We start from the raw sequence: 72,089 nt of genomic DNA on the forward strand, positions 1-72,089 counted from the left end.
GCTGGTCCCGGGACCACACTTTGAAAACCAGTGCTTTGGGAGCTGTGGTGAAGAGACTTGGACGCTTGCTGATGCAAGTCTGCCTGCCTGACTCCATAGATCAAAAATGGCTCCCAGGGCACAGATCAAGAGAGAAAAATAAGACTTTTGTTTATGTGTGTCAATCTGAGGGAAAGGACTGTACAGTTTTATACCACCTCTCTCTTACAACTATGCGAGTTTGCACAGAATCGGTAACCTGCACTTGTGAGAAATGAAGGGGAAAAATAAGGAATAACATGTAGTTAGCCATTCCATGTTTGCTGGACACTGATCTTTAGATTATGACAGATAAAGGAGAAAAATGATGAGTTTACCAGTTCACCTCTACCCTAGACAAACTTGATGCTGTAAGTCTCAAACTTTAGCGTGAACATTTAGATTTAGGAGTCTTCATCAGACCCTCTTGATGTGAATCGTGGGGCACTGGCCTAGGAACTAGCACTTTAACAAGTGATTCTGGGCCAAGTGGCATAAGGACCACACTTGGAGAAGCATTGTTCTAATGGTAAAAAAGCAGAACACATAGGAAAGAGAAAAGAATAATGCTTATAAGAAAATCTAGAGGCAAGTGTCACTTCATGTGGTCCAGACAACATACTCAGGGCTAGCAAACGAATGGAGAGATCAGAGTGAATTATTTTTCCTGCAAATGGCATCTAGAATTTTTGGAAACATAAACAGGGATTTGTTTAGTAAAGATAATATCTTCAGCATAGCTCCTTGAATGAGACACTGAAAAATGGATGAATTACGCAATGCTTTTATATAAAGATTTACGCATTTTCTTCAAAGCACTTGTATTAACAAACTGCATCTGCAATAGTGTCTCTATGAACTCACCTTGCCCCATTTGAAAGATGAATAAATAGAAACCTAGAGACCACTTTGCCCATGGTCACACAACAAGCTAAGTGACTGAGCTAAGATTAGAACTCAGGCCTCAGTGCTGTCCAGAGATGCCTCAGTGGTGCCAGGCTGAAGTTACAGGAAGAGACAATGGAAAAACATACTTTGTGGTCTACTATGTTGGCATCATTTGGGGTGCTACACTATGTTTTTGTGCCAGAAGCTCATAAAACATGGTGCTGCTTAACAAGAACAAGAATAAACAAGCAGATTGCCTTCTCCACTTAGGTGTGTTTTGCCTTCTGGGCTATCCTTCAAAGTTCTCCAAGACTGCAGTCACAAAAGTGGGGTGGGCAGGGGGGAGGGACGAGACACCACCCAGGCCCATTACTCTCGCTACTCTTTGCATTATTATTGTTTTAGGAACACAACAGAAGACTCTGCTATGCTATGAGCTTTTTAAAAAAAACAGCTATTTGGGGGAAATTAGCATAATCTGGTGTTCCTTTGCCATCTGAAAACTGTATTTTACCTGAAGCAGCTGTCCCTAATTATTACACACCCTCATGTATCCAGTATGGACCCACCTGTCTATACAGTGAAGAGCTTTTGCTAAATGAAAAATCATTGAGGAAAGATAGACCAATCAGGACCATATTTAAAGAGCTAGGATGCAGTTGCTCTCTTGTTGGCTGGAACATGCAGCACCCTCTAAATTTAAAGACCGTTGGGTCTTCCCTGGCAGTCCAGTGGTTAAGACTCCATGCTCCCAATACAGGGGACATGAGTTCGATCCCTGGTAGGGGAACTAAGATCTCACATGTCCCACAGCGTGGCCTAAAAAAAACATTAAAAGAGAATAAAAAAGAAAATTAAAAAAGGGAAAAAAATTTAAAAAATAAATTACAGACCGTGATACAGACAGCTCGTCTCAAAGACCACCCAACCACAGGAATCAGAGGTCACAAAGGCACTGACCAGAACAATAGACTGATGTAAATATCAAATGTTGGCTGGAGCCTCTAAATCTAACTGAATCCATCCTATCCTACAGATCAGGTCAAAAGGCATTTATTTCATCCCTACCTGCCCTCCTGATCCCTAAACTCATTAGATGTGAAAAAGAACCCCTGTTCTCCAATTTCCTACCTAATTATTGGGGGAGATAGACATGTTGGAATGGGTTTTTGTTGATTGGCTTTCTGTGTAATATGTTAGCATTCCAACTTGTCAGAATATTTGTTGTTCTGTAGCATTTGGGTGAGGGGGGAGCTATAAATAAACAGAGCTGTGAGAGTATAGCCCACTGTCGGCATGGCTCGCAAGCCGTCCCATTATAACAACACACTCTGGATTTTACCTACTTACCTCCCATGTTCAGTAGCTGGCCTCTGCCCAAGGTTAGACGGAAATACCTTAGGTCACTGACATTTCACCTTCCATTTCTTCCAGCTCTTATTTTTTCTCCTCTATTGCAGGCAATAGGAGAGATGAGCCTCACTTCACAGGATACAGAGACAATTTTAATGAAAATAAGGGTGTTGGATGCAAGGAAAAAATGCAGACACTATTTTTTGCCTATTGTAAAATAATGCTCAGTATTAAAGATAGAAGCAAATCAGTATATAAGTAAGAAACTTTCATCAGAGTCCAATCTTTTAAAGCCAATTATTCCTTCCCTTTCAAGATACACAAGTAATGCAACAGATCAAATCAATGAGTTTCTCCTTTCCTGACATACCTCAAACCTCTCCCTGGGAACAGTATGGAGGTTCCTTAAAAAACTACAAATAGAACTACCATATGACCCAGCAATCCCACTACTGGGCATATACCCTGAGAAACCCAAAATTCAAAAAGAGTCATGTAGCAAAATGTTCATTGCAGCTCTATTTACAATAGCCCGGAGATGGAAACAAGCTAAGTGCCCATCATCAGATGAATGGATAAAGAAGATGTGGCACATATATACAATGGAATATTACTCAGCCATAAAAAGAAACGAAATTGAGCTATTTGTAATGAGGTGGATAGACCTAGAGTCTGTCATACAGAGTGAAGTAAGTCAGAAAGAGAAAGACAAATACCGTATGCTAACACATATATATGGAATCTAAGAAAAAAATGTCATGAAGAACCTAGGGGTAAGACAGGAATAAAGACACAGACCTACTGGAGAACGAACTTGAGGATATGGGGAGGGGGGAAGGGTGAGCTGTGACAAAGCGAGAGAGAGGCATGGACATATATACACTAACAAACGTAAGGTAGATAGCTAGTGGGAAGCAGCTGCATAGCACAGGGATATCAGCTCTGTGCTTTGTGACCGCCTGGAGGGGTGGGATAGGGAGGGTGGGAGGGAGGGAGACGCAAGAGGGAAGAGATATGGGAACATATGTATATGTATAACTGATTCACTTTGTTATAAAGCAGAAACTAACACACCATTGTAAAGCAATTATACCCCAATAAAGATGTTAAAACAATTCAAATTAAAGAATTAGAATAGAAAAAAAAAAACCTCTCCCTGGGCAAACAGTTCTTTACAAACCAACATCAAACATTTCCTTCACTTGTGTCCCACCCCCATGTATAGCCATGTGCAGCTGTCTTGCCTGGACTTCATGTGGTCTACAGCCTCCAGTTTGCTTTGATTTTAAGCAAAAATCACAATGGTCTTCTCTAGTTGTTGTGGTACTAGGATGTGGGGAAGGTGTTTGGGGAGAAGCATATACTGTGTTCTCGACTGATTTCCAAGGGAAAGCCACCCTGCATCGCCTCCTCTTCCTTTCTTTTCTGCTTCCAATTTGCCCTTTCTACCCTCATGGCAAGTAAAGTGAGTTTTTAAAAAGAGAAAAGGATGAGAAAACCCCTTTTTCTTTTGTCCGTACTACCTCAAGTCTTACATGCAAATTAGGACTTGCACAACTTATCCTACACTTCCTCTAGAACAAATGAATTTGGGTTAACATACCAATATCAGATCTTGAGATAGTGACCCAGGAGCAGAATCTAGCTCATTTGTTCAATAGGTTTGCTATTATTGCAAACGATAAAAATAAATAGCTGTCATTTATTGATTACTTAAGTGTTACAAAGCACTTTACATGTTCCATCTCATTTCATCTTCATTAATTACTATCATCATCTGCATTTTACAGTTTTGGAAACTAAGGCATGGAGAAGTTGTTTAATTTCTAGTAGAGTAATTGAAATAAAAGCTGATACGTATGACTCCAAAGCCTGTGCTTTTGACCACTAAATTTTACTGTCACATATATTCAGATCAACTCTGCCAAGAGGTATTTTCCATTTAAAAGAGGAAACAGTTTGAAAATTATTTTTGTGCTTTCCTCTTTTGCCTTTTTGAGTACTCAACTTACACCCTAGTCTGCCTGAGGTAATCATTTGGGGAGAGGGTGGGTGTGGAAGACAGAGGCATTAGCATTTATGACAGAAGGAGAAGAAATGAAGAGAAAGACAGGGCAATATTCACTTCTGACATACAAAATAGGATCGTGCAGTAGGGCAACAGCCTTCAAGCCAGGCTTTTGTCTTATGACAATAATAATAGTATAATTAATAAGATTTTTACTACTGCCTAAATGTCTCTACTCTTTTCAACATCTTGCTAGGAATTATATACACATACACACACAAAAATTATATGTAATTTTATGTAAAAAATACATATATTCAAGTTCCTTTATTTTTTCCTTTAGAAAGTCAAGGGTTAAATTGTAAGGATCCAGATCTTAGAGTGCCGCAGAAAAATAATCCATTTTCCTGTGACAGATAGGCCAACTCTATGACAGAAGCAGGATACAATCTAGTGTGGGTGAAAGAACATCTTCAGTCCTGGAAAATTGTGAGGGGAAGGAGGGCAGAAAAGACGGATGAGTCTACAGGGAGAATAACAGTAACATAAGTGACAGTAATACTACTCCCCAACTGAAACTATGGGAGGAGGCTACCTCACAGATAGAATGTGATCCCAGGTATTCTAGTTACGTTTTTACTGTGCTTCCCACCCTACCACAGCCAAATCACTAGGAGTATCAATCCCAACTCAACCAAAGCAGAATCAATATGTTCCTATAAACTTAGAAACTGGTTCTTCAGCTTTTTTCTAAGTTGTTACAGCAGAGTATTTAAGCCTGAATATCAAACCAATACCTTCTAAGGATATGCTGTATTATTTATTTGCTATATGACAAATTGAAGAACTTGCCATCTGCTTTACTTGGAGCCCTTTTCCAAAGAAGTAGGTAGGATAGTGTCATTGTTAAGAGAAAATACAGGCTCTGGAATCAGATTGGCCTGTGATCAAGTCCAGCTCTGCCACTTCCCAGCTATGTGATCTTGAAAATATTACTTAACCTCCTTGGGCCTCAATTTCCTCATATGTTAAAATGGAGGGGTTTTTCTGAGGATTAGATGGGATGATGTATGTTAAGTACTTAGCAGAGGCTCTAGAACATGTTGTTAAAAAAGAAATGACAGGCCCCAGATAGAGTCATTTGTGCTAAGCCCACATCAGCCAACCAAGTAATACCTAACCTAATTGCAGTTATAGCCTTCTTCAAGAATGCAGTCTTAACCGATCAGTCTGGAATTTTCTGGTCAGTACCAATGAGGTAATCTGTCACATAGCCCACTTCCAACCCCCATAGGTAGGTTACCTAAGCCTGAAATAATCCACTCTTTTCCCCCTTCTGCCTGTAAAAGGCTTTTATTTTGTACAGCCTCTCCGAGCTCCTTTCTACTTGCTAGATGGAATGCTGTCCAATTCATGAATCACTCAATAAAGCAACTTAGATGTTTAAATTTTACTTGGTTGAATTTTTGTATTTAACAGATTTGGTGGAAGTGATGGGATCTGAAGTAAACTTCTGATGGCACTTGGAGACAACAAAAAACACAGGTGTGGTGCCTTTGAGAACCCCTTTTTTTTCTTAATTATTTTTAACATCTTTATTGGAGTATAATTGCTTTAAAATGGTGTGTTAGTTTCTGCTGTATAACAAAGTGAATCAGGTATATGTGTGTGTGTGTGTATATATATATATATATATATATATATATATATATATATATCCCCATATCCCCTCCCTCTTGCGTCTCCCTCCCACCCTCCCTATCCCACGCCTCTAGGTGGTCACAAAGCACCGAGTTGATCTCCCTGTGCTATGCGGCTGCTTCCCACTAGCTCTCTATTTTACATTTGGTAGTGTATATATGTCCATGCCACTCTCTCACTTCATCCCAGCTTACCCTTCCCCCCCCCCATGTCCTCAAGTCCATTCTCTATGTCTGCGTCTTTATTCCTGTCCTGCCCCTAGGAGAACCCCTTTTTAAATTCACTGTCTTTCTCACCATTTCTGAGAGCCGTGGGTAACTTCCTCTCAGTTCTGAGCTCCACTCTCTTTGTATTGAGCTCCCAACCTAACTGTTTTTCCAATACAGGGTACATAAGCTTGAGCTGGCAGATGGCTTTGTCCAGAGCCCAACTGAGCTGGCAAATGGTTCTGCCCAGAGACCAATTGAGCTGGCAGACAGTTCTGCCCAGAGCCAAGCCCCTAGCCTTTCAGACTGCAATTCCCAGGATTTTGAGTGGAAAACCCCAGCCCTTGATTCCATCTGAAGATCCACATGGGAACTGTTGGTGGCAGTGCACAGTTCCCCATCCATGTGGAACCCCCAGTCCTCAGTTCCCATTTATTGAGGTCTGCTGATTCAATCCTTTCCTCAGCCCAAGGTTTCACAGGAAGTGTTGGTGTTGTACACAGGGCCTTCTCTTGACCAAGACCCAGTAGCATCTCTTGGTTACTGCCAGTATATTGAGGTGCACATGTTTATCTTGTTCTGTGTCAATTTATCAGAGATGGGATTTTTAATTTCTTAAGAGTCAAGTATGCCATCTTCCAGCACAGCTGCTTATTATATGTCTAAGAACTATATTCTCAGAAGCTGTAAATATCTACAAAAATGGCAAAACCTTACTAAAAACAACTAAAATTACAAGGACCATTATGGGGAATGTTCCAATTAGACAAGATCATTAATTAAGAAGTACACTCAAAAGTAAGGATTCTAAATTACACAAACAGAATGGGATACCTATGCAGAAGCTTCCAAAAGGCTTTGGGATTCTAAAATAGATTCATTGAAAGACTAGCTACAAAAGGCTAGTGAAAAATTAAAAACACAAGGAGTGCCTAAAACAAAAGATGATAGGGCTGACATCGCTCCTACAGCTCCCCTCTAGGCTTCTTTACCTGAGTACTCACATTTCACTAATTTTTTGCCTGAACTGCTTTTCCTCTCTGAAGAGACTGTTAAAATTACCTTTTAAAATAAAACTACCCAAGGTTGCAGATGAACCTCTTCGAGTATCTTTCACTCCTTGGTCCAAAACTGAACTAAGAGCCATAGTTAAAGAACTTCCTAAACCTAGGGAGGATCCCCAAAAGTTTTTCGAAGAATTTAGAGTCATACTGGGGTCTATGACCCCGGGCTGCCAGATCTTTATCAGCTTGTGTGCATGTTGGTAGGACCTGGTGAAGCCCCGAAGTGGATGCAGGAAGCAAAATGGCAAAGCTCAGAGGATGATATTTGAGACCTTTAACCAGAGAAAGCTCACAAAATAGCAAGTGACCTTCTACAAGCCATTCCTAGAGTCTTCCTTACTTACACTGATTGGCCAATCATTCAAACATACAAACAAAGAAAGATGAATATGTGGCAGATGTTAAAGCCCATTCAGAAACCCACTTCCTATGACATTCTGGGTTCCACACATTAAATAGGGTCACCCAACATGCTCTAGCTGCCAAATTTATAAACAGATTATCTCCCAAGATTAGTGGATTGATCTAAAGGCAGAAAATACGGTGGGAGGTCAACAGTCTGACTGAACTTGCGACTAGAGCCAAGCACTTTGAAAGGAAGATCCACTAAAACTATGACCTTCCTTTGCTGATCAAGCTTGCCTTAATCGTTACTACAAAAAAATTCCATGTCCTCCAAGCATCACACAGCCTAAAAATAAGATGTTTGCCCAAATTGCTTTTCAGGAACTTGGAGTCAGATATCAAGCTGGGTAAGACTGGGTAAGACTGGCTAAGACCACCATCCCTACAATTGCTCATGCAAGAGTATCCACTCAGTGACCTCTTGATGTCAGAGGGTCAAAATTTCCACCCTCAGAACATGCTAACGCCACCATTTTCTAAACATTTATCCCATGAAGAAGTTTAGTTGAGACTGTACTGAACAACAATTATCTCATCTTTTTCTTATTTCCAATCACTTTCCCCACCATCCCCAGGCCACAGCTTTATCACATAAACATCCCAAGCCCCTCAACTTCAGGGAGACGGATTTGAGATTCATTATCCCATCTCTTCACTTGGCTGCCTCATGCATCCCTTTCACTGCTGCAAACCTCAGTGTCTCAGCATTTGGCTTGCTTCACGTCCAGCAAACAGAGCTGTTTCAGGAACACTTGGAGCAAGATGGTAAACAAAAATCTGCCAAGCCATTGCCCTTACAACTACACCAGCTCCTAGGCCACAGACATAAAATAATACCTGGCCCCCCACAAGGCACCCTTCTCGGGGTCCACTGTTAAAACAATGGTGCAAAGATCAATGTTTCAACTGTAATCAACTGGGACACTGGAAAAATGATTGTCCTTAAAGATCCTATGGAAATTCTTCAGCTCAAGTGCCACCATAGCTACCCCCAAGGGAGGGGTCCTATATGGGCCCCTTCCTGAGTTGACAGGACTCGAAGGGATTCTCTGGGAAACTGAACAGTAATTTCCTTAAACAGCTAACGGGAAACCAAAATTAAAACTTATTTTAGGAGACCTTCAAGATGGCGGAAGAGTAAGACGTGGAGATCACCTTCCTCCACACAAATACATCAAAAATACATCTAGGGCTTCCCTGGTGACACAGTGGTTGAGAGTCCGCCTGCCGATGCAGGGGATACGGGTTCGTGCCCCGGTCCGAGAAGATCCCACATACCGCAGAGCGGCTGGGCCCGTGAGCCATGGCCGCTGAGCCTGCGTGTCCGGAGCCTGTGCTCCGCAACGGGAGAGGCCACAGCAGTGAGAGGCCCGCTTACCGCAAAAAAAAAAAAAATACATCTACATGTGCAACAACTCCTACAGAACACCTACTGAATGCTGGCAGAAGACTTCAGACTTCCCAAAAGGCAAGAAAATCCCCACGTACTTGGGTAGGGCAAAAGAAAAAACAGAGACAAAAGCATAGGGACAGGACCTGCACCTATGGGAGGGAGCTGTGAAGGAGGAAATGTTTCCACACACTAGGAAGCCCCTTCACTGGCGGGGATGGGGGTTGGACGTGGGGGAAGCTTCAGAGCCATGAAGGAGAGCACAGCAACAGGGGTGCAGAGGGCAAAGTGGAGAGATTCCTGCACAGAGGATTGGTGCCGACCAGCACTCACCAGCACTCACCAGCCTGAGACGCTTGTCTGCTTCCCTGCCAGGGTGGATGGGGGCTGGGGCTGAGGCACGGGCTTCGGAGGGTGGATCCCAGGGAGAGGACTGGGGTTGGCTGTGTGAACACAGCCTGAAGGGGCTTAATGTGCCACAGCTACCTGGGAGGGAGCCTGGGAAAATGTCTGGACCTGCAGGAGAGGCAAGAGACCATTGTTTCGGGGTGCGCAAGGAGAGTGGATTCCTTCCCAGTGTGCCCACAGAAGGTACAGCATCGCCTAAATGAGCTCCAGAGATGGGTGTGAGCAGCGGTTATCAGCTTGGACCCCAGACATGGGCATGAAACACTAATGCTGCTGCCGCTACTATCAAGAATCCTGTGTGCAAGTCGAGGTCACTATCTACACCCCCCAGAAGCCTGTACAGCCTGCCACTGCCAGGGTCCCGTGATCCAGAGACAACTTCCCTGGGAGAACACATGGCGCACCTTAGGCTGTTGCAACGTCATGGTGGCCTCTGCTGCCGCAGGCTCACCCCGCATTCCAATTATGACTACCGTACCCCTCACTCCCCCAAGCCTGAGTGAGCAAGAGAGCCCCAATCAGCTGCTGCTTTAACCTCCTCCTGTCTGGGCTGGGAAAAGGCTCCTAAGGGCAGCCTACACAGAGAGGCGGGGCCAAATCCAAAGCTGAACCCCAGGAGCTGTGCAAACAAAGAAGAGAAGGGGAAATTACTCTATGCAGCCTCAAGAGCAGCAGATTAAATCCACACAATCAACTTGATAAACCCTGCATCTAAAGAATACCTAAATAGACAACGAAAGTTCCCAAAATTGAGGTGGTGGATTTTGGGAGCAACTGTAGACTTGGGGTTTGCTTTCTGCGTCTAATTTGTTTCTGGTTTTATGTTTATTTTAGTTTAGTATTTAGTGCTTATTATCATTGGCGGATTTGTTTATTCGTTTGGTTGCTCTCTGCCTGTTATTTGTAACATATATATATTATTTTTTCTCCTTTTTCTCTTTCTGTGAGTGTCTATGTGTATGCTTCTTTATATAACTTTGTCTATATAGGTTTGCTTTTACTATTTGTCCCAGGGTTCTGTCTCTTCATTTTCTTTGCTTTTGTTTTTTTCTCGTTCTTCTTTCCTTCTGAGCCATGTGGCTGGCAGGGGCCTTGTGCTCCAGCCGGGCATTGGGCATAAGCCTCTGAGGTGGGAGGCCTAAGTCCAGGACATTGGACCACCAGAAATCTCCAGGACCCACATAATATCAATCAGCAAGAGGTCTCCCAGAGATCTTCATCTCAACACTAAGACCCAGCTCCACCCAAGGGTCTCCAAGCTCCAGTGCTGGATGCCCCATACCAAACAGCTAGCAAAACAGGAACACAACCCCACCTATTAGCAGAGAGGCTCCCTAATGTCATACTTAGTTCACAGACGCTCCAAAACACACCACCAGATGTGGCCCTGCCCACCAGTAGGACAAGATCCAGCCCCACACACCAGAACACAAGCACCAGTCCCCTCCACCAGGAAACCTACACAAGCCATTGAACCAACCTCACATACTGTGGGCAGACACCAAAAACAATGGGAACTATGAAGCTACAGCCTGCAAAAAGGAGACACCAAACACAGTAAGTTAAGCAAAATGAGAAGACAGAGAAATATGCAACAGATGAAGAAGCAAGATAAAAACCCAACAGACAAAATAAATGAAGAGGAAATAGTCAGTCTACCTGAAAAAGAATTCAGAGTAATGATAGTAAAGATGATCCAAAATCTTGGAAACAGAATGGAGAAAATATAAGAAACGTTTAACAAGGACCTAGAAGAATTAAAGAGCAAACAAACAATGATGAACAAAACAATAAATGAAATTTAAAAATACTCTAGAAGGAATCAATAGCAGAATAACTGAGGCAGAAGGACAGATAACAGACCTGGAAGATAAAATAGTGGAAATAACTGCTGCAGAGCAGAATAAAGAAAAGAGAATGAAAAGAATTGAGGACACTCTCGGAGACAACTGGGACAACATTAAACGCAACAACATTTGAATTATAGGGGTCCCAGAAGAAGAAGAGAAAAAGAAAGGCTCTGAGAAAATATTTGAAGAGACTATAGTTGCAAACTTTCCTAATAAGGGAAAGGAAATAGTCACTAAAGTCCAGGAAGTGCAGAGAGTCCCTTACAGGATAAATCCAAGGAGAAACATGCCAAAACACATATTAATCAAAATATCAAAAATTAAATTCAAAGAAAAAATATTAAAAGCAGCAAGGGAAGAGCAATATGATACAAGGGAAACCCCTTAAGGTTAACAGGTGATCTTTCAGCAGAAACTCTGCAAGCCAGAAGGGAGTGGCAAGACATATTTAAAGTGATGATAAGGGAAAAAACAACAACCAAGATTACTGTACCCAGCAAGGATTTCATTCAGATTTGATGGAAAAATTAAAACCTTTACAGATAAGTAAAAGTTAAGAGAATTCAGCACCACCAAACCAGCTTTACAACAAATGCTAAAGGAACTTCTCTAGGCAGGAAACACAAAAGAAGGAAAAGACCTACAAAAACAAACCCAAAACAATTAAGAAAATGGTAATAGAAACATACATATCAATAACTACATTAAAGGTAAGTGGATTAAATGCTCCAACCAAAAGAAACAAACTGGCTGAATGGATACAAAAACAAGACCCGTATATATGCTGTCTACAAGAGACCCACTTCAGACCTAGGGACACATACAGGCTGAAAGTGAGTGGGAAAAGATATTCTATGAAAATGGAAATCAAAAGAAAGCTGGAGTAGCAGTTCTCATATTAGACAAAGTAGACTTTAAAATAAAGACTATTAAAATAGACAATGAAGGACACTACATAATGATCAAGGGATTAATCCAAGAAGAAGATACAACAATTGTAAATATTTATGCACCCAACAAAGGAGCACCTCAATACATAAGGCAAATGCTAACAGCCATGAAAGGGGAAATAGACAGTAACACAATCATAGTAAGGGACTTTAACATCCCACTTTCACCAACGGACAGATCATCCAACATGAAAATAAGTAAGGAAACACAAGCTTTAAAAGACACATTAGACCAGAGACGTAATTGATATTTACAGGACATTCCATCCAAAAACAACAGAATACACTTTCTTCTCAAGTGCTTATGGAACATTGTCCAGGATTGATCAAATCTTGGTCACAAATCAAGCCTTGGTAAATAAGAAAACTGAACTCATATCAAGTATCTTTTCCAACCACAACGCTATGAGGATAGATATCAATTACAGTAAAAATACTGTAAATGGGGCTTCCCTGCTGGAGCAGTAGTTGGGAGTCTGCCTGCCAACGCAGGGGACATGGGTTTGTGCCCTGGTCCGGGAAGATCCCACATGCCGTGGAGCGGCTGGGCCCATGAGCCATGACCACAGAGGCTGCACGTCCGGAGTCTGTGCTCTGCAACAGGAGAGACCACAAGAGTAAGAGGTCCGTGAACCACCAAAAAAAAAAAAACTGTAAAAAGACATGGAGGCTAAACAATACACTACTGAATAACCAAGAGGTCACTGAAGAAATAAAAGAGGAAATCAAAAAATACCTAGAAACAAATGACAATGAAAATACGACGACCCAAAACCTATGGGATGCAGTAAAAGCAGTTCTAAGAGGGAAGTTTATAGCAATACAATCCTACCTCAAGAAACAAGAAAATCTCAAATAAACAATGTAACATTAAACCTAAAGCAATAAGAGAAAGCACAGCCAAAAACCCCCAAATTTAGCAGAAGGAAAGAAATCATACAGATGAGATCAGAAATAAATGAAAAAGAAATGAAGGAAATAATAGCAAATATCAATAAGACTAAAAGCTGGTTCTTTGAGAAGATAAACACAATTAATAAACAATTAGCCAGACTCATCAAGAAAAAAAGGGAGAAGACTCAAATCAATAAAATTAGAAATGAAAAACGAGAAGTAAAACCGACCCTGCAGAAATACAAACGATCATGAGAGATTACTACAAGCAACTATATGCCAATAAAATGGACAACGTGGAAGAAACGGACAAATTCTTAGAAAAGTAAAACTTGCCAAGACTGAACCAGGAAGAAATAGAAAATATAAACAGACCAATCACAAAAACTGAAACTGAAACTGTGATTTAAAACATTCCAATAAACAAAAGTCCAGGACCAGATGGCTTCACAGGCAAATTCTATCAAACATTTAGTGAAGAGCAAACACCTATCCTTCTCAAACTCTTCCAAAATATAGCAGAAGGAGGAACACTCCCAAATTCATTCTATGAGGCCACCATCACCCTGATACCAAAACGAGACAAAGATGTCACAAAAAAGAAAACTACAGACCAATATCACTGATGAACATAGATGCAAAAATCCTCAACAAAATACTAGCAAACAGAATCCAACAGCACATTAAAAGGAGCATACACCATGATCAACAGGGGTTTATCCGAGGAATGCAAGGATTCTTCAATATACGCAAATCAATCAATGTGATACACCATATTAACAAATATAAGGAGAAAAACTATATGATCACCTCAACAGATGCAGAGAAAGCTTTCGACAAAATTCAACACCCATTTATGATAAAAACCCTGCAGAAAGTAGGCATAGAGGGAACTTACCTCAACATAATAAGGGCCATATATGACAAACCCACAGCCAACATCGTCCTCAATGGTGAAAAATTGAAACCATTTCCACTAAGATCAGGAGCAAGACAAGGTTGCCCACTCTCACCACTCTTATTCAACATAGTTTTGGAAGTTTTAGCCACAGCAATTAGAGAACAAAAAGAAATAAAAGGAATCCAAATTGGAAAAGAAGAAGTAAAGCTGTCACTGTTTGCAGATGACATGATACTATACATAGAGAATCCTAAAGATGCTACCAGAAAACTACTAGAGCTAATCAATGCATTTGGTAAAGTATCAGGATACAAAATTAATGCACAGAAATCTCTTGCATTCCTACACACTAATGATGAAAAATCTGAAAGTGAAATTAAAAAAACACTCCCATTTACCACTGTAACAAAAAGAATAAAATACCTAGGAATAAACCTACCTAAGGAGACAAAAGACCTGTATGCAGAAAATTATAAGACACTGATGAAAGAAATTAAAGATGATACAAATAGATGGAGAGATGTACCATGTTCTTGGATTGGAAGAATCAACATTGTGAAAATGACTCTACTACCCTAAGCAATCTACAGGTTCAGTGCAATCCCTATCAAACCACCACTGGAATTTTCACAGAACTAGAACAAAACATTTCACAATTTGTAGGGAACCACAAAACACCCCGTATAGCCAAAGCAATCTTGAGAAAGAAAAACAGACCTGGAGGAATCAAGCTCCCTGACTTCAGATTATACTACAAAGGTACAGTAATCAAGACAGTATGGTAATGGCACAAAAACAGAAATATGGATCAATGGAACAGGATAGAAAGCCCAGAGATAAACCCACACACATATGGTCACCTTATCTTTGGTAAAGGTGGCAAGAATATAATATGGAGAAAAGACATCCTCTTCAATAAGTGGAGCTGGGAAAACTGGACAGCTATATGTAAAAGAATGAAATTCGAACACTCCTTAACACCATACACAAAAATAAACTCAAAATGGATTAATGACCTAAATGTAAGGCCAGAAACTGTCAAACTCTTAGAGAAAAACATAGGAAGAACACTCTATGACATATATCACAGCAGGATCCTTTTTGACCCACCTCCTAGGGAAATGGAAATAAAACCAAAAATAAACAAATGGGACCTAATGAAACTTCAAAGCTTTTGCACAGCAAAGGAAGCCATAAACAAGACGAAAAGACAACCCTCAGAATGGGAGAAAATATTTGCAAATGAAGCAACTGACAAAGGATTAATCTCCAAAATTTACAAGCAGCTCATGCAGCTCAATATCAAAAAAACAGACAACCCAATCCAAAAATGGGCAGAAGAACTAAATAGTCATTTCTCTAAAGAAGATATGCAGATTGCCAACAAACACATGAGAGAATGCTCAACATCATTAATCATTAGAGAAATGCAAATCAAAACTACAGTGAGACATCATCTCACACCAGTCAGAATGGCCATCATCAAAAAATCTAGAAACAGTAAATGCTGGAGAGGGTGTGGAGAAAAGGGAACACTCTTGCACTGCTGGTGGGAATGTAAATTGGTTCAGCCACTATGGAGAACAGTATGGAGGTTCCTTAAAAAACTACAAATAGAACTACCATATGACCCAGCAATCCCACTACTGGGCATATGCCCTGAGAAAACCAAAATTCAAAAAGAGTCACGTACCAAAATGTTCATTGCAGCTCTATTTACAATAGCCCGGAGATGGAAACAACCTAAGTGCCCATCATTGGATGAATGGATAAAGAAGATGTGGCACATATATACAATGGAATATTACTCAGCCATAAAAAGAAACGAAATTGAGCTATTTGTAATGAGGTGGATAGACCTAGAGTCTGTCATACAGAGTGAAGTAAGTCAGAAAGAAAAAGACAAATACCGTATGCTAACACATATATATGGAATTTAAGAAGAAATAAAAATGTCATGAAGAATCTAGGGGTAAGACAGGAATAAAGACAGAGACCTACTGGAGAACGGACTTGAGGATATGGGGAGGGGGAAGGGTGAGCTGTGACAGGGCGAGAGAGAGTCATGGACATGTACACACTAACAAACGTAAGGTAGATAACTAGTGGGAAGCAGCCGCATGGCACAGGGATATCGGCTCGGTGCTTTGTGACCACCTGGAGGGGTGGGATAGGGAGGGTGGGAGGGAGGCAGACGTAAGAGGGAAGAGATATGGGAACATATGTATACGTATAACTGATTCACTTTGTTATAAAGCAGAAACTAACACACCATTGTAAAGCAATTATACTGCAATAAAGATGTTAAAAAAAAAAGACTATACACCCAGAGATAGAAGATTATACTTCTAGAGATAGAAGACTATACATCTAGACATACAAGAGTATATCCTAGAGATAGAAGACTTTACAACTAGAAATAGAAAAGTATACTGTTAAAGATAGAAGACTTGAACCCATGATTCCTGCATTGGCAGGCAGATTCTCAACCACTGCACCACTAGGGAAGTCTGGAAGCTACATTTTTTTGCATTGCCTATCTAAATATATCTTTGTTCAATTTTCACACCCAATTTGTAGAGTTGCTGGGCATAGAAATTAGGTTGACAGTTATAAAAAAAAAAAACTACAAATAGAACTACCATACGACCCAGCAATCCCACTACTGGGCATGTACCCTGAGAAAACCATAATTCACGAAGAGTCATGTACCACAATGTTCATTGCAGCTTTACTTACAATAGCCAGGACATGAAAGCAACCTAAGTGTCCATCGACAGATGAATGGATAAACAAGATGTGGCACATATATACAATGGAATATTACTCAGCCATAAAAAGAAACGAAATTGAGTTATTTGTAGTGAGGTGGATGGACCTAGAGTCTGTCATACAAAGTAAGTCAGAAAGAGGAAAACAAATGCCGTATGCTAACACATATATATGGAATCTAAAAAACAACAAAAAAAATGGTCATGAAGAACCTAAGGACAAGATGGGAATAAAGATGCAGACCTACTTGAGAATGGACTTGAGGATACGGGGAGGGAGAAGGGTAATCTGGGACAAAGTGAGAGAGAGGAAGTGTATATATGGACATATAAACACTACCAAATGTAAAATAGATAGCTAGCGGGAAGCAGTCACATAGTACAGGGAGATCAGCTTGGTGCTTTGTGACCAGCTAGAAGGGTGGGATAGGGAGGGTGGGAGGGAGGGAGATTCAAGAGGGAAGAAATATGGGGATATATGTATATGTATAACTGATTCCCCTTGTTATAAAGCAGAAACTAACACATCATTGTAAAGCAATTATACTCCAATAAAAATGTTAAAAAATAAAAAAGTATAATCACCTATGTTCCATGTTGTCTTTATCAGGTCTTTGATTATTTAAACCTCATACTCTTGATATTAAAAGACCTACGTTTTGCTCAGAACTAAGTAATTCCAGTTATTATCTTAAAATATTGTATGTTACAGAAATAACCAAATTTCTTTGTCAATTCCATTATAGTGATTTCTCATCAGATCTTTAATAATGGGCATTTTTAAATCCCGAGTCACAGATTCCAACAGGAGTTACTAGGAAGTGTTCATCACTCAAAAATAGTTCCCTTTGACAGATTTCTTCTTTCTGGTTGAGTACAAATGCAAATGAGTCTATGATCAGGAACCTCTCCTTAGCTCTTCAAAATATTGCAGAATGCATTGCTAAACAATAATAGCTTCCCAAGAAAAATCCTTAATACTCTCTGGCCAAAAGATAGCCTTCTTGATAATAGGATAGTCTTTGATTACCTTTTAGCTGAGCAAGGTGGTGTCTGTGCTGTGGCCAACACCACCTACTACATCTGGATTAACCCTTCTGGGGAAGTTAAAACTCAGTTACATAAAATCACTGAGCAAGCCACTTCCCTTAAATAGGTGACTCCTTCAATGGGGTCTATCTTTGACTAATTTGATTTTGACTGGCTTGAACCTTGGGAATCATGGCTCCAAAGGGCACTCTAGATATTGTGAATTATCCTGTTTATAATAGTCACACAGTAATCTCCCTGTGTATTGTATTCCCTCAAAAGCTTTAAATGCATGTTCACAGCCACTAACCAGCAAGTAAATGATCTCCCTAAGACTGAAATGTCAGAAAAGAAATGAAGAGAATGACCAACTTAAACATTGTGAAGCCATGACCTCTGAATATTACAGGGATTAAGCAGACCTCATGACTTATGGATACCACATAAAGGATCAAAAAACACTGCGAGGACTACAGAGTGGTAGCTGAGAGTGTTGCCAATGTCTTGAATTTTGATCATGTCTCTCATTTAAGGTGAGAGTCTGATCAAAAAGGGGGGAATTGCTTAAAAAAAAGAAACAATAGGTCCAAAATTGAGTCACTTGTGCTAAGCCCCACGTCAGCAAACCAAGATTTGATACCTAACCTAATTCTTCTACCTATAAATGCCTTCTATTTTGTACAGCTCCTCAGAGTTCCTTTCTCTTTCCTAGATGGGATGCTGTCTGATTTGTGAATCATTCAATAAAGCCAATTAGATCTTTAAATTACTTGTTTGAATATTTGCTATTTAACAATGGTTATAATAAAATAAATGATCACTCAATATAAGACTATTAATGCAAGTGGTACAGCCACTATATAAAAGAGTAAGATAGAATCTTGCAAAATTAAACATGCAACTCCCATATGACCAAGAATTTGCACTTCTGGGCATTTATCTGAGAGAAATGAAGACTTACATTCACATACGAAGCTGTACATGAATGTTTATAGCAGCTTTAATTTTAATAGACAAAAATTGGAAAGAACCCAGATTTCCTTAAGTAGATGAATGGTTACACAAACTGTGGTACTCGTACCATTTTTTTTTTTACTAAGAAAAAAAAAAGACACAAAACAACTTGGATGAACCTCCAGGGAACTGTGCTGAGTGCAAAAGCCAATTTCAAAGGTTACATACTGCATGATTCATTCTCAAAATGACAAGATTATGGAGATGGAGAACAGAGTAGTGGTTCCCTGTAGTTAGGGAGGGGGAACAGTAGAGATAATTGTGACTATAAAAGGGCAGCATAAGGTATCCACGTGGTGATAGAACTGTGCTGTAACTTGATTTTGGTGGTGGTCCCAAGAATATACATATGTAATAAAATTACATAGAACTAAATACATGCAAACACATACAAATGAGTACATGTAAAACTAATGAAATCTGAATAAGATTGATGGATTACATCAATATCAATTTCCTGGTTGTACTATATAGTGTATCATCATACTATAGTTTTAGAAGATATCTTTGGGGGAAACGGGATAAAGAGTACACTGGATCTCGCTATATTAGTTCTTACAACTGCATAGGGCTCTATAGTTATCTCAAACTAAAAGTTTAAAGAAACTATTAATGTCTTTATTCTAAAATAGGCATAACCCAATATAAGCTGCCACTCTATACAGTAAGGCCCCTTCTACACCTGGGCGACCTTCTATTTTACAATAAACCAAAGACAATTTTTAAAATGCTTTCTTGGGATCTTGAGTTTTAACTTTTACCACTATTTATAATCAATTTAGTGTGGGGGGTGGGTTCCCACTTCCAATTTAACACCAGAAATCTGTCTACAAAAAAACCTGTTAACCATCAGGCCACTCACAAATCAGCAGATACAGAAGTGCCTCCATAAAATCTGGGATTCACAGTCAGCCAGACCTGGGTTTGAACTCTGTCTCTGCAGCCTCACTTACTTTGTGATAATGACCAAGTCATTGAATCTCATTATACCTGTTTTTTTATGAGGCTGAAATAAAAAGACATTGGTGGAAATATATAGAGCATTTTAGGTGGCAAGTATGTTTCTTCTACCAACCCTTGCACACACACTGAGCCCTAAAACAGCTCCCATTCATGCAAATAGGATTTAATCATATGTACATGAAACAATAAAGAAAATATTCTCTAGGGGCCTCAGACTCTTCAAGGGAAGTAAATTATTTTAATAAAAGTTATATGTCAATTTCCTGGTTGTGATACTACAATTATGGAACCATTGGGGGAAAGTAGGTGAAGGGTACATGGAACTTCTCTGTACTATTTTTGCAATATTATATGAATGTGTAATTATTTCAAAATTTTAAAAAAGTTTTTAAAAAGAGGAAGATGTGTCATGGTTCTGAGGTTATTGAGAAATTCATATTCACCGCCATTTAAAACTTTGTAAAAATTTTATGCCTCCCCTCCAAACAGGTACTTTAAAATAGTTTTTTAAAATCTCAACATTGAGTGGGACCTTAGAAGTTATCCAGATTAGCTGATACAGAAGTCCCTTGCACAATTTCACTAACATATTATTATTCAATTCGAATGTCTCCATTGACAAGAAACTCACTCGCTACCAAAGGAACCCTATCTATTTAGAAGCAGATCTAATACTTTGAAAACTCTTCTTTACATTGACCTCAAGTCTGCCTCCATCTAATTTTCACCTTTGGTTCATATTTTCCCCACTCCTCATTTCCAAGGAAGTAATAAAGCATTTTTGGTGGATTTTTAGTATATTAAATAAATCATTCTTTTTTTTTTTTAAATGTATGCTCCAGAGGACACTGGATTCTTTATTGAGATGATGAGGCCCCAAACAAATGCAAGGTTAGTTTAAGGAAGTTGAACATGAACCTGTGAAGAGTGAAAATGAACCCGACTGATTTGATTTCCCCCATCCTGGCTGCTGAATTTGAAAAATAAGTAGGTGGATTGCAGAGGTTTGTGTTTTCTTCTTAGTTCTAATGATCTCTAGAGTCTAGATTCTAGAGGTTGCCATTCAAACATTTAAAATACAGTAGGTACAATTTTCAAGTTTTATCTTTAGATCATAATATCTGATTCAGGTTCTCAAGGCAACACTCTTCAAAGGCCAATATTTGGGTTTGAGGTAGCTAGAAAAGTGGAACTCCCTGAGTTTGGTGTAGGAACAATCCCTTTAACAGACTGTTGTCTAACAGAGTCGCTTTGAAGAAGTGATTTGCATTTTCCTGGGAGCCAATACAGGAATTTTCTGGCTGGGGGGACCATAGGATTGACCTGTCACCACAAAGCCCTGCTGCCTTCTTATCTGCTTGGCTCCACACTGTGCATTTCCCCCAAATCACTATATGCTCAATTGTCTTGATCTCTTTTCTTCCATGTTGATCAGTTACTTGTTTCACATCCTACCCCACTCTGTCTTTCTCCACATCCTTGTGAGGGATGTTAGAGTCACACAGGCAATGACTTTTACAGGATGGAATATGTCATTCTCCAGTTCTGGTTGTCCATCCTGCAGGCTGAACACCTCAAAGTCTTTTTGTTTTTGTTTTTAGTATAAAAGAAAACAAAACAAAACACATGATCTCTCCAGAACCCCACAAATTCAAGCTTAATTTTGTTCCTCTCCAGTCCCCCTCCCTGAGCTCCATCTTCACATATGTTCTTGGCTGAAATGTCACTGTCCACCTCTCATTCAGGGTGTAAGTTCCCCCAGCTCCATTTGCTGGGGTTCAGAAAACATTAGGAACAAGAGGTTTCAGTCCATTCATAACTCACACAGGTAAATGCCTGTGTTTAAACAATATCTTTTTTAATTAATTTATTTATTTTTGGCTGCGTTCGTTCTTCATTGCTGCACGCAGGCTTTCTCTACTTGTGGCGAGTGGGGGGCTACTCTTCGTTGTGGTGCACGGGCTTCTCATTGCGGTGGCTTCTTTTGCTGGGGAGCACGGGCTCTAGGTGCGTGGGCTTCAGTAGTTGTGGCACGCGGGCTCAGTAGTCATGGCTCATGGGCTCTAGAGCGCAGGCTCAGTAGTTGTGGTATATGGGCTTAGTTGCTCTGTGGCATGTGAGATCTTCCCAGACCAGGGCTTGAACCCGTGTCCCCTGCATTGGCAGGCAGATTCTTAACCACTGCCACCAGGGAAGTCCTCAACAGGTATTTATTAAGTGTCCACTGTATGCCCTGCATGCTTCTAGGAAAGTGGGGAGGGCAGAGGTAGTTTTCTATATTCACAGACATTTCCAACTAGCTGCCAGGAAGAGCAAATTTACTTCGTATATTGAGAAGAAGGCCAGTACTAAGCTGCGTATCCCAGCTGTGCGCTTTTGCTGCCCAGAGATAAAGGAGGGCCAGGGTAGCCTGAAAAACTTTGAGAAGGTGGAGTTATCCATGTGGACAAGGAAATAAGACAGGTAGGCAATACCTATCTCTTTCATCACTAAAGGCAGATAACTGCTATCATTTCCTGAAGAAACATCAGACCAATAATCAGCAGAATTTAACCAATTCAACAACATATAGTGATAATAATAGAAAATGACAAGACTTTGCCTTGGATTTACATAAAACCTTTTCTCTGAACAGCAGCTAATAACGAGGCTGGTGCCAGTGCCTCTTCTGTCTTAGAAGTAAGAGCTTCTTGCAAACACCTTGTCTTTGCTTTAACTTATGTCATTTGGATGGGAAATTTCCAAATTTGTGCTTTTTATTTTATATATATATATATATATATATATATATATATATATATATATATTGCATTATGAAAAGCTAAGGGGGAAGAGACGATTTCTCAGAGCACCATCCAGGTGTAAAGAATTAATACTCCTTTGGATTTGCTGGAAATTTACATGTGAAATCCTCATTAATGCTAATGTGAGTTTTGAGCTGTGTAAATCTCCCATATCAAGGAAAAAAACATACTATCTGGAGGACTTCAATTGACATATTCTATTAACTCTCCGAGATTCCAGCTAATTGATTTTCATTTTAATCACTGCTCTGTCCCCACTGCTGACCCCACAATGGAAAAAAAATGTATCTTGCATTATGAAAACCAGTGCAGCTCTTTCTCCTTGACCAAGCTCAGAATTGGACTATAAGTGTGACATGACCCTTTAAAACCTTATTTTGCAGCCAAATCCTTTGCTCTCTCTCGTTCTCATGTGACAGCAAGGGTTTCTGGCCCCTGGGGCACTAAGCACTCATAAAAAAATCCCTTCTTAATAATTATTGTTATTATTTTCCATTTGGTAAGTGGCAATATTGTCCCGCTAGACTAAAAGGCCACATCCTGTGTCCTCCTCCCAATACCTCATGAAATCGTGCTGATATTGCTTCAAAATATAAACTTCTGTCCTTGGTTGTTTTGGGTAGTGGCTGGGCATTGGGGGTGGAGAAAGGTCTTCTAGATTGTCAGCTTTGGGAAACGTATATGGCAGTTGGTCATGTGGGCAAAAGTGGGAGCCAGGATCAGGAGTGCTGAGGTAAGTCCAGGGCCAGAGGAAAGGGAATTAGAACAAGAGAGAGGCAGTCCTGGGGAAGGACTTGGCACCCAATGTCCAAGGCAGAGGCTTCTGTGAGCAGTCCAGAATTGGAGTGAGGATGAAGAACTAGAAACAAAAGGTCAAAGCAAAGCATCAAGTCAGAATCAACCAAGCAAGATGGAGTCAGGAGCTCAAAGGCAGTATAAGGCACAGAGTGTTCAGGAAGTCAGAAGTCCAGTAGGTAGATTAACACCAGGAAGTCATAAACAACAGTGGTGAGAGCAAGGTGGAAAAATGAAAATGCATGTAAGTAGGTTGACCCCAGGAGGACTTCAGGAGCAGAATAAGGGTGGGGTTAAGGCAACAGCAATGAAAAGAACCTGGGCAACTGAGACATTTTACTTTGCCCTATGCAAAGGGTTTACATGATTCTTGTGAAGGTAAAAAACAATACTTGTATAGCCAACTCTAGCTGAGCACATAATTGAGAATCTGTGACTGAGACAAATACCAACTTGTAGCAGAAAGATCTTGGCTTGAACATAAACAGATGCGCTGGAGGAAAATCTGAGGAGACAGAAAATCCTGCAGTGTGAAGGGCAAAGACCATATTCTATTATTTTGGATTCTGCTGGGCAAGAAGACTTTAAGTTGAACCATCATTAGTCCGACAAATTTACAGATTTCTGAAGTGGATACTGGTGGTAGAGTAGAGAAACCACATTGTTCTAAAGCAGTGTTCGGCAACCAAGAGTAGAGCTGGGGTGGGAGGGTGGCATTAGAATTTCCAGGGATGCTATACATACCTCAGACCCAGACCCGGGCATCTTCTAGTGGTTGTATGTGTGTGTGTTGTGTGTGTTTTATTCTCAGGTAAAGATACTAGAGTTAGTCATATTCCTTGGTTCATGGTATATTACCATAGTTGGTCACTAAGTTTGTTTATTTACTTATTTCCTTTTATCCTCATTCCCACCCCTTGTCTCCAAAGCCAAGAATTTTAATGTTACTGTAAATCTTTTAAAAATGTGTTTTTGCAATGTGTACTGTTGTGTACATAGATTTTCCCTCACTTTTATTGAGGTTTTCTCTGACTACCTTACGTAAAATTGCAAACTTATACTGAATATGTTCTATTTACCTCCAGACTCTCCACTCTTCTTCATCCTGTTATCTGTACCTCTCTCCAGGACTGACCAGGTGGACTACATCAATGGACTCCCTCACCCTTCTGGCTTCCTATTATGTCTGGCCAGTGGGAAGACCAGAAGGAGAACTGAGAGAGGATGGAGAGTCAGGGTATTTATTCACTCCACTCTCTCCCTGGAGGGTCATCTAGGGCTGGCTGAGTCCCTTGGTCTAAGGTCACAGTGTTTGTCAGAAAGCTTCTCCATACAATCCTCAATCTCTCCTCCTTCTAGTGACTTCTCCCTCCTTTTGACCCTTCAAGACCTAGGGGTGATAACTGAATCCTGCTGTACACTATCCTTCATGGTTTACCTATATCCTGCCTATACCTCTGTAACTAGTTCCCTTAGGAAACACTTCTCAAAGTATCCAATCTGAGTGCTCCATCTGCCAAGACCCTGATTGTCTGAAATTGCCTCTCACCACAATTCTCCCTATTCTTCTTCCCTGCCTTATTTTTCTCCATAGCACTTACACTATCTAAGCTACTAATTATTTCACCCTTTTCTCTTGCTTATTGTTTGCCTCTCTCAACCAAAATGTAAGGGCAGGGATTTTTATCTGTTTTATTCACCTTAAACATGGTAAGCACTTATAAATAGTTGTTGAATGATTAAATAAATACATGAATATACAGGTAGGCATGGGCCAGATCATGCAAGGCCTTGCAGGCAGTAGTTAGGAGTCTGAATCTTATTCTGTGTGTAGTGCGAAACCATTTAAGAAGGATTTCATACAAGAGAGGAACTGGATCTGATTTAAGTCTTAAGATCACTCTGAGTACTATGGAGAATGTAAGTTGAGAGATCAGTTAAATGTCCCTTGCAACAGTTCAATTGAAAGCCTAGAATAAGGTGGTGGTGGCGGTAGTGGTACAGAAGGAGAAAAGTGATAATATGAGGGAAACTTCTCCTGGAGCCTTCTCAACCTATAGGCCATAAATGGAACTCGCTCATTAGTCAGAACTGGATTGGTTTGGCTGAGGATGTTCTCAGCACCCCAAGCAGTGATCTCAGCAGGATTTGCCCAGCTTCAAAATGTTCTGGACATATTTTCTGGATCTTAGCAATTCAGAACATGTGGATTAAGTTTGAGGGAAAACCCCATTTGAATGCTACTAGATATGGGATTTTCACAAGGGCATAAAAACCTTACATTCCTTATACTCAAAACTAAGATGTCAAAAGCATCATAAGAGTTTCTGAATAATATGATTTTAAAATAAGAACGTGAGCCCTTGAGAACAAAACAATACACTATAGAAACCATTAATCCAAATGGTAATCTGCCTATGCCATGCAGCCAAGAGTAGTGGTTTTTTTTTTTCCTCTCCAGAAAATGCTCTATGATTCCATTAGCAGATAATATGCTTCAAAAAAGTGATTTCACATGTAGACAAATTCCAACTCAGTAGCAAGTAATTGTATATCAATGTTTCTGAAATGGAATTAAAGTTTAAAAAATGATATGAGTCCTTCTCTTGTCAGAGTAGATATTTAGAATATTTTTCCCCAGGAGATTCCTCAATACATTATCCATTACAGAAAAGTGGAATTTTACCTCATCTATTGTGCCCGACAGGTTCAAAGGGCTTTTAGAAGATATCAAAGCCCTAAAGTCCCTATTCTTGGTAGATTAAGTTATTTTCCTAATAGCACCTATAATTCCTAGTCTTTTGGCATTTGAAATACGAATAATACACCATATTATTCTCTAGGTCTTTAGAGTAAGTGGAAGACACCCCAGCACAGACTTACTGACTAAATGGTAAGTGTTCCTGGGATCCCTACAATGATGTCAAACCCTAGCAAAGCCTAAGTTGATTGAGACCTGTCTACCCCTGGAGATATTGCTTACATTTTGAGTTCTGTGGGATCTATGGAATAAAATGTTACCCTTAGGAATTAGTGCTTAAAATATCAATCCCATAAGAGGGTTAGAAAAAGTCTGGAAAGGAGAGATGTAGGACTCTGACTTGGAACAATCAAAGAATACCACTAAAGCTGAAACAGTGGTTCCCAAGTGCTTGTTTGTAAATTCATGCCAGTCCATGATGATTTTACTTGACCATTGTGAAATGAGAAACATATGGACAGTGTATGTGTTTCAAAATGCTAAAAATCATTCAATATTTTTAGTGTAAGTTTATGTCCTGTGTCCTTCTTTTTAAATATTTACTTTTTCATAAAATAATAATGTAAACAGGTGGTAGGTGAATTTTGTTTTTATAATGTACTTACTTGGCAAGATAAAATGTTAGTGATCCTATATCAATCCATCCATTTGGTGGGGTGAGGGGAATTTTGTTAATTCGTAAAATCTAAATTTGTTTATCACTGACTTAGATAATTTTTCAGATTCACAAAATATTGAATGGTCTAGGCCCAGGACATAAACTACACTGTTCTTCCTTTGAGCTTTCATAGCACTTTACCTGGACAAGTATTATGGCACTGACAATCTTTGCCTTCCCTCTATCTTCTGTGAATGTGAGGTTAAAAGAGAAAAGAGCACTCTCCTTGTCTTTTCCAATGTGGCTCTGCAGCTGATTCTTGCCTATGTACTAGCCATGAATACAACTCAAAGTTCCCCACCATAGAAGGGACATCTTTGCATCTAACCAGTGTAAAGGGAAGCTGGCTGCCTGTGAATCCAGCCAAACTACTTTGCAAGGCCATTCATTCTACTGTTGGGCAGCCCAAGGGGTTAGAATGTGTTTAATTATATTGAGCTCAAATATTCTATCCTGTAATTTTCATTTATTGGTCTTAGCTCTGTATACTGGGGCAACATAGAGTAAGGTGAATTCTTTCCTTGCATCAGAGGAAAACTAGCAAATCTACCTCCCTCATAGTATTTTTTCCTCCACCTGCCTCTCATGACACAATTTTTAAGCTTCTCTGAATTCTGAAATTAGCCTTCAAGGAAAACTTCTCAACATCCTCTTCATGGCCAGATATGAAGCCAGGTGGGGTCTGGCCAATTCCTCCTTTTATATAGACACTTGCTTGAATATTTTCTTGAGTATAAATATTTTTCTGAACATATCAGTTATATTAGGGTCATAAGATACATACATCTGGAATCACTACAATGATCTATTCATTTGTTCATTATTTTAGGGAACACTACAGACTTCTTGTATGCATGGCACAGAGGGAGTGTATTAGTCAGAGTTCAGAGAAACAGAACCAATGAGATATAAAAGGAGTTTTACTATGAAGAATTGGCTCATGCAATTATGGAGGCTGGGAAGTCTCACAATCTGCTGTCTGCAAGCTGGAGACCCAGGAAAGCTAGTGGTTTAATTCAGTCTAAGCCTGAGGTCTGAGAATGAGGGGAGCCAAAAATTTAAGTCCTAGTTCAAGAGCAGGAGAAGGTGAGATGAGAGGTCCCAGCTCAAATAATTAGGCAGAAAGAAAAGATGAATTCCCCTTTCCTCTACCTTTTTGTTCAATGAAGGCCCTTAATGGATTGGATCATGCACACCCTCACTGGGGAAGGAAATCTACTTTAAGGAGTCCACCGATTCGAATGATAATTTCATCTGGAAACACTCTCACAGACATAGGCAGAAATAACATTTAACTAGATAACTAGATATCCCCTGATCTAGTCAAATTGACACATAAAATTAACTATCACAGGGGGTATGTGAATATTGAAAACATACTTCGTCCCCTTAAACAGCCTTAAAAAATAATTCAGAAATGAGAAACATCCAAAAACATAATAACAAAATAGCTAGCATTTATATAACACTATTGGTCAAGTATGTGCTAAATGCTTGTGTAAATTTTAAGCCTTACAATCCTATGAGGGAAGTGCTATTATTATCATCTCCATTTTGGAGATAAGAAAGCTGAGACATGAATAGGTTAAGTAAATTGCTCCAAATCACACTACTATTACATGGCAGAGCTAGTACCAAACCCTGACAGTCTGACTCCACAGCTTAAGCTATTAACCACTGTGCTATAATGCAGAATGTAAGTATATAAAATATATCATTAAAGTTAGAACTCTAATGCCAAGAAATACAAATCAAGGTAGAATAACATTAAGGGACATAGGGGGCTATGGATGTGGGAAGGACTGTGGGTATGGTTGGAGAGGTAAATTAAGCAGAGAAGTCTTCTTAGAATAAATGAGTCTTGTGCCAGACCTTGAATGAAAAGAAGCACAGTTGATTGTCAGACTTGCTATTCCTAACCTCAGCCATTTTAATACAGAAAAGATCTTAATAGGATTTAAAACAATTATCCCATGATAAGGTTGCCTGGTTCTTGGCCTCACATATAAATTTGAAGCAATGCTGGCACATGCATTCTACAGGAGACATAATTAAAAGGAAGTAAAGGCTGATTTACAAGACTTTATGAAATGGACCATAAACTTCAGAAATTGGCCATAGCAGTTGGAGATGTAGTTAATCTTGTAGGACTGAAGAGTGAGTTAGCTATTCAGAAGAAAGCACTGATAGAGAAATCAATGCATCTTGGATAAGATTCTGGGATAAGAATAGTGGGAAATTAGGGGAGGAGGGACAGGGGCATAAAGCAAATTCCTTATAATAGCAAATGCACTGGGCATTAATCACCCCAAAATGTTATTTGAAATAGCACTGAAAATCACTGAGTATTTTTTCCCTTCAACGAAAATGAATCACTTAAAGTTGATGAAGCTTATCTAGTTTTATCATCATTTTGATATCCTTTATCCCTGTTTATATTTTTAATCACTAAATGGCATTACTCTTACTTTCTATCCTCTATTTGCAAATTTCTATACTACATAGATTATTTTAGAGAAGAAAATAGGAATGACTGTTATCTTTAAAATACAGTTCCATTTGCTTTCAGAGCGATGATTCTTCTGTAAATCATTTGTACAAATAATCAAACAATTGCTTTTCATCAAACCATGGTTTTGATCTTGGAGCTTTTTACTTCTTTTCAGCCAGCTTAGGCTAAAATTAACTATGAAAACTAAAATCACAATCACTTTATGAAGCTATTCATGGTACGTTCTTTCACCTATTATTAGCATGTGAAAAAATAACTGATTCAGCAAAGCATTCCTTTAAAAAATAAACCATTAGGTTTTTAGTCTCTTTGGGGCTAATTTATGCATTGAAGATATTTAAGAGCGGTGAACATTCAGCCCCTAGCACAGCATGGCCACGTTTCTACAACAACAAACATTCCAGTAAAAGTGAAAATTTTCCATTATCCAGGGTGTTTCAAATAGCCAGACTGCTTATAGCCTTTAGCAGAACATCTTGCCTATAATTTTTACTACCTGAGTTTTTCCTGTCCATCTTTGTTCATTGAACACTTGGAATCTGTGATAAGTTGTACTGTTTCTCATGACTGCATGGCCACATCTTACGTCCCAGCTCCCAAAAGGCAGGAACCATATCCCTATATTGCATCACCAGAGTCTAGGATAAATTTTATCTCAGTCGACGTTGATGATGAGAATGTGAGTATATTAATGTGTCCTTCAAGGCTCTCAGAGATCAACAAATGAGAACAAAATTAACCCAATAAAACTTTACATTTGCACAGATTTATACACAGGATTGTACGTTCAGGCACTTTCTTTAGCCATGCCCTGCAAATAGCACTGAAAAAGAAACATGTAACCAGAATATATAAAGTCCAACAAAGTTCCCATTACTGTGCAAGCTTCAGAACAATACAACCAAACATCCAAGGAATAAACTTTTACTGAGCATCTGTTATATCTCAAGTCCTGTGCTGGGTACTGAAGTTAGGTAAAGGAATCAAAACATGATCCATTTTTTCAAAGTGTTTTCATACCAGTAAAGAGACAGACAAGTAAATGAGCAACCACTGACCATCTCTCATGGAGCCAGTCATATGAAGGCTGTATAGCAGAAGAATGCCAAAGTGTACAGACCTAACAGACCTAATAGGATTCAATTCCCATCCCAGTCTGCTTTGACCTAAACATATCTGCTGCTGCACTGTCTGAACAGTCTTCACAAAAAGAGAAAACCCCATGGGGGAAGACCGTTCCACCTTAGTCATACCCATGAGGTAAACCAGCTAAGCAATTTTGTAAAAGTTGGGGTAGAGAATGGAGATGACAGAAGCAGACTGAGAATGCCCAGTTTATCACTTTTCTGCTGCATATGATGAAGATGGAATTGTGTAAGTCATATCTGACTCTTCAAAACGGTTACCAGAGTTGATAGATGCAATTGTTAGAAATTCTCCTGCACTTACATTGTGTTCAACACATGGTGTTTTCCATTCTATTTCAATTAAAAGTTAACCATACTGCAGGAAAAGTGAATTTAAGAACTTTGGTTTTTAAAAATCTCTTTATCTATCAGCATCTGGACCAGGCACGCTAGATTTCCTGTTTAGCTCACCTCCAGCCTAAGAGAAGTGCTGCCACCTGCTGATAAGAATGGAAAAATAAATCCTTTCCCTACCCCAACACAAGTAACAATAATAGTAACAGACAAAATCCCCCAAAGAGTTCAAATTTTCCACGCTGCAGATTATAGTCAGTCCTTTTCCTTTTAATTTATTATATCCCCATTTCTTTCTCTGTGGAATTTTTCTTATGGGAAATAGGGTTTTGTTTTGATTTGGTTTTAGGGGTTAAATTGAGTCAAAAAAAAAGTCTCAGCAGATTATTTGCTCTTCCTGTCATTGCTGAGGAGAGAGTGAACAGGGGTAAAAACAGAGAGGTATAACTTTTAATTTTTAGTCTTGTTAAAAAAATAAATATAGAAAGAAAGCAGCAATATGGAGTCGTCAAAAGATACGAGGCTTTGGAGGTGCTTAGACATGGGATTGAGTTCCACCCCTGCCACTTTGTCATTCACTCAACAACTATGAACAACAAGCACCTACTATGTGCCTGGGTCTGTTCTAAACGCGAGGCACACATTGACAAAATTAACAAAATCTCTACCCTCATGGCATCTCCATTCTAGTGTGGGAGAAAGACAATAAACAAGGAAGCAAACACAAAACAAAAATAATTTCAGATACTTAACTGGTAATGGCTGTGAGGAGAGAAAGCTGGAAAGCCTCTAAGAAGGCCTATGAGTAGCTATGTGACAAGTGGAAAATCACTAATCGCTGAAGGTCAGTTTTCTCACCTATAAAATGGAGATAAAAATAGTTCTTACCTCATAAGGTTGTCATGAGAGTGAGAAACAATACATATAAAGCATCTAGCACAAGCCCTGTCATAATACAGGCACAAAATGAATGATAAACATTATTATCATTGTTGTTTTGTTATTGTAACAAAGCTATGAAGAACAGTAGTGGATACTAAATGCCCCTATGAGTCACAGATCATTTTTCCGCGAAATGAATACCGAGCCTTTTATTTTTTATTTATTTATCATTTATTCAAGTATTTATTGAGCAGATATTTTGTACCAGGAACTGTTAAAGGCCGAAGTCTCTAACAGGAAACAAAACAATCCCCAAGATTTTTTTTTCTCACTTTGTAATTAAGTTGTAATTAAGTTTACACTATTTTTTTAATCAATTCTTTTATTATTTACAACAATGTTTTGATAATTTCTGCCAAATTTGTTCTGAGATATATATATATATATATATATATATATATATATATATATATATATATAAACATCTTTATTGGAGTATAATTGCTTTACAATGGTGTGCTAGTTTCTGCTTTATAACAAAGTGAATCAGTTATACATATGTCCCCATATCTTTTCCCTCTGGCATCTCTCTCCTTCCCACCCACCCTATCCCACCCCACTAGGTAGTCACAAAGCACCGACCTGATCTCCCTGTGCTATGCGGCTGTTTCCCACTAGCTATCTATTTTACCTTTGGTAGTATATATATGCCCATGCCACTCTCTCACTTTGTCCCAGCTTACCCTTCCCCCCTCCCCATATCCTCAAGTCCATTACCTGGTAGGTCTGTGTCTTTATTCCTGTCTTGCCCCTAGGTTCTTCAGAACTTGTTTTTTTTTAATATTCCATATATGTGTGTTAGCATAAGGTATTTGTTTTTCTCTTTCTGACTTACTTCACACTCTATGACAGACTCTAGGTCCATCCACCTCACTACAAATAACTCAATTTCGGTTCTTTTTGTGGATGAGTAATATTCCATTGTATATATGTGCCACATCTTCTTTATCCATTCTTCTGTTGATGGATACGTAGGTTGCTTCCATGTCCTGGTTATTGTAAATAGAGCTGCAATGAACATTTTGGTACGTGACTCTTTTTGAATTATGGTTTTCTCAGGGTATATGCCCAGTAGTGGGATTGCTGGGTCATATCGTAGTTCTATTTTTAGTTTTTTAAGGAAGCTCCATACTGTTCTCTATAGTGGCTGAACCAATTCACATTCCCACCAGCAGTGCAAGAGTGTTCCCTTTTCTCCACACTCTCTCCAGCATTTATTGTTTCTAGATTTTTTGATGATGGCCATTCTGACTGGTGTGAGATGATATCTCACTGTAGTTTTGATTTGCATTTCTCTAATGATTAATGATGTTGAGCATTCTTTCATGTGTTTGTTGGTACTCTGTATATCTTCTTTGGAGAAATGTCTATTTAGGTCATCTGCCATTTTTGGATAGGGATTTTTTTTTTTTGATATTGAGCTGCATGAGCTGCTTGTAAATTTTGGAGATTAATCCTTTGTCAGTTGCTGAATTTGCAAATATTTTCACCCCTTCTGAGGGTTGTCTTTTTGTCTTGTTTATGGTTTCCTAAAGGATATTGCTGTGATTTATGTCACAGAGTGTTCTGCCTATGTTTTCCTCTAAGCGTTTGGATACAAAATTAATGCACAGAAATCTCTTGCATTCCTATACACTAATGATGAAAAACCTGAAAGTGAAATTAAGAAAACACTTCCATTCACCATTCCAACAAAAATAAAATACCTAGGAATAAACCTACCTAAGGAGACAAAAGATCTGGATGCAGAAAATTATAAGACACTGATGAAAGAAATTAAAGATTATACAAATAGGTGGAGAGATATACCAAGTTCTTGGATTGCAAGAATCAACATTGTGAAAATGACTATAATACCCAAAGCAATCTACAGATTCAATGCAATTCCTAACAAACTGTCACTGGCATTTTTCACAGAACTTGAACAAAAAAATTCATAATTTGTATGGAAACACAAAAGACCCCGAATAGCCAAAGCAATCTTGAGAAAGAAAAACAGAGTTGGAGGGATCAGGCTCCCTGACTTCAGACTATACTACAAAGCTACAGTAATCAAGACAGTATGGTACTGGCCCAAAAACAGAAATATAGATCAATGGAACAGGATAGAAAGCCTAGAGATAAACCCATGCACATATGGTCACCTTATCTTTGAAAAAGGAGGCAGGAATGTACAGTGGAGAAAGGACAGCCTCTTCAATAAGTGGTGCTGGGAAAACTGGACAGGTACATGTAAAAGTATGAGATTAGATCACTCCCTAACACCATACACAAAAATAAGCTCAAAATGGATTAATGACCTAAATGTAAGGCCAGAAACCATCAAACACTTAGAGGAAAACATAGGCAGAACACTCTATGACATAAATCACAGCAAGATCCTTTTTGACCAACCTCCTAGAGAAATGGATATAAAAACAAAAATAAGCAAATGGGACCTAATGAAACTTCAAAGCTTTTGCACAGCACAGGAAACCATAAACAAGAGCAAAAGACAACCCTCAGAATGGGAGAAAATATTTGCCAATGAAGCAACTGACAAAGGATTAATCTCCAAAATTTACAAGCAGCTCATGCAGCTCAATAAGAAAAAAACAAACAACCCAATCCAAAAATGGGCAGAAGACCTAAAAAGACATTTCTCCAAAGAAGATATACAGACTGCCAACAAACACATGAAAGAATGCTCAACATCATTAATCATTAGAAAAATGCAAATCAAAACTACAATGAGATATCATCCCTCACCAGTCAGAATGGCCATCATCAAAAATCTGAAACAATAAATGCTGGAGAGGGTGTGGAGAAAGCGAGCACTCTTGCACTGCTGGTGGGAATGAGAATTGGTACAGCCACTATGGAGAACAGTATGGCGGTTCCTTATAAAACTACAAATAGAACTACCATATGACCCAGCAATCCCACTCCTGGGCATATACCCTGAGAAAACCATAATTCAAAAAGAGTCATGTACCAAAGTGTTCATTGCAGCTCTGTTTACAATAGCCAGGAGACGGAAACAACCTAAGTGTCCATCATCAGATGAATGGATAAAGAAGATGTGGCAGATATATACAATGGAAGATTACTCAGCCATAAACAGAAACAAAATTGAGCTACTTGTAATGAGGTGGATGGACCTAGAGTCTGTCATACAGAGTGAAGTAAGTCAGAAAGAGAAAGACAAATACCATATGCTAACACATATATATGGAATTTAAGGAAACAAATGTCATGAAGAACCTAGGGGTAAGACAGGAATAGAGACACAGACCTCCTAGAGAACGGACTTGAGGATATGGGGAGGGAGAAGGGTAAGCTGTGACAAAGCGAGAGATGGCATGGACATATATACACTACCAAACGTAAAATAGATAGCTAGTGGGAAGCAGCCGCCTATCACAGGGAGATCAGCTCGGTGCTTTGTGACCACCTAGAGGGTTGGGATAGGGAGGGTGAGAGGGAGGGAGACACAAGAGGGAAGAGAGATGGGAACATATATATATGTATAACTGATTCACTTTGTTATAAAGCAGAAACTAGCACACCATTGTAAAGCAATTATACTCCAATAAAGATGTAAAAAAAAAAAAAGAAAGCCCAGAGATAAACCCACGCACATATGGTCACCTTATCTTTGATAAAGGAGGCAAGAATATACAGTGGAGAAAAGACAGTCTCTTCAATAAGTGATGCTGTGAAAACTGGGCAGCTACATGTAAAAGAATGAAATTAGAACACTCCTTAACACCATACACAAAAATAAACTCAAAATGGATTAAAGACCTCAATGTAAGACCAGGTACTATCAAACTCTTAGAGGAAAACATAGGCCTTTTATCTTTTAAAAACACTGTTTGGATATAGTAATGTGATTTTCTCCAGGACAAAATACTTTTAATGTAGTTCATGCCTCTAATCCCATGATGTTCCTCTGACGTCCTGGGTGACCTTATTCCTTTTCCACAGGGCCAAATGCCATGAATGACTATTTTCCCTGTAGGAAAATTCCGGCGAATTTTCCTGAAGCACTGATTTCATCTGAGTGTTCTGTCTGAAAATGGGAGCTCTTATGTCTGTAGCTCTCAGGGTGGTGTTGTACTCTTTCACACACAGCCTCATGCATGATGCACTCTGATTTCGACCTCTGTTCTTTCTCCCTTCAGATGATGTCATTCTATCAAGAAAAGGCAAGCCACTAGGATCAACAAGAGCCAGCTCACTCTCAAACCTGCTTTTCTTCTATGTTCCTCTGACCCTGACCTTCCAGTCCACTTTCTAGCTTGTTAGGTCCCCTTGGTGTGTGTGGAGGTCAACTCTCTTCCTCCTTTCCTGAGCTTGAACTTGTATTAATCTTCACTTTCTTTTAATTTGAAGCCTGTTCTGCTTTTTACCTCTACTGCTGCCTAGCATTTGAGACTCAGCAACCTACAGACAGAGAAATTCAATGGAAACAGGTTTTAAATGATGAACTACTTTTTTTAACATCTTTATTGGAGTATAATTTCTTTACAATGGTGTGTTAGTTTCTGCTTTATAACAAAGTGAATCAACTATACATATACATATATCCCAATATTTCCTCCTTTTTGCATCTCCCTCCCTCCCACCCTCCCTATCCCACCCCTCTAGGTGGTCACAAAGCACCGAGCTGATCTCCCTTTGCCATGCAGCTGCTTCCCACTAGCTCTCTATATGAACTACTTCCGAAGTACATTTACTTCACATCTTCTCAACAACTTAGGTAGGTGGGTGTGGCAAATATTATTAGTCACAGTTTTCAATGTGGAAATGAGGGCTTGGGAGGTCAAGTGAACAAAGGTCACACAGCAAGTCAGTGGTGGAACCTATTACGGCTTCCAAACTGGTTGAAGAATTTCTAATCCAAGGCATGTTTCCACATGGGTAACATGAAATATGAGTCCAAAATCCTAGTGTAAAAAACTATTGTTATTTTCCTCTCTGACAGCAACAAGGAGGCAGTATATTGTAGTGGTGAAGAGTTTTGATGCCAGAGCCAAATTCCCAAGATGCTGAAATCATAAATCATAGCACTACCACTTACTAGCTCTGTGACCTTGAGCAAGTGATTCCACCTCTCTGTGCATCAGTTTTCTCTTTTAAACTGGAGGAAATAATTGTACCACCTCACCACATTGTGGTGAGCGTTACATGAGTAATACCTACTTGCTTATACAAATGCCTGGCACATGGTAAGAGCTCAATAATGCTAGCTATTATTATTATTGCAGGGATCTAAGGCCCTAATATTTCCACTATTGATTCAGTTCTGTCAAGGCAGATTCTATATTAAAGAGATCATTTCAGGTCATTGGTTCAGGTCAGCTTAGCTCACCAGGGTTAACTATAGTTGTGGGTCTTTGTTCGCTGGTGAACACTCCACTGGTTCTGTCCATATCAACAAATCTATACGAAAGGCTGGCAGCTTACAATGATGTCAGTTGTGCGTAGCATAGCGAAACATAGTAAAGGAGCAATGCTGGTGAACTAGCAATAACTCTCTAGTGAATGCTGAATTGGGGAAGGCCTCTGAAGTGATAGTCACTAGGGCAGTAGTTCATGGCACAGTTCTTATAAGCAATGATGGGCAGATGCCAACCTGGCTACCAGCTGCAAAATCTCCCCCTGCCCATGCCCTGGGCACCAATACATTTACTTGGATGCTGTGTCTGCCTGAGATCTGAGACTCTGGGTACTCACAGGCAAGGTAATATCACTCCATTTTAGACACATAATAGGTCAAATCCTGTTGCCCAAAACATAAGAACTCCAGGCAAAACTTCCTATTACAGACGTATAGTCCAACAGGAATGTTGATCCTATCCCCCAACCCCAGTGTTATGAAGGTAGCCCACAGCGAACTGAAAGATGAGGACTCTCCAAATCAAATTCCAAAGCTTCACTCCGCTTCAAGTACTCTTACACAGTAGGAAAACATTCTATATTTATCTCAGGAGGAAAATATTTACAACATTTTACCACGATGGGAATTTGCCTCCATGGTGCATTTATGCCAGGTGAACTTCCGAAGGGAACTTCAGCTGCGATACCCAGAGAGGTACATATGCAAGAAATTTACTAGGCAGGAAGGAAAAATTCTTCATGACATTCTCTCCAAAGGGAAATTTCTGTAACCTTTTTCTGACAGGGAAGTAATAAGTATTCACACAGGAGCATATTGCTTATATTCCCCTGACAGGCAAGAATGTTTTTACCCTGGCAAAAATTATGGAGGATAAACTTCAGGTATATTTCTTGTATTAATCCAGGTGCAAGATTTCATTGCTTGAGTGAAGCCAAAGGGAAAGAGTCAATAAAGTACTCAAAGACTATATACAAGAGAAAAGTAGATCTTGAGGTAAAGACAAAAGACAGGTCTTCAGGGCTCCTGGGCACTTAAGCTGGCTTCAGTCTCTAGAAAATGGACGAACCTTTTGGGTACCTCTCTGCTTATCTCTAACCTGGGAAAATGTGCCTATTAAGAATAACATTGTGACACAAAAATAAACTCAAAATGGATTAAAGACCTAAATGTAAGGCCAGAAACCATCAAACAGAGGAAAACATAGGGAGAACACTCTATGACATAAATCACAGCAAGATTCTTTTTGACCCACCTCCTAGAGAAATGGAAATAAAAACAAAAATAAACAAATGGGACCTAATGAAACTTCAAAGCTTTTGCACAGCAAAGGAAATCATAAACAAGGCCAAAAGACAACCCTCAGAACGGGAGAAAATATTTGCAAATGAAGCAACTGACAAAGGATTAATCTCCAAAATTTACAAGCAGCTCAATAACAAAAAAACAAACAACCCAATCCAAAAATTGGCAGAAGACCTAAATAGACATTTCTCCAAAGAAGATATACAGACTGCCAACAAACACATGAAAGAATGCTCAACATCATTAATCATTAGAGAAATGCAAATCAAAACTACAATGAGATATCATCTCACACCAGTCAGAATGGCCATCATCAAAAAATCTACAAACAATAAATGCTGGAGAGGGTGTGGAGAAAAGGGAACACTCTTGCACTGCTGGTGGGAATGTGAATTGGTACAGCCACTATGGAGAACAGTATAGAGGTTCCTTAAAAAACTACAAATAGAACTACCATATGACCCAGCCATCCCACTACTGGGCATATACCCTGAGAAAACCGTAATTCAAAAAGAGTCATGTAGCAAAATGTTCATTGCAGCTCTATTTACAATAGCCTGGACATGGAAACAACCTAAGTGCCCATCATCAGATGAATGGATAAAGAAGATGTGGCACATATATACAATGGAATATTACTCAGCCATAAAAAGAAATGAAATTGAGCTATTTGTAATGAGGTGGATAGACCTAGAGTCTGTCATACAGAGTGAAGTAAGTCAGAAAGAGAAAGACAAATACCGTATGCTAACACATATATATGGAATTTAAGAAAAAAATGTCATGAAGAACCTAGGGGTAAGACAGGAATAAAGACACAGACCTCCTAGAGAACGGACTTGAGGATACGGGGAGGGGGAATGGTGAGCTGTGACAAAGCAAGAGAGAGGCATGGACATATATACACTACCAGACGTAAGGTAGATAGCTAGTGGGAAGCAGCCACATAGCACAGGGATATCAGCTCGGTGCTTTGTGACCGCCTGGGGGCGTGGGATAGGGAGGGTGGGAGGGAGGGAGACGCAAGAGGGAAGAGATATGGGAACATATGTATATGTATAACTGATTCACTTTGTTATAAAGCAGAAACTAACACACCATTGTAAAGCAATTTAACCCCAATAAAGATGTTAAAAAAAGAATAACATTGTGCAATATATCATGGTTACTATCCATCAATGAGCAGTATTTTATTGGCATCCTCTTCTTGTAATGATATTCTATTCTTTTCTTTTTAAAAATAGATGGATAGATGGATGGATAGATAGATAGATAGACAGATACATAGATGATAGATAGATAGAAACAGCAGCAATAATACTAAAAATTAGCCTTGAGAACTAAAACGGAAATACTATCCAGGTTTATTGACCAGGCTCAGAGAACCTTATTGAGTTGCCAGTACTCCCTAACAATGGTAACCATCAGTTAAAAGGAATTCTAGCAAGAAATGTCAGCAGAAATTTCTTGGTGACTGACAGACATTAGTGAGGAATGTACTTTTATCTCTGACTACATGTGATAGTGCCTGTAGTCTTAGATATTCACTGAAAGGATGCACTGGCTGTATCTGAACTGCTTATCTAGGCACCACCATGGCCTGCCCTGTGAGCTTTAGTGGTAGTCCAGCCGGTTGCAGGATGGCTTCAGCAAGCTTAAGACAGATATCAAGAAGATAAGCAATGGGTAACATTAAATATTTAAACTATATATGAGTCTAATTAGAACTGGGTTAGTGAGGCAGTGAGGGTAGGAGCTGTTTGATGGAGAGGAGCAGCAAATATGCCTTTATTCTCTCAGGGATGTGGCTTGGTCTATTATTCTGTTATTCTCTCCAGTGATACTTTCCAGGGATGTGTCTTGATCTGTTGACATCTCATTTTTCAAATCCTTGTTCTTGCTTTCCATTAAAAGCTTAAAACCTTCTCCTTCCTTCTCCATTCTCTATTCCCATCTGTCCCACTCCAAATTCCATTTCTTACTTTAGCTGTCCACCATTTCTGGTTCTCTGGAGAATACACCCCCTCTGAGGTTCCTCGAGGTGCAAGGTACACCTTCCTCAAGTTGCCAGGGGTCTCATTTGGCCCCAGAGATTCTGAGGAATCCTTTCCCCTGGACCAGGACACTGCACTGAAGCAGAGAGTGCTCCATTTGTTCAGCTTTTTCCATCCTGAATACCATTCTACTGATGTCCTATTTTTATAAGCTCACTTTTGTTGGTGGATAATGGGTTACTCTAGCTCTTGTAATTGTATTTTACCTGGAAATTCTTTGGAGATAATGTTGTAGTCCCCAGAGTTACTTCAATAATGAAAATATCAGACACTTTGTCAGACCAGGGAGAGATCGTTCTGGTCAGGGGAAAATCTTGGGATAGAACAGTGGCCTCCAGATCATACCTTCATCAGCATCCAATAACAAGATTGGTCCAGATCACAAGTCCACTTCACATTAGCAGTCATTAGGGTTCTGCTGTATCCATCCCTGAAAAAAATAGGGCAGTGTGAGATGGTGCCAAGCAAGACAAACTGTGAAATACACAAGGCTAAATGACACCTGCCCCACTGAAAGAAGGTCAGTGTTTTCTATGAAAAAATGATTAATAAATATGTGACAAATTCTGTGAAAAAATATACATAAGTCACCCATTACCAGGAACAATTAAGCAACGAACTAATTATAGGGATTCAAATTGCAAAACCCTCACAAGTTTCTGGGGATTCAAATTGCAAGACCCTCAAAAATTTCGAAGTCAATTGCTAATATCTTTTCAGCTCACTCCTATGAAGTAGGAACAGAAGCATCATTATGCCAAGCTGTTCTTTTACTAAGTGCTTGAGGAGGCGCTTGAGTTTAATTGCAGTCAGGCAACCTACTTCCCAGGAGCCGTTAGGCAGGTGTGGGGCAGGGGAAAGGCAGGATGTGGGCGCAAGATAAATTAACCCCTTCCCAACGCGTGCTAATGTGCTTTCAGCTACCTTTGCCTCATCAGGAAGGCTTTAGGGGCTTCCCTGGTGGTTCAGTGGTTGAGAGTCCGCCTGCCGATGCAGGGAACACGGGTTCGTGCCCCGATCTGGGAAGATCCCACATGCCGCAGAGCAGCTAAGCCCGTGAGCCATGGCCGCTGAGCCTGCGTGTCCGGAGCCTGTGCTCCGCAACGGGAGAGGCCACAACAGTGAGAGGCCCGCGTACAGCAAAAAAAAAAAAAAAAAAAAAAAAAAAAAAGGCTTTAAAGGGGCCAAAGAAATTGAACTCCCCAATTTCAGTGAAATGTTTGTTTTCAGATCCTTTCTTGCTTGGCAAAAGGATTTAGGGGGTAAAGGAATGTCCAGGTAAGAGCCCTGATAATTAAACATCACACAGAAATATATACAAAGCATGTTGCAAATGTTGATATGATTCATGAGACAATTTACCTAGATGACCGCATATACATCTAGTGTACATGCATTAACTCTGGGTGATGTTGACCCTGATCAAAAACTCCTAAGAAGAACAAGGATAATTACTGTCAGAAATTATCTGTCTTGGTTAGCCTGGTCCCCTCAATGTTAACATTACATTAGAAGCCCAAACAGATAAACCCTGAAATCTCAGTAGCTTAACACAATAGAAATCTTACTAAAGCAAAATCCGAAACGGATGTTCCTTATGGGTAAGGGATAATCAGAGTTATTCAGACACGCACACTGGTGGCGTCTCTGCCAGCTTCACCACATTGATTCCAAGGTCATCCAAGGCATCAACATCTAGCCCATGGATGGAAGAAGAGAAACCGTGGAAGAACACAAGATCACATGGGAGGATTTTATGGGCCAGGACTAAAAGTGACACAACTTCAGTCCACATTCCATTGGCCACAACTCAGTTAAATGGCCATGCACCACTGCGTGAAGGCTGGGAAATGTAGTCAATGTGTCTAGGAAGAAAAGAAACCAGAACTGGTGAATAACTAGACAGTCTCTGCAACATATCCCATTCTCATCCCCACCTCCAGTACCCCTTTTCTGAATCTCCTCCCACTACCTCTTCTCCAAATTCAGCCCACCCTTCCAGGCTCCAGTCAAACCTTTCCTGGTCACCCCCGCCTTTATATGTCTCCCCATTTTCACAGATTTTTAGCCTACTGCTTCCCAAACTATGGTTTAGAGACCCCCAGCAGCAAAATAACCTAGGAATCTTGATAAAATGCAGATTCCTGGGCATCACCCACACGCTGAAGAATCAGGCTCTCTGAAGTTCAGGAATTTCTGTGCTTAACAGAGATTTCAGCTGATTCTGAAGCACACTAATGTATGAGATCGCTGATCTAGAAGTGTTGCCATCTCTGCTCTTGATTATATGAGATTTATAATGCTTCTCTAGAGTTTTTTCCATCTCCAAGTAATCTCCAACAAAATCTTAGACTTTCTGTAGGCTGAGGTGATGTCTTTTTCTTCTATTATTTCCCCTACAGTGTCTAATGTTGCGTTGGGCACATAAGAGAAGCTCAAAATGCATTATCAGGTTGATTGTGGATTCATCAATGGAATGGGTAGCTGCCAAGTAAAATACACTAGACAAAGAGAATTTTTCAAACTGGAAAGATGAAGGCTGAGAACGGACATGATGAGAGCCCAGAAAACCATGAAAGGCCCAGTTAGAGGGAATAAGAACTCAGTCATTTCTTCCTGGTAATACTAGAATTTGTCTCCCCTCATCCAATAGCAACAAAAAACAGCCAATCACATTCAAAAAAGGGTGAAAAGAAGCAAAAGGAAGGACTACTTTGCACCATTTTTAATGAGCTCAAAGAATTTGTTCCCCTCAAAGAGAATATATATATAAAATTTAAAACATATTATATATAAATAATTTGCAAATTGTACATGCAATACAGGACACTAATAGAAACTAAAAAGTTGGAGTACATCCCTAACCCATGAGAGTTTTGATGTCATTGACAGAAGATACGCCTGCCCTTCAATTATGCCCTTGTACCCTTTTGAAAATGGAATCTTTGTCTGGACTATGGAAAGACCAGGTGTCTTTGCAGGAGCAGAGTTGTGGCAAAATTGAGTAAATGTTGTGCAACCAACCATGTACTGAGTTACTAACTCATGCACTATGTAGCCATGAGTTCATAAAATAAGCCACAGGGACTCTGTCCCTATTTCAGTGTTCCCTCATCTTCCCTCTGTTCTTGCTCCTGCTCCCCTGCTCCAAATTCTGCCCTGCTCCTGAGCCTCCGCTTTCATCCCTTGTTTCTGGTTCTACTCTCACTCTTTGTACCTAAAAAAAAAATGAGCCTTGGCTTTTATTTTCTTTTGTGGCACTCCATAAGTTTGAGAATTTGGAAATAAAACCTTGTAAGACCCAAATCAAGCCCCGAGGCCCAGGTCCTGGCACCCAGACTGGGCTCACCTTATCTCCTGGGAAGGAGGAATCAATCAATTCCAGAACACTGGGCAGCTTCCAGAGATGATCCCTTCTACTCCTTCCCTATTCTAAAATCCTAGAATAAAGATGCTATGAGGTAATATGCCATTGTCCCCTGAACTCATCTGAACTGAAGAAAGGGGTGGAGAGGGAAAGAATGTTTAGCTCTTTAACATGGGAAAATCTCTTCTATCTCTCAGTTCCCTGGTCAGGGGCCTATATGATCGGCGATTTCATAAGTACCATCTGCACTAATAGTATCTTACATTTATGGAGTGTTTAGCATTGTGCTACTTTACATTTATTATCTAATTTTGTCCACACAATGACCCATGAGGTAGGCAGCAACATCATTCTTTACCAAAGAGGAAATTGAGGCTCAGAGAAATTAGGTAACTTGCCCCAAATCACACAGCTGGGAACTGGCTGATCTGAACTTGAACACAGACTTGTCTGATTCCAGAGCCCACACAATGACCACACTTAACTGCTAAATGACACATCACTTGTATCACTGGAGGGAGTTCACATTGAAAAATTCCAAGGAGGCCTTATCAATAGTTCTGTTTAGCCATGATATTGTCTGTCAGTGAATATAAGCTTCCTGAAGGCAGAGACCACATGCAATCTGTACATGAGAATTAAGAAAGCAGTATTACAAAGTTTCTGCTGCTGCAGATACTGGGAAAGATGTTACTGCCTAAGGTAACTCGTTTTATATTCTGATTTAAGGGTGAAGTGGAGAGCAAAGTTTGTGTGGAGGGGAAGGTGAAAGGGGAAAAGATTTGAAAACTATATCCAGAACAGGCTTAATCTGAAGAGTCAGAGAAGGTATCTTGTCTGAAAGATCTTTCACATACACTGAAACCAGATATAGCACTATAGGATGAAATTTTTCATAGCCTTGTCTTTTTTTTTTTTTTTTTGCGGTACGCGGGCCTCTCACTGTTGTGGCCTCTCCCGTTGCGGAGCACAGGCTCCGGACGCGCAGGCTCAGCTGCCATGGCCCACGGGCCCAGCCGCGGCATGTGGGATCTTCCCGGACCGGGGCACGAACCCGTGTCCCCTGCATCGCCCGGCGGACTCTCAACCACTGCGCTACCAGGGAAGCCCAGCCTTGTCTTTTAATATGTGGAGAGTAGCGGGGGGTAGCCAGAGGAGAGAATAGAACGGACATATCATGAAGGCTTTTAATTGGGAAGATTAAAAACCTACATTATCAAAGATGGGGCAACAGCTTTAAAAATCCTCCTTAACAACTCCAGTGAGTCAAGCTCTGAAAACTTCACCAGCTCAACAATAGGAGTATTACAGTATTTGCTCCTAAAAATGTGTCTCCAATTGCTTTAAGAAATTCTTTTAGTCCTAAAGTGACTGGATAATAGCCATCACTGTATCTGTATATTTTGAAATTGGTTAAGGATGAGAAATATTCTTAGCCCCCAGCAAGGATAGTTTAAAGGTCAGAGCCAGTTTCTGACGAGTGAAATAAAATGCCATTTAAGTGAAATCAACTGACTGGTTAGAAATAAAGACATGAGTAAAGCTTATACATTTATTTTATTTCTATTAAGGTTCTCGGTATCCTAATAAATTGATAAAGGGGCAAAGGAAGAGAAATATTTGTTAATTTCCCATCATTGCTCAAGCAAAATAGAACGAATTCTTATATAAAACCTTCTGGATAAATTACCAGTTTACATTTTTCAAATGTCCTTGATCCTAACTTATCATGTAAAAATGAAGTTTCACTAGATATATTTATTCTATTATTTTCGTATCTCTTAGAGAATGTAAAATGTTAGAAGATGCTTGGCTTTAAAACAACTTAAACCAGTGATCCCTTATTAGAAATGATTAATAACATAATGAGTGAACATTTAAGCAACTGCTTTAGTGGCAAAAAATACTGGAATCATGATCTCAGCAGTCCTCAGCAGAAATCCTAATTGAATTCAAGGGGGAAATGCCCAAGAAAAGCTTCTCATTACTTTTTCAATCATAATCATCATCATCATTACCATCCTGTGTGTGTGCATATGTGTGTCACACAGAGAAAGAGCGAGACAGTGCACAAGACAGCAAGATAGACATCAACCAGTTTTCCAACTATATATCTTTTTTTCAGAAGGCCCCATTTGAAAAGAAAATACCAAAGGAGGGGTAAGCCACTAACCCCTTATTGCAAACTTATCAGATATGCTTTAGTCAATGAGACTGACTAGTTATCCTTCAAAGCCATTTTCTCTCCATCCTAAACACACAGCTAGAGTCTACTTCCCAGCCTCCAATGAAGTTAACTGTAGCCATGGACTGTGAGCACAAGGTACACATCCAGTCCTGACTCATAAAAACCTCACACACATGATTCTCCATGTCCTTCCTTCTTCTGCCAACTTGACACAGAAGAGAATGGCAACCTTGGGACGGACATATTGAAGATGATAGAGCCACAAGATGAAAGTAGCATGAGTCCCTAGAGGGAGAACCTCCAGCCAATCAGGAGCACCCATTTTGGGTTCTTTTGCAAGAAAAATCAACTATTGTGTCAGATCACAGAGAGTTGGCAGTTTAACTGTTATTGCAGCTCCATTACGCTAACTAATACTCCAGCAAAGCCTTTAGGAAATGAAATAGAGGACAGATAAAGCTTTGATGACAGAGGAAAGAACTGGCATTGTCTGGGTCCTACAGTGCTGGGCAGCCATAGGGCAGTTCGGGGAGTCTGGAATGGTGGGAGGTGAAGTTGCAGCAAAGACAAACCTCTCCCCTTTCCCATTTTGCCTGGGGACAGCCCTTGTTAAAGTAATAAACCTGATGCCACAAGATGAATCACCTCAGCGTGGTACTATTTATACCTCTGATCCCTACTCATGTTCCTGTTCAAAGAGCACAGATTTATCATTTTAATTATCTAAAACTTGTAGAGATTTAAACATCTGTTTTAGGTGTTCAATAAGTATTAGAAAAGCAATCCATTTTTCTTTAAGCCCAGTCATAATTTACAGTTTTCTGAGGCTTGCACAACTCATTGCAGCCAATGCCCAAGGGGAACTTGAGAGAGAAGCAGGGAGCATTTTAATTAGCCCACAATTAATTCCATTTAGGCTGCCTCCATGAAATGTAACCACCTTAAAGAACAGTAAATCATTCAATTACTGATTTTGATGTGTTATTCAGCCCCAAAGACAAAAGCAATAGTATTGATATTGAGTGTTCTCAGCATTGAATTTAGTGGCAATCCAATGGCTGTCTGAGGAACACTTAGGAGGCATTTTAGTGATTCAGAAGCTGTTGCCCAGCCCATAAGATGAAGGCTTGATCTAACAGTCTTCATAATTTGATTCAGGAGACTTGGTGTGTCATCTCCTCCAAGAATAATAGTTTAAAAAGGATGGGGGCATGATCCCAACAGGAAAACACAAAAGATTTAAAGAGACCCATTTCTAGAACCAAATAGCAGTCTCTTGGATTGCCCTTAATCAGTATACCACTTTTCTCTTTATAAAGAAGAACCATATTCAAATGGAAAGAGGACATAACCAGGATTAGGTAAACTGGCATCAGCTTTGGCTGAACCGAAGAAAGATATAATCCTCCATTCAAAACACAAATCAGATCATTTGTGTTTTGAATGCTCAAAACTTTCCAATTACTTCACACTACTTTTAGAATGAAATTCAAAATCCTTACGTGGCCTATAGGAACAAATCATCTGGCTCCCACCTGCTCCCACAGCCTCATCTATATATTCCATTCACACTGGCCTTCTCTGAATCCCTTTTTTTTTCATTTCTTATTAATTTATTTCTGGAATACTTTTTTTAAAATTTTTTAATTTACTTTTTTATACAGCAGATACTTATTAGTCATCAATTTTATACACATCAGTGTATACATGTCAATCCCAATCGCCCAATTCATCACACCACCATCCCCACCCCCACGCCACATTCCCCCTTGGTGTCCATAAGTTTGTTCTCTACATCTGTGTCTCAATTTCTGCCCTGCAAACCAGTTCATCTGTACCATTTTTCTAGGCTCCACATATATGCGTTAATATATGATAATTGTTTTTCTCTTTCTGACTCACTTCACTCTGTATGACAGTCTCTAGATCCATCCATGTCTCAACAAATGACCCGATATCGTTCCTTTTTATGGCTGAGTAATATTCCATTGTGTATATGTACCACAACTTCTTTATCCATTCGTCTGTCAATGGGCATTTAGGTTGCTTCGATGACCTGGCTATTGTAAACAGTGCTGCAATGAACATTGGGGTGCATGTGTCTTTTTGAATTATGGTTTTCTCTGGGTATATGCCCAGTAGTGGGATTGCTGGATCATATGGTAATTCTATTTTTAGTTTTTAAAGGAACCTCCATACTGTTCTCTATAGTGGCTGTATCAATTTACATTCCCACCAACAGTGCAAGAGGGTTCCCTTTTCTCCACACCCTCTCCCGCATTTGTTCTTTGTAGATTTTCTGATGATGCCCATTCTAACTGGTGTGAGGTGATGCCTCATTGTACTTTTGATTTGCATTTCTCTAATAATTAGCGATGTTGAGCAGCTTTTCATGTGCTTCTTGGCCATCTGTATGTCTTCTTTGGAGAAATGTCTATTTAGGTCTTCTGCCCATTTTCGGATTGGGTTGTTTGTTTTTGTAATCTTGAGCTGCATGAGCTATTTATATGTTTCGGAGATTAATCCTTTGTCCATTGATCCATTTGCAAATATTTTCTCCCATTCTGAGGGTTGTCTTTTCATCTTGTTTATGGTTTCCTTTGTGGTGCAAAAGCTTTGAAGTTTCATTAGGTCCAATTTGTTTATTTTTGTTTTTATTTCCATTACTCTAGGAGGTGGATCAAAAGAGATCTTGCTGTGATTTATATCAAAGAGTGTTTTTCCTATGTTTTCCTCTAAGAGTTTTATAGTGTCCAGTCTTACATTTAGGTCTCGAATCCATTTTGAGTTTATTTTTGTGTATGGTATTAGAGAGTGTTCTAATTTCATTCTTTTATATGTAGCTGTCCAGTTTTCCCAGCACCACTTATTGAAGAGACTGTCTTTTCTCCATTGTATATCCTTGCCTCCTTTGTCATAGATTAGTTAACCATAGATGTGTGGGTTTATCTCTGGGCTTTCTATCTTGTTCCATTGATCTATGCTTCTGTTTTTGTGCCAGTACCATATTGTCTTGATTACTGTAGCTTTGTAGTATAGTCTGAAGTCAGGGAGTCTGATTCCTCCAGCTCCTTCTTCTTCCCTCAAGACTGCTTTGGCTATTCGGGGTCTTTTGCGACGCCATACAAATTTTAAGATTTTTTGTTCTAGTTCCATAAAAAATGCCATTGGTAATTTGATAGGGATTGTATTGAATCTGTAGGTTGCTTTGGGTAGTATAGTCATTTTCACAATATTGATTCTTCCAATCCAAGAACATGGTATATCTCTCCATCTGTTGGTATCCTCTTTAATTTCTTTCATCCGTGTCTTATAGTTTTCTGCATAAAGGTCTTTTTTCTCCCTAGGTAGGTTTACTCCTAGGTATTTTATACTTTTTGTTGCAATGGTAAATGGGAGTGTTTCCTTAATTTCTCTTTCTGATCTTTCATTGTTAGTGTATAGGAAAGCAAGAGATTTCTGTGCATTAACTTTGTATCCTGCAACTTTACCAAATTCATTGATTAGCTCTAGTAGTTTTCTGGTGGCATCTTTAGGATTCTCTATGTATACTACCATGTCATCTGCAAACAGTGACAGCTTTACTTCTTCTTTTCCAATTTGGATTCCTTTTATTTCTTTTTCTTCTCTGATTGCCATGGCTAGGGCTTCCAAAACTATGTTGAATAATAGTGGTGAGAGTGGACATCCTTGTCTTGTTCCTGATCTTAGATGAAATGCTTTCAGTTTTTCACCATTGGGAATGATGTTTGTTGTGGGTTTGTCATATATGGCCTTTATTATGTTGAGGTAGGTTCCCTCTATGCCCACTTTCTGGAGAGTTTTTATCATAAACTGGTGTTGAATTTTGTCAAAAGCTTTTTCTGCATCTATTGAGATGATTATATGGGTTTTATTCTTCAATTTGTTAATATGGTGTATCACATTGATTGATTTGTATATATTGAAGAATCCTTGCATCCCAGGGATAAATCCCACTTTATCATGGTGTATGATCCTTTTAATGTGTTGCTGGATTCTGCTTGCTAGTATTTTGTTGAGGATTTGTGCATCTATATTCATCAGAGATATTGGTCTGTAATTTTCTTTTTTGTAGTATCTTTGCCTGGTTTTGGTATCAGGGTGATGGTGGCCTCATAGAATGAGTTTGGGAGTGTTCCTTCCTCTGCAATTTTTTGGAAAAGCTTGAAAAGGATGGGTGTTAGCTCTTCTCTAAATGTTTGATAGAATTTCCCTGTGAAGCCATCTGGTCCTGGACTTTTGTTTGTTGGAAGATTTTTAATCACAGTTTCAATTTCATTACTTGTGATTGGTCTGTTCATATTTTCTATTTCTTCCTGGTTCAGTCTTGGAAGGTTATACCTTTCTAAGAATTTATTTCTTCTGGGTTGTCCATTTTATTGGCATACAGTTGCTTGTAGTAGTCTCTTAGGATGCTTTGTATTTCTGCGGTGTCTGTTGAACCTTCTCCTTTTTCATTTCTAATTTTATTGATTTGAGTCCTCTCCCTCTTTTTCTTGATGAGTCTGGCTAATGGTTTACCAATTTTGTTTATCTTCTCAAAGAGCCAGCTTTTAGTTTTATTGATCTTTGCTATTGTTTTCCTTGTTTCTATTTCATTTATTTCTGCTCTGATCTTTTTGATTTATTTCCTTCTGCTAACTTTGGGTTTTGTTTTTTCTTCTTTCTCTAGTTCCTTTAGGTGTAAGGTTAGATTATTTATTTGAGATTTTTCTTGTTTCTTGAGGTAGGCTTGTATAGCTATAAACTTCCCTCTTAGAACTGCTTCTGCTGCATCCCATAAGTTTTGGATTGTTGTGTTTTCATTGTCATTTGTCTCTAGGTATTTTTTGATTTCCTCCTTGATTTCTTCATTGATCTCTTGGTTATTTAGTAACGTATTGTTTAGCTTCCATGTGTTTGTGTTTTTTACATTTTTTCCCTGTAATTCATTTCTAATCTCATAGCGTTGTGGTTCAGAAAAGATGCTTGATATGATTTCAGTTTTCTTAAATTTACTGAGGCTTGATTTGTGACCCAAGATGTGATCTATCCTGGAGAATGTTCTGTGTGCACTTGAGAAGAAAGTGTAATCTGCTGTTTTATGATGGAATGTCCTATAATTATCAATTAAATCTATCTAGTCCATTGTGTCATTTAAAGCTTCATTTCCTTATTTATTTTCATTTTGGATGATCTGTCCATTGGTGTAAGTGAGGTGTTAAAGTCCCCCGCTATTATCGTGTTATTGTCGATTTCCTCTTTTATAGCTGTTAGCAGTTGCCTTATGTATTGAGGTGCTCCTATGTTGGGTGCATATATATTTATAATTGTTATATCTTCCTCTTGGATTGATCCCTTGATCATTATGTAGTGTCCTTGTCTCTTGTAACATTCTTTATTTTAAAGTCTATTTTATCTGATATGAGTATTGCTACTCCAGCTTTCTTTTGATTTCCATTTGCATGGAATATCTTTTTCCATCCCCTCACTTTCAGTCTGAATGTGTCCATAGGTCTGAAGTGGATCTCTTGTAGACAGCATATATATGGGTCTTGTTTTTGTATCCATTCAGCAAGCCTGTGTCCTTTGGTTGGAGCCTTTAATCCATTCACGTTTAAAGTAATTATTGATATGTATGTTCCTAATTCTCTGAATTCTTCATTAAGTGTCATGCTTCTTCCCCCCTCTGGGCTTTTGAATAGGCTCTCTGCCTGGAAGGCCCTTCACTCTTATCCTTCTTCATCCAAATAACCCCTACTCATCCTTCAGGTTTCTGTTCAAAATGTCCCTTCCCCAGCCAGACCTTCCATTGCCCTCAGATCAGGCTTAGACCACCCATTATATGTTCTCATAGCACTCACTCTATTTATTGCATTCCCAAACTTCTATAATATGATCATCTTACTTTTAAATAAAAAATAAAATTTAAAAACTATCACTACCAACACAGGATACATTATTATATCATATCAGCCAGCTATCAGATAGAACTGTTTGGTTTTCCTGGGGGAGGGAGGAATAAAGGACAAAGGCACTTTTAGAGAGGCAACGTGGAGGGAGAACCACCAGGGAGAGATGGGGAAAGCGTGAGGTATGAAGGCCTTGAATAGCCATCTGGAAATAAGGGGTAGAGAAGGAGAGGAGAAGGAGACTGAAGATCACCTCATAATTTTGCTGTTTATCTATTCTGGTCCTCAACTCAGTGTGCAAAATAGGATCACAGATGAGATGGAGATGAAGGAGGATCAGGTGGGGATCAGACATATCTTGCAGTTGCTCCACGTTTAACCAAGAGTCTCATGGTTATAGGATGTGCTCATCTCAAAAAGGGCCATTGAGCATTCTAAGCAGAGCACCTGGGAATTTACCTGCTTTCTGAAAGTTCTGCTTCTCAAATTTTTCTAGAGTTCTTTCAGAGTTACAATTTACTTTTAATGATCAATTTCACTACTTGATAATAAAATACACAGTATTCCATTTTAAAAATCTAGAAGATGGGCACCTCTGATATTTATAGGTTTCTTAAGTATACAAATTTTACCTGGTCAGATATCTATTAGATAACGTTATGGAAAAAGCAGGTGAACCACAACATGGTCTTTTATTTTCCTTTCCAGACTGAACAGTTCCTGCAGAAGTCTTGCTATATATACTTATATTTCATATGAGTACATCTCTTTGTAGTGATTTTTTAAAACAGGACCAGAGGCCAACCTAATTCTAATAGGCTTTTAACTTTTTTTTATTATTTTCAATGATGATTAAATTAAAGCACTTATAAATTTTTTAAACATCTTTATTGGAGTATAATTGCTTTACAATGGTGTGTTAGTTTCTGCTTTATAACAAAGTGAATCAGCTATACATATACATATATCCCCATATCTCCTCCCTCTTGAATCTCCCTCCCACCCTCCCTACCCCACCCCTCATAAAATTTTAAAACTATAGAATAAAGTAATAATAAGAGCTGATATTGACTAATCAATCACTAAGGTAGTATGCTGACTATTATACATCTGTAGGACTACTATAATCATTACTGTTTTTACAGAATAGGAAATTGAAGCTTAGAGAAACCATGTACCCTTCTTGAGGTCACATGGCTAGTAAGTGATAGAGCCAGAACTTGGACCCAAGCAGTCTGTGTTAAGCTGGCTCAACCATTGCTCCACACTGCTAAGTAGTAAAGTATGTGGTGAAAGTCTCTGAGCCTGGGGTATGGGTTAGGCTGCTTGAAGGGTCAGTCAAAAACGTTTCTTGTGAACATTATTGATAATTAAAAATAAGCAGTGTTTTTGTAGTTTGACATGGCCCTCTTGATGCCATCTGTTTCAAAATGACTGTGTAAAATTGTCCTGCTTCTGAATTCAACACAAAAGCCCTTAGAGAGAAGTGTCTTGAGAATAGATAAAAAGCCTAAAACCTATCAGCCAGACAGTGCCCTGGCTCTCTGCTAGACCTGGAGTGGCTCTTCCCTTGCCTTCCCAGGTAAGACTGCATCATACTGACCAAATATCCAGAACTAATTAAGCCAGGAAAGTCTAAAGGAGAACAGGATTAAAGGAGATTAGATCTAGCTACAATCCAAGACTTCCTACTTGTTCAATGTGAACAAGACTAAATAGAGCAGAGCTGTTGCTTGAATGGCACATAAGTTGGCTCACTCCTGTTTGTTCTCCCTCCCTCCCTTCCTCTCTTCCTCCCTCTGATCCATCACACCCTGGAAAGGAATAATGATGGCCTTCACAAAGATAAGAGAATTTCATTTCCCACCACCAGGAAGCCAGGAAACACTCTCAGGCATTTAACTCTTCAGCAACTTATTTGAAGCAATCGCACTGAAGGCAGCAGCTGACTGGGCCCCTTAAGGCTCTGATTTGTGTGAAACACACACAGCAGGCCAAGTTCTGCTCCCAGCCATTCACAGAGCTCTCTCTACAGCTCTCTGACATCTCCAGGCTGGCAGAAGAGAGCTGCAGTACCTCCAGGCCTTGTAGAAGAAATTATTTTCAAAACCTTTTTCCATCTAACCCTGTTCTAACTAGAGTTTCATAGAGAACTGTTGGACAGCATCTAAGAAGATACTTTCTTAACTGGGTGAGAGTCTATCATCTGAACTAGAATTTTTCTTTAAAAAAATCAATGATTATCTTAATTAGTCTTGTTTAGTAAATATACACACACACACAGACACTGATCAATATATGAAAATAACCAGGGGAGAGAAGAATGAGGAAGAGAACCCTTAGGTATGTGGGAACTGAAATAAGTAGTGGAATGTGGATATCACTTCCCCTGCAGCATTCTGAAGTGGTATCTGATTATTTTCTCACACCCCAATTATCCCAGGGCCAGAAATCACCCTCACTCCCCATTGCTATTTCTAGTGCTCTTTACTCTTGTAAACCTCTCTTTGGCTTACATCATCTGACTATACCAACCTCTCTCTCTCCTTCTTTCTGTAGCCACCAACAATTCTTTTACTTATCAGACCTCGGTATCATCCTCCCCAACCCAAGCCCTGTCATCTTTCTTAGTGACGTCAACATTCATATAGATGGTTCGTCCAAACCCCTGGCTTCTAATAGTTCCTTGATTTCTGAATTTCCATTGGCCTGCCCCTGCACCCCAGCTTAACCACCCATCCCTAAGATTCTTGAATCTGCTTCACCTTCCATATCACTAACTCCAGCATCCTGCTCTCTGTTCATAACCTCTTCTCTTTCTGCTTTGCATATTCAAGTACTTCCATTACAACCATTTTTGACTTAAGATCTCCAGTTCATTGACTTCTTCCCTTTACTCCCAATCTATCAGCTAGCTTTCCTTTATCTAGCTTTTTATCCAGTTTCAATCCCTCAGCCCATCTTTTCCATAATTTTTGTCAACATCATAAACTCCCTTGCCTCTCTCTTGTTTCATTGCACTCATCTGGCAAAACCTTAACCCAGGATGAACACTATTGTCCACTTTCACCAGGTCTGTATCAGAGTGATCAGTAAGTGCTAGACAAAGTGACACATGAGGAAGACTAGGACAACGATGTGTTCAAGACTGCCAACTTCATACATGTTCTCAACACCACCTGCAATCCTAATATGTGTCTTTGGTCAATTCCATTTTCCTACTCTCTACAGACTACTTTGAATTTTCTTCATCATCCTCAAACCTACATCCCTTGACTCCATCCTCCTCCCTCTGTCTCAGCAAATTACAGAGAAAATTAAACCATTAGACATAACTGCTCTACTCTTCTTGATTATAAACACAAATGCTGGCCTACACCTGTGTGTGTCCTTTCACCATTAAGAGCCAGCTCTACCACTTGATAGCTGTGTGAATTTTATCAAATCACATGTCCTTTCTGTGCTTTGTGTTTTCTATAAAATTGGACAATAGTAATAATTAATTACTAATTAATAAGTTTTTAAAATGTAATGAGTTAATATGTGTAAAGTGTTTGCAATAGTGTGTGGCACTTGGTAAGCCCTATTTAACTATTTACTATTTTGAATGTTATTATAACTATCCTCCCCTCTATAATAAAGGAACTAGCATTCCTCCTAGCTAAGGTAAATTCCTCCACCTGTGCCTAATATCCCATCTCTTCCATTTACACCAGGAACCTCTCATCATTCAACAAACGTTTGTTACGTGCCCACTATGTACCAAACACTTTTCCCAGACTTTGGGTAGACAGGCAGGTATGAACTTGTAGTATTCAAAGTATAGCAAGAAGCCCATCAGGGCTAGAGCAGAATGAGGAAGTCATATGGGATGGGAGAGGTAGTTGGACCATAAGACTTGTATGAATAATGTTTGCTGAAATCTCATTGGCTGTCATTTTGTTTCAAGATTGTGGACAAAGCCATAAATTGAACTTTACATAAGACCTGATAGCAGATATTAGTGAACCATCCAAATGAGTCAACTTCTTCGGAAGGTGCTATGGAATGTTAGGATCCACCTTAAAATCGAGTTGGCTAATAGAGCTCATTCAATGATTAAAAAGGTTAAGTCAAGAACCTACCTGTGGCCTTCTCAAACCCATCTAGTGTCACCCATCCCTATTAGTTGTGACTTACACGGGCCTCTCAATAATCTATTCTTCATCTCTATAGTTCATACCATCTCTTTGCTTTGAAATTTTCCTGTTTGCCTCACATAGTGTGGCTTGTGTTTTATGGAGTAATGGATAAGAGCACTGGCTCTGCCATTTATTAAATAGACAACTTCTGTGTGTCTCTGTTTCCTCATCTATAAGGTCAAGATAACAATAGCAGCTATGTCATAGCACTGCTGTGAGGCTTCAATGGTATAGTACATGTAAATTGCTTAGAACAGTGTCTGGCCCGTAGTAAATGGTTAAAGGGTGAGCTCTGTAGACAAGTTGGCCTAAGTATTATTCCCAGCTCTACATCTTACTAGCTGTGTGCCCTCAGGCAAGTTAATTTACCTCTCTAAGCCTCTATTACTTCATTTGTAAAATGGGGATAATATAAGTACCTGCCTTACAAGTTGTTGTGAGGATAAAATGAAATATAATGCAGGGAAAGTGCTTAACACACAGTAGTTACTCTTGTTATTATGATTAAAGTCTCAAACTTTGCATTTAAAAAGCCAGATTTCCTGTGCCCCCTCTCCATGTAAAACTGTATTGCTTTCTGCCATATATTTTCTTCCTCACCCCTTGGCCACTTTCCCAAATCCTAATTATCTTTCCACTCAATATAGGATCCCTCCAAGGCTAATGTTCCTACCCTCAATCTGACAGCCTACCTAAACGTTATATGCACCTTCTGTCACACAAAACCAGGACCTCAGATAGGAGTAAACACATTTCAACTGTCACTTGTTCCATCTTTATCCCATTTATTTTCACCGGTGATTATCACATTTTGGAATTCATCCTCAAATCAGAATAGTTCCCTGGCAGCAAGACAGAGAAGGCCTGAGAAGGGGCTGGAAGCTGACCATGGCAAACACATCACACAGAAGATGACAAAGGAGATACAGTCAAGCACACAATGCCTGGAGTCCAAAGCAAAACCATATGAATCACCCAGAGGGCCAGTGCTTGGGGTATGATGGATAGGGGATGCTAGGTAGCAAGGGTTCTATCAGGGAGAAGGAAACTGGGGAGAGCGAGGCGGCAACAGTCTGGGATGAAGGAATAGAAAATGATTTCATCTCTTCCTCAGTGTGACTTGAGGCAAATCCATTATGATTTTAGAGTTTTTTATTTTCCTCTTGTAAAGTAGTTAAATATCCTCTCTATAACATATGTCCCCCTATGCCATGTAACTAGAAACTTCCATGACCAAAGATTCATTTCTTTAGGTTGAATGAGTATTTCTATAATCACCCTTAGAAATGCTTGCATTCCTGGGAAAGTTATATATAATACCATTAGTATGAACCATAGGGGAGTGTCACCTTGGGGAGTCCTAAAGGAATGGGACCCAGGGCTGAGAAGTTTTAGTTGGGAGAATTGGTTTCAGGAAAGGTCAGAGCAAGAAGGCAGGCTCAAGTTGTAGTACTTCTATGAGGCCAAGAGCATGCAAGGTAAACATAAAGGAAGAGTATGAGCCAGGAGTGAATGAACCATTGGATATGAAGCACCAAAGACCTGATGGCTCCATAATTTCCCCGTTCAGTGGATATTTATTACTTATTATCTTACTTGACCTCACCATGGGAATGACTTTGGTTGACCTCTTCTCTCACTCACAAAACTCTCTCTACCCTAGAGAGTCATCTTTGACCTCTCCTTCTCCTTTATATTCTGTATCAAAATAAATATGATGTCCTACTGAGTCTGTCTCAGAAGTATTTTTTCAAATCTCTCCCCTCCGTTCCATCCCTTCTTTCACTGCCTTAATGTCATCCCTCATCACTTAGCACCAGAACACTACCATAATCCCTTCTTAACTGCTACTTCTGCAAAGCTCCTATCCCATTTCTACACTAATATCAGAGAGTGTCTGAAGTCCTAAATCTAACCATGTCTTTCCACTGCTGAAAATCCTTCTGGTGCCCAAATGTCTTGGCCTTTGCCAATCAGTGAATACAAATGAGGCCACATTAATACTCTTACCAAAATCACAATAGCTCTCAGATCCTACCTGTTTGAATGCAGGAAGTTCAACCTTTTGCAGAATATTTCTAGAAAATCTCAGGGGTGTTAACAGGTGTCCATAAATCCCTCCCAGCCATCTCTTACTGATGCAGATGTCTGATCCATGATTCTGCAACCTGAGATCTATAAAGTGCCTAGGAGGAAGCACTTCAACCTGTAAGTTTGCTCCAGCTGATGTCACTAATGCCCAGGAATTACTTCGTGAGCTAAATGGCACATTATTTGAATATACATTATTTGAATGTGGCTACTACCACAGCCTCTGACAAGCTAATTTCCAAAGCACATAGGTCATTAAGAAGAGATGTCAAAAATAGAGGGTCACTGCTGTCCATTCCATAGTCTTCAGCCTATGATAGGGCAAGTGACTACCCAGCCTTCCAAGCAGATACAACTACCCTCTGGGGGACTCCCACTGCAAACACTTGCCCAGAGGATCATCAGCCAGGCCTTCCTTCTGTGCTGTGAGGGCAAACATGAATGAGAAAAAAACCCTAGCCCAATTCACCTCCTCCCATCCCACAGAGATGCTCATTTCAGGAATACCTCTTTCCACTCTGATCATCTTCTAGGGTGCTCATATTGTCCTGGGAACTGGGAAAAGTGACAGATGAATAGGGATGCTCTTGCTGAGAATTCCCTCAGGATATCTATATACCACATGCAGCTAGCCTAAGATGGAAATAAATTTAAGAGCTAACACTTACATGGCACATACTATTTGCCAGACACTGCTTTAAGCACTTTAGTACCACGTAAGATAGATAAATATCATCCCCATTTTACAGATGAGAAAACTGAGAAACAGGGGGAAAGCAACTTGCCCAAGGTTATACAGCTAACAAGTTGTAGAGCCAGAATTTAAACCCAGAGAGTCTGGTTTAAGACTCTATGTACTAAACCACTCATTTTACTGGAGCTCTCCAGATGTAGCTCTGAGGAGCAGTGACGATTTAGCCTCAGCTAGGTATGTGTCCTCCTTCCCTTCCACCCCCCACCAACCACTGCCACCCCACCTCACTGATAGCCTTTTCAAACCTTCTGGTTACACCTATGTATCCATAGCCTTTAAGAAGCCTTTCCCTAACATGTGTGGGGAACTGGGACAAATGTAAAAATGGAGGTATATATACCACGTGTCCAAATAAGTTGAACAAACTTTAAATAAAATATGTTCTATCTTCTTACCTTGATAAATATACCTTCATAACAACCTGGAAGTCTAGGTTTGCAGAATTCTTGGGCTCCTCAGAGTTCTTCATAAAAATTTGGCAGCACAGGGAAAGCCAGCCCACCGCCCTTCTCTGCCCACTCCTGGCTCCACATCCTGTCTGGTATGTACTATATGAGTGGAAACTCTAGTCTGAGTGTGAAAGATCCACCCACACATCCCACAAAGTCACCCTGGGGCCTAGATGTATGCACACTAATGGTATGGTCTGCCTTTGGGAGAACAGACCCTAGAAAGAGGCTTATGAAAGCTCTGGAAATAGGTTTCAAGCCATTTGATATGAGAGACTGAGAGAGAGAGGTTACAACAGTACCTGGTACATAGTAAGCACAATAGAAATCTTAGCTATGATTAATCCTCTCATAAAAAGACATGCATCATGTGTGCAAATGAGGCAGACTCCCACCCCTAAAAAAAGGCATAGAGGCTACTGACTGCCCATGCACAGAATCCAACATATTTTGGTGAGAATAAGTTTCTGAGCTGTGGAAACACAATCTTCCAGTCCAAACCTCCTCAGTTGCCATGTGTGAATTCAAACAATTTTTTTTAAAGTAGCAGAGCATCACATTGTAAGCAAATTCTTAATCTGTTGGTAAAGAAAATTAAGCAAAGAAAATTAAGTAAAAACATATCCTCAAGCTCATTCTTATGAACACAACCATTCTTCAACCCAAATGCAGAGGTTATTAGTTCTTTTTTCCTATTATACAAAGTGCAAAGAGTTGGAAAAAAGACATGCAATGTGTGAAAATCAAATAAGTGAATTGCAGGGCTGCCTAAACGGTGTGGAGAGAAAACTGAAAGTTGCCCTACTCAAAGTTAATTTCCCCCAGGTACCAGAAATTTCACCGACTGAAACTCATTTCTTTGGGTTAAGGCATCTTTTCCAGGAACCACACATTGTAATTATGGGCTGGAAGGTCATTTATTAGCCCATTATTAGCTTAAATTAGTAGTGTGAAATTTATCACCAGATGACCAAGAGCTGAGAGCAAGGTCCTAGGGCCTAGATTCCCCAAGGTCTTCACTGGACCTTCACTGAAAAGAACAGAGGTGAGGGAGCTAGTTCACCCCAGTGCTTGGGGGACAGAGCCAAAAAGGCAGAGAACACCCTGAATGTCTTTGCTTCAAGGTTTGTACCTTTCCAACTCAACAATGAAAAAACACAAACAACCCAATTAAAAATAAGCAAATAACTTGAATAGACATTTCTCTAAAGAAAATATACAGATGGCCAATAATCACATGAAAAAGTGCTCAACATCAACAAATCATTAGGGAATCGGAAGTCAAAACCACAATGAACTATTACTTCATACCCACTTAGATGACTAACAAAAAACAAAACAAAATAGAAGATAGCAAGTGTTGGCAAGAATGTGGAGAAACTGAAGCCCTTGTGCACTATTGGTGGGACTGTAAAATGTGGCTGCTACTGTGGAAACCAGTATGGTGGTTCCTCACAATATTAAATAGAATTACTATATAATCCAGCAATTCTACTTCTGGGTATATACCTAAGAGAATTAAAAACAGGAACTCAAACAGATAATACGTACACACATGTTCATACCAAAATTATTCACAGTAGCCAAAGGGTGGAAACAATCCAAATGCCCATCAATAGGTGAATGAATTAAAAAATGTGGTATATTTACACAAAAGAATATTATTCAGTCTTTAAAAGGGGGGAAATTCTGATACATGCTACCACATGAATGAACTTTGAAGATATTATAAGTGAGACAAACCAGTCACAAGAGGACAAATATTGTATGATTCCACTAATATGAGATACCTAGAATAGGCAAATTCTAGGTGTCTAGATAGAAAGTAGAACAGTGGTTGCCAAGGGCTGGGAACCAGGAGGAATAAGGAGTTATTGTATAATGGGTATAGAATTTCAGTTAGGGAAGATGAAAAAATTCTGGAAATGGATGGTGGTGAGGGTTGCAAAACAATGAGTGTGTACTTAATGCCACTGAACTGTACACTTAAAAATGGTTAAATGGGGACTTCCCTGGTGGCACAGTGGTTAAGAATCCGCCTGCCAATGCAGGGGACACAGGTTCTAGCCCCGGTCCGGGAAGATCCCACATGCCGCGGAGCAACTAAGCCCATGCACCACAACTACTGAGCCTGCGCTCTAGAGCCCGCGAGCCACAACTACTGAGCCCGTGCACCGCAACTACTGAAGCCTGCGTGCCTAGAGCCCAAGCTCCGCAACAAGAGAAGCCACCTCAGTGAGAAGCCCACACACCACAACAGAGTAGCCCCTGCTCGCCACAACTAGAGAAAGCCTGCGTGCAGCAAAGAAACCCCAACGCAGCCCCCCAAAATAATTAATTAATTAATTTAAAAATGGTTAAATGGTAACTTTTATGTTACATATATTTTACTATAATAAAAGAAAGTATTACTACCTGCCTACCGTAATACTTCTAACCCTCGTGAGAATACTATGTGACTGGTATTTATAAAATTTTTACAAAGAGTTGTATCTTAAAATGTTTTGCATTCCAGACCATAGTATATCCATGTTTGTTTCAATGCTTCTAAAAGGGTCCCAAAATCTTGGCCCAACCTTGTTCTTGGAAGATGTTTGCCCGGAGGCTGCAAAACAAAACAAAACACATTGTCCTCTGCCAGCAATTTGAGAAGTGAAGGCATAGAGCAAAGTTTCTTAATTGTGGGATTATTAACATTTGGGGCCAGATAATCCTTTGTTGTTGGAGGGCTGCCCCATGCACTCTACGATGTTTAGCAGTATCTCTGGGCTATAGCCACCAGTTATCAGTAGTAAGAGATACAGTTAGACTGAGGCCTGGGAAAGGTGGTCCTAGACAAGCAGAGGGTAACTTGAACATATCAGATGCCAGTGAGGATGAGGAAACAAACTGCCTACTTAAAAATGTGGCTGAGGGTGGGGCTAGGTGGGTGTAGGGAGAAGGTCTGTTAACTGAAAATGTTTTAAATGATTCTTAACTCATTAACCCCGCTTATTCTCCAGTTAGGCAGAAGAGTTATTTCTCTCTGAATTTTTTTCTGTGACCTAAATGATTTCTTTGAGATCTCCTCTGTTCTTTCATTGGGCTCTTTAAGCCACACAATGAAGTCAAAGTACCTCATATCAGTGACTGTACAACTCTTTGGGGAGGGGAAAACTTTCCATTTTTGCTGAGTTCATAAACTATCCAATAATGGGCCTTAGACCTTGGGATTTTTAAGATTACAGTTTCCATTTATTTTGTGCCTACTATGTGCTAGGCACCATACATATGACTTAATTCATACCTTTGCTTTAATCCTCACAACAGCTCTCATAACAATGCCTGTAAGAAAGATATTTTAATACTCATTTTCTACATGAAACTGAAGTTCAGGAAGGTTGAGTGCCTTAAGCAAGGCTGCATGGCTAAGAAGTGGCAGATTCAAACATAGACCTGTCTGACCCAGGAGTTTGCTCTATACACAGTGCCTCCCACAGTAGATCTATGCTCCCTGCTTCAAAGCAGATTCCACCTGAACAGGGAAGAGCTGAACTAGAGGTCCCTTCTAGTCCAGGAACTTGGGTGGGGGAGGGGTGGGGGAGGGCAGAGGGCTTAGAATCCAGGTCAGGAGAGCACACCAGACCACTTATGCTGAATTTCCATGTATAAGCGCCTCCTCTATGAATTGGCTCAATCACTGAGTTTGGCTATCTAGAGTTGAGGTAGTATGGAATACTGGTATTGTCTGAACATGTAAGGCGCCTTGCTAGTTACCATACAACCTTCAAGACATATGGTTCTCAAAGTCTCATCCTAGACCAGTAAGATGACCTATCATCTGGTTTTCCCAGCATTGTCCCAGTTTTAAGCATTAAAAGTCCAAAGTTCTGTAAAACTCCTCAATCTCAGGCAAGGTAGGATGGTTAGTCACCCTTTAACCCACAGCACCAGCATCACCTGGGAAGTTGTTAGAAATGCACCACCCCAGATCTCGTAGAAACTCTGAGGGTGGCACTTGGCAATCTGTTTTAACAAGCCCTCCAGGCAATTCTGATGCATGCTACAGTGTAAGAAACACTGTCCAAAATAAACCTTTTAGATGACTGGGAAATGTGCCCATTTGTCTTCCTGCCTTTTTCTCTGTACATCCAAATAAAACACGCTATTGAGAGAAAGCCTGTTGCTTAAGTTTTGTTTTGTTTTCTATCTCCAAAGTTGTATGAAATTACTGTTAGAGCTTTGTGTGAAACGAATAAAAATCCGTTAGGTAAATATTTATTGAACACCTACTATGCATCACTGTGTATTCCACCACTGTTCTTAGTTTGCTTCCTTCTTAATTTTGGCAGTTGCATTGTCCATAGTATTGGACACTATATCATATGATGTCACTTATATGTGGAATCTAAAAAACTTATTTACAAAACAGAAACAGACTCACAGACATAGAAAACAAACTTATGGTTACCAAAGGGGAAAGGGAGTGGAGGGAGGGATAAATTAGGAGTTTGGGATTAACAGATACACACTACTATATATAAAATAAACAACAAGGACCTACTATATAGCACGGGGAACTATATTCAATATTTTATAATAAACTATAATGAAAAAGAATCTGAAAAAGAATATATATATTAAAAAAACTGAATCACCTTGTTGTACACCTGAAACTAACACAACACTGTAAATCAACTACACTTCAAAATAATAATATTGATAATATCATTATAAATAAGAAAAAAATATAGCATTTTGGGCAGGATTTTGAAGGTTTTTTGGTTAGCTAGATAGAGTTTTTCTATGTTGCCTCTACAAACTTAGTGTACTCCTCTACTCCTCTACAGGGTTAAGAGGTTAGAATGGAAAGGAAAGAGTGTGGTTGTGTGCGTGCGCACACAAATGAAAATTTTGGTAAAATAAGATCTCTGTACCTTGCAGTTCTCAGCTGTAACCTGAGCAGATGGAAATTGTGCCATGAATATCATAAGAAGATGCACTGACACAAATCAACAGGAACCATGAGTTCGGGGGTATTAGAATTGAAGGCCTAACAGAGCAAAGGGGCTCAAGAACAGATGAAGTAAAGGATGACCACTAATGAAATAACATAGCAAAAAGAGCGAAGAGTGACCTGGAGAAAGGAGGATTTCAGATCATGCCAGGCTCTGTGCAGCACTGGGGATCCTGCCTGGCATTTGGAGGGTAGAAGTGCTATCTGTGGGGCCCCTGCCTGGGGTACGGGATGCTATAAATATCTTTCACTCCCTTCCGAAAGGGTCATACCGAACCCAGGGTCAGGAAAGCTCCGAGGTATCTTGGCTCTACATGTGATTGTATGAAGCACAACTATTCTATGATTTTTTTAAAAAAATTGTGTGCTGCAAACTGTAACTGAATTGTAACCGATCAATAGAAGTGATGCATGCTTAGAGATCTCTGGGTAAAAAGTTCTATGTACCTGTTCCAATAGCTTTGCTGTTACCAAGCATGGCTAACAAAAGAGTAAAGTAGCAAGCACACACTTTTTACTTCTATTTAATGAAAGTGAATGAAGAATAGAAATGGTTCAAAATGAAAAATACTTGGTTCTGTTCAATATTTCAATTATATCTATTAAATTATGTTGTAAGCTGGACTGATTAGCACTACATTAGCTCATTAACTTTGACAGTCTGACCACGTTGTGCTAAGGATGGCATCTAAGTGCCCCCGTTTATATGCATTAGATTCACTCATGTAGGCCTCCCTGGGAGAAAAGTAAAACTCATAATAATAAAAAAAAAATCACCACTAGTAAGACAGTACAATAATAATTCTGAGGAACAATATCACAATTTTGCCTTCAAATTCTGTCAGCATAAATGCAAACCTACTTCAGGCAGAAACTTGTAAATATAACAAGCAGATGGTATGTGGAAATTCATACAGCTTTAGAAAAATGCAATAATATCGTGTTTGTGTTGACAGAGCTCCTTCTTTGAAAGGAGCTCTAATCTCCAGACATGTGTATTCTCTCTTTAGCACAGTCCTGCGAGTCTGGGTGTGGGTAGGTATGTAGTGGAAGAACTTGGCAAGGTCACACCCTGCACATCATGCTGGGGCCTGAGAAAGAGTTGGGCCTTTGGATAAAACTGACATCCCCGGCTTCCTCTACCCCACATAGTATGGCTGCATTCCAGGCAACAGAAGCAATGCTGACCTCCATCATACATCCATTCACTGATTCATTTAATCAGAGTTTACATGGAATATGGTCATTCATTCCCTTAGTGAAGAGCTTCTCAGCCATGGCTACATATTAGAATCAACTGGGGAGCTTTTAAAAATTACTGACATATCCAGATCTTCTGATTTTTTTGCATTGGAAGAATAAATATAGTATCACTTATTAAGCATAAACTTTGGGGGTTTTTGGTGACAGACTTACTAAGATATAATTTACATACCATATAATTCACTCATTTGAAGTATCTAATTCGGCTCTCACCTTCTGAAACGGACTGCATTCTGCCTATGGAATGTGTATCTCTGCTTTCACTTTACTATGGCTCGCTCTTGAATACTTTCCTCTCACGCCCCATTTGGCCTGCAACCTCTTTACAAAGGATATTAATAAATCTACTTCCTACCTATCAAAAAAAATAGTGTCTAATTCAATGGCTTTTAGTATGTTCGCAGGGTTGTACAACCAACACCACAATCCATTTTGGAACATTTCCATCAACCCAAAAAGAAACACTGACCTGAGGCAATCCCAGCCCTGATTTAATACTATCTGGGTAACTTTGGGCAAGTTATTTAATCTTCAGTATTTTGAACACTCAACTGCAGAATGTGAATAATAATACCTTCTAATTTGGTATTTGTGAAAATTAAATAAAATGATGCAACTAAAAAGAAAGAAACCCTTCACTCTTTAATTATCACCATCACCTACCCCCAGGCCTGCATCTCCACCCTAGCACTAGGTAAATTCAAATCTACTTTCTGTCTCTATAGATTTACTTATACTAGACATTTCATATAAGTGGAATCATACAATACGTGACCTTTCATGTCTGGCTTCTTTCACAACCATAGTGCTTTCAAGGTTCATCTATATTGTAGCATGAATCAATACTTAAGTCATTTTAAAGGCCAAATAATATTCCACTGTATAAATATAACACATTTTGTTTATCCATTCATCAGTTGATGAACATTCATATTCTTTCCGTATTGTGCTATTATAATAATGCTGATATTAACATTTGTATACAGTTTTTGTATTGACATATGTTTTCAACTTTTAGGAGTATATACCTAGGAGTGGATTTGCTGGACCAAATGGTAATTCTATATTTAACATTTTGAAGAATTTCCAGAATATTTTCCAAAGTAGTTACACCAATTTACATTCCTACCAGGAATGTATGAGGTTTCCACTTTCTCAGCATCTTCACCAACACTTGTTATTATCGGTCTTTTTGATTATAGCTATTCTAATGGGTATGAAGTAGTATCTCATTTTGGTTTTAATTAGCATTTCCTTCATGACTAATGATGTTGAGCATCTTTCATGCACTTATTAGCCATTTGTTTATTTTCTTTTCTTTTAACATCTTTACTGGGGTATAATTGCTTTACAATGGTGTGTTAGTTTCTGCTTTATAACAAAGTAAATCAGTTATACATATACATATGTTCCCATATCTCTTCCCTCTTGCATCTCCCTCCCTCCCACCCTCCCTATCCCACCTCCCCAGGCGGTCACAAAGCACCGAGCTGATATCCCTGTGCTATGTGGCTGCTTCCCACTAGCTATCTACCTTACGTTTGGTAGTGTATATATGTCCATGCCTCTCTTGCGCTTTGTCACAGCTCACCCTCCCCCGCCCATATCCTCAAGTCTGTTCTCCAGTAGGTCTGTGCCTTTATTCCTGTCTTACCCCTAGGTTCTTCATGACATTATTTTTTTCTTAAATTCCATATATATGTGTTAGAATACGGTATTTGTCTTTCTTTCTGACTTACTTCACTCTGTATGACAGACTCTAGGTCTATCCACCTCATTACAAATAGCTCAATTTCGTTTCTTTTTATGGCTGAGTAATATTCCATTGTATATATGTGCAATTTGTTTATTTTCTTTGGAGGAATGTCTTCCTGATCCTTTGCCTATTTTAATTGAGTTACTTGTCTTTTTATTATTGAATTGTAAACATTCTTTATACATTCTAGATAAAAGTCCTTTATCAGATATATGATTTACAAACATCTTCTCCAAGTGCATTTTCACTTTCTTGATAGTGTGCTTTGATTCAGAAAAGTTTAAAATTTTCAAGAAGTCCAATTTACCTATTTTTTTCTTTTGTCACTCATGCTTTTGGTGTCATATCAAATAATTTATTGCCAAGTTTAAAGTCATAAAGATTTATCCCTAGGGTTTCTTCTGATAATTTTGTAGCTTTAGTACTTATATTTATGTCTTTGATCCATTTTGAGTTAATTTTTGCATACAGTATGAGGCAGGGGTCCAAATTTCCTTTGCATGTATATATTCAGTTGTCTCAGCACCATTTGTTGGAGAGAATATACCTTCTCCTCATTGAATGTTCTTGGCACCCTTGTTGAAAATGAATTGACCATAGATGTATGAGTTTATCTCTGGACTCTGAATTCTATTCTATTGATCTATATGGCTATCTTTATGCTAGTAACATACTATTTTGATTACTGTAGCTTTTTAGTAAGTTTTGAAATAGGGAAGTGGGAATTCCCTATTTTGTCCTTCTTTTTCAAGATTTTTTGGCTATTCAGTGTTCCGTGTAACTCCATACAAATTTTAGGATCAGTATGTCAATTTCTACTATGAAGCCAGCTGAGATTCTGATAGGGCAGAGCTTCTTGATATTTACTGAATTATTGTGGATAAGAACTGTGCCAGGTATTGGGGATACAGCACTAAACACAACACAGTGCTCACCTTTGAGTAATTTACAGTCCATCAGTTGCTCAAGAATATTTACAGGAAACCTAAGCAGGATCCCAGACACATTGTTAAGATCCAATTTTGCCCAACACATGGCTCTAATTTGGCTGCTGCTTAGTTCGCTTCCCAGAGCCAACAAGGGAAGAAAGGAATCATGTTGGATGGAATGAACAGCAGGCATTTTACAAACAGGGACCACCAGTTTTGAGAGAAGAAAGGGTCTTGGTCAATCCTTACCTCACATAAAATACACTAAATTCAAGACCATGGCTGTTTATTTGGCATTTCTTGGGCCCTTCAGCACTGCACTAGGTGCTTCAGAAGATAGGAAGGAGGGAGAGCAGAAAGAGAAAGAGGAGAGAAAAAGAGAAAGAAGAGGAAGAATAGAAGGAATGAAAAATATTTTGAGCTCCTATTATGTGCCAGACACTATATTATGTACATTTATATTATTTTTTTTGTATTTTTCCAGTTTTATTGAGATATAACTGACATATAACATTGTGTAATTTTAAGGTATATAATGTGATGATTTGATACACATATATATAGTGAAATGATTACAATAAGGTTAGTTAACACCTCCATCATCTCACATAATTACCTTTTTTGTGTGGTGAGAACATTTAAGAGCTACTCTTTGAGCAACTTTCAAGTATCTAATACAGTATTGTTAACTATAGTCACCATGCTCTGTATCTCACATTATTTTAAAGAAATATGAGATGAGCTTCCTATCCCCAAAGACCCCAGCTATATTCTAGTTGAAAACAACCACAGAATGATATGTGCCATTGATGAAGCAATCACATGAAATTATCTGGTACAGGCTCTAAGTGTCAGAGTCCAGAGAAGAAAAAGGTCAACATACACTAGAAGAGGATGGAAAGGCACTGGGCCTACTGCATTGGTTACCTAAATTCACATTTGATAAGACGTAGGCTTTCAATTGGCAGAGGAGTGGGGCTTCCAGGAAGCAGAGAAGCAGGAAAAAACATGAGCAATCATAGAAACTATTCATTAAGAACTTACTACAGGGCAAGCACTACCTTAAGCACTTTATGCCTCATTGCACTCTCAACCCAACCCCAATAGGTGTATGCTATTATACCCATTCTACAGATGAGGAAAATGAGGCTTAGAAAAGTAAATTATCCAAAGTTATACAGCCCAGAAGTGGTAGAACTAAAATTGGAACACGAATGTGTTTAACTCTGCCAAATTGCCTCTAAGGATGATAAAATGAGACCTCTGGGAGGCAGAGGCAAAAACAAAAACAGTAGAGCTCACGGTGAGTTTGTTCCATGACCCCGGGAGGATCGACACAACTGCTGACTTCTGCTATCCCTATCCTTGAGATCTGACCTATACAGATCCTGGTGGCCTCAAAATGACTCCCTTATGGAAACACGACAGGGTCAGATTCACTCAAAAAGCACACACCCATGGATCCTATGTTTGTCTAGAAACAGGAAGGAGCAACCATGGCAGGAACTCCCCAAAATACTGCATCATGGGACTTGGCCCATGTTAGAGCAGACCATCTTCCCCACTCCTAGTTTCCCAGAGAAAAGCATCACCCTAAACACTCCTGATCTCTCTTTACCTTCTTCACTCACCATTCCCTGTCAGGGGAGCTCTTAACTGGGTGGTAAAAATAAGGGAGGATAAATGAAACAGGTTTGACTTGACACCTCATTCCTTCCTCTTTGTGAACCAGCCTGCCGTCTGAGATCACTTTTTGGACCAAGCTCCAAGTTCAGCATGGAAGGTGCTGCCCCTGCAGGACATATCTGTGGTAGTAGAGTGTCTGTTGTAGCTGGATAGGTAACCCTGTCTAATCCTGGAGTTCAGTTAGCAAGCCTGTTTGGCTCGCCTCCTTAGCTATCTCCCCCAGTCTAGACTTTCTCAGGACTAAAGGCAATGCTTTGTACTCCAACTGCTTTACAATTCAATTGCTTCAGAACTTGGGTAGAAATGACAGTGCAATTTATTCTCCCCCTCAAAAATCACAAGTCCCAAACTGCTTGGGCTCCCACACTCTGAAAGTAATCACCAAATAAAGGGCTCTCTTTATTTAAATCCACAGGTGAGGCTCTAGGGCACAGAGACCACTAAGAAACACAACCCACATTCCCTGAAAGACCAGAGTACACTAAATATCTAGAACAGCAGGCAAGTCCGATTAATAAGGCATTTAGCAAAATCCTCTTTAGCCTGTGTTTTGGTAAGGCAGTGTAGTGTAGTATCTTAAGAGCATCAGCTCTGGAGCCAGAATGCCAGCTCATTGACTCCCAGCTCATTACAAGCTGTGTGGCTTTGAGCAAGTTATTTTACTTCTCATTGCCTCAGCTTTCTCTTGTGAAAAACTAAATGGGTTTTTATGAAAATTACACGTGTTAATGAATGTAAACTGCTTAGGACAGTGGCTGGCATGTAGCAAGTGTCAGCTTAGCATTGTCAGTGGATGTATTCTGCACATGAATCTACTGCATAAGAATAGGCCCCTACTCCGAAAAGTGAGAATCACTCATTCGTGTGGAAATTCAAAAAATATTCTCGCTCACTTACAGTCTTAATGGCAGCAGTGAAAGCAGGAGACTTTAGGTCAGATAAGTGATTACTATTCACCAGATAAGTATATTTAAGACTTTAAGGAATGAATTGGTTCATTACTCTTCTCAGCTTAGATAGTAGATCAGACTGTCCATCCTTTACTGAGATGGAATCTAGGATCCAGGACCTATCCTCAAATCTTGTTGAATTGGTCTTTGAGAAGAATCATTTTCAAATTAAACTGTGGTTCCTACTAATATATTATTAGTTTCCAAAATGGTGTTTTCTTTGCGGTTTTTTTTTTAAGATCTCATCCTTTATATCTAAGGTAACAATAAACATTTATCCTGTGCCAACCTAGTATCCAATTCTTAACTCATTCATTTCCCTCTCCCAATTGTAACTTTGCATGTTACAAAAAATTCTGAGCTTTCAAATCATACAGACTTTGATTAAAATGAAATTACTAATAAGAAACTGTTGTATAAAAAACTAAAATAAAATTCAGGAAAAAAATGAAATTAGACATTGTGCACATACACATGTGTGCATGGGGGATATATGTTTATATATGTTCAAAGACAGGTAAATTGGTTTCTATGTATTCTTAAAGCATTCTTGCTTTTAGAGAGGATTTTGAGATAAGGACTTTTGAAGGTTGCTTAGATGTTATCAAGTTTCTAAACAAAGATAATAATAATAGTAGCCAACAGTTCTTGAGTGCCTGCTATATGCCAGGCCCAGAGCTACATGAATAGCTCATTTGATCCTAATGACAACCCCATAAGGTAGATATCATTATGATCTCCACTTGATACATGTAGAAACTTGAAGCCTAAAGAGGTTAAGTAAATTTCCCAAGGTCAGAGAGCTAGCAAGTGACAGAACTGAGATTGAAACCCAGCCTCTCCCTACAACACTCTCTGTCAACAGTGATCTTCCCTCCATTCAGGTGGGACCTGGCTATGTGCACTCTGGCCATTTGCTAGGCACAAAGGATATAGGAGACAGAAAGAGTGCTTTTCTAGGCACAGAGGGTAAAGGTTAGCTTAGTTCATCTCCCTTCCAGGGAGAGGAAAGAAAGATGTGGGTGGCCCTTACCTGCCAAGCCGCTCACTGCATCCAAC

This window comes from Delphinus delphis, chromosome X (genome assembly GCF_949987515.2).
Source record: "Delphinus delphis chromosome X, mDelDel1.2, whole genome shotgun sequence".
Taxonomy (NCBI): domain Eukaryota; kingdom Metazoa; phylum Chordata; class Mammalia; order Artiodactyla; family Delphinidae; genus Delphinus; species Delphinus delphis.